Consider the following 71,706-nt stretch of genomic DNA (forward strand, 5'->3'; position numbering starts at 1 on the left):
ACCGGAAATAGTGGGGTTTCTGGTATGTATAGTATAACATTGTTTAGCTGCATGAATATGTGTATGTAGTATTACCAACCTTAAGCATTCAAAAATCATGATTGGCTTAAAAATCATGAGATTTAAAAACAAACTAACTTTAGGATATTGTTGTTTGTCTTCTGGCTTTTGAACCTGTAAGGTTCACATTTTCCAGCTTTACTATCCAACCACAAAGGCCAGATTTTTTATTATTATTATTAGTTTAAATAAAGATGAGTTTTTCAGGTAATAATATGATTCCAGGAGCTGTGGCTTTAAGAAAATCTCCTAATGTCACAAGATTCATGATGTAATTCCAGCTGGCAACAGCAATATATGCAAGCCTAGATATCCATCTACGTGCCAGATCCCAGCTGGTGTAAGTTGGGAAAGCTCCACCCAAGTCAAAGGAGGCATGGTGATTTACACCAGCTATGGATCTGGCCCTAAGACCTGTATCAAGAAACCACAATGGATTCTTGGGCTATTTCCTTCTTGTGGTCAGTCATGCTGAAATGACTTAGTATTTTTTCATTGTAGTTCTAAAATGTTCCAAGACAGGTGAAAGTTTGACTTGGATGGACTTCGTTAGTGTTCCTGAACTGGCCCACATTTCAGTATAAAAAAGGGTTGGGATTTCCTTTTCAGCTGTCTAGGTACAGCTTAGTAACTGGGGATTTCTGTGGCTTTTCAAAAAAGACAAATAAATCTGTCATGCTTGTCCGTGTATAACCCGTCTGCATTCAAAAGTTAAGAATCTTATTTTAAAATCAAACAAAAAATCTTTGACGTAGTCTCATCAAGCAACCAGAAGTCAGGGAAAATTATTTGAAATATTCCCTATCAGCATTCCTTTGATATAAAATTCATGTCAGTTTGAGATGACTCAGTTTGAGATGACTCAGATGAAAAAAAATTAAAGGTCCCTCTTTTGTTATCACAGTTGACAGACACCCAGCAGTGTCTTACTATAACTTTGTAAACTGCCCTGCAGTATGATTGAGAGACTGCTTTTAATCGAGCCTCACAAAGGGAAAAGAAGTACGTACATCTGGAGGAAATGTTTCTGTGCATGTCATAGAGTTGAAGGCCAGAAGGGTTCACCCAGATGATCTAGTCTGACCTCCTGTGTATCACAGGCATGGGTGGCGGGTAGGGGAGGCTGAGCCTCCACAAACAGCCAGGAATGACCCCGCCCACTGTGACTTTGCACCCCGTAATGCTTTATAGAAATATGCTTATGAATGTAAATATGACGTAACTGGAATATGTTTTATGCTAGATATGCCATGTAACATATCTTTGCAAAGGTTTTGTTCTTCTGCATGTATTCATCCTATTCGTATGCATGTATCATTTTTATATCTGAAGTTATGAGCGTTGGATCTATGCTTGTATTTAAAGTGTTTGCTGTAGAAAGCACCTAAGCCAGATTTGGTCAACATAGTGTGAAGGGATTATTCAAGTAAATGGAAGTACTTGGCCAACAATGAACCTTGATAGACGTCAATCCACATCTGAGCTTTCCTGGGAACGACCTGTAGAAAACTGAGTCATGCATGGACATGTGACTTGCCCATGTGACTCCAAAACTCCATTTTGTAAGTGGATTCTACACAGGGGGAGAGAGGGGTTTCCACCCACAAGAGAGAGACTATGTATGCCTCTGGGAAAACCCCTCCATTTTGTCTTCAGCTGGCACAAAAGATAGGCATCTCCTTGGGGTGGAGAAGCTGAAAGAAACTGGAACAAAGGACAGTAACTACAGGGGTGTGAGTGATTGCTGGACCCAGACTAGAAGGAGGTTAGTCTGTCAAAGAAACTTATTGGAACATCTCTGAGGGTGAGATTTACCTGCATTTAGTTTCCTACTGTATTAGGCATAGACTTTTATTTTATTTTGCTTGGTAATTCACTTTGTTCTGTCTGTTACTACTTGGAACCACTTAAATCCTACTTTTTGTATTTAATAAATTCACTTTTTACTTATTAATTAACCCAGAATATGTACTAATACCTGGGGGTGGGGGGGATGAACAGCTGTGCATCTCTCTCTATCAATGTTATAGAGGGCGAACAATTTATGAGTTTACCCTGTATAAGCTTTATATAGGGTAAAATGGATTCATTTGGGATTTGGACCCCATTGGGAGCTGGGTATCTAAGTGCTGGAGGCAGGAGCACTTCTTAAGCTGTTTTCAGTTAAGCCTGCAGCTTGTGGGGGACGCGGTTCAGACTTGGATCTGTGTTTGCAGCAGGCAAGCGTGTCTGGCTCAAACAAGACAAGGTACTGAAGTCCCAAGCTAGCAGGGAAGACAAGCTCAGAGGTAGTCTAGGTTCATCAGGTGGCAGCTCCCAAAGGGGTTTCTGTGATCCAACCTGTCACACCCACACTCCGCCCCCAGGGCTCCGCTTCGGCAGTGCCGCTGGGCTCCTGGGGTTAGGGCCACACTGCCCGCCTTTCCGGGGCTGGGGCGGGGCTGTGGGCACTAGCCAGCCTGGCGCAGTGCCGGTGGCCGTGGTGGTGGGGCTCTAGGTTCCAGGGTGAGCAGAAGGGGCAGGGCCTCGGGTGGAAAGGGCAGGGATGGGGCTAGCCTCTCCCAGCCAGCGGTTCACACGCCGCCCATGACCACAGGCCTCCAGTACCACCCAGCACCCACACACTAAATCCAATAACCGAAATTAAACCAAAGTATTATAGCCCACAGGAGTCTACTCTAGGCTATCTTGCCACAGGCTGAGAATAGGAGGAAGGGAGGTGCGCCAGTGCCCGAGGCCCCATAATGACAGGGAAATGATTAAGTAAGATACACCCAGATAATCCTGGTAAATCTCCTGCCCCTTGGTGGCGTGTGAACCACTGGCAGGGGGAGGTTAGCCCCACCCCTTCTGCCCAAGGCCCTGCTCCTTCTGCGCCCCCCATGGCCACCGGCCCAGGCTAGGGCCCCCAGCGCTAGGAGGGTGGGCCGCCCACAGGGGAACTGGAGCCACGCCAAGCAGGAAGTGGGGGTGTGGGGCCTGAGTGCAGCACGTGGACGGGGCCACACCTGGCTGTTTGTGGAGGCTCAGCCTTCCCCCAGCCTATGATACCCACCCATGCCTGCACCCCCTGCTGCAGAAGGCAAAACCCCCAAATCAGACTGCGAAATCCACATGATCATATGCCTATGGTGGTTTGCGTTAGCTGAAACTGCAGATGAGCAGAACAAAAAATTATGACTAAAGGGAAGGCCAGCTCCCATAGACACTCTGGTGCTGTTCAGCTGAGGGGCAAGGAGTAGGTGTAGAATCTCACACTTTGTTTCATCTCTTGGAGTTGAGCTGGTTGGAAAATGCCATCGTTTTCCATGGAAAATTTGGAACTAATTCTCATCGGGCAGGTTTCAAAAGAATAATTTTTCAGCTTAAAAAAATTGTGATTTTTTTTTTACTGAACTTTTTTTGCAAAAAAAAAAAAGAATTTTTGTTTTAATTTTCAGATTTTAATTTTTGTCCCATCCCCTGCCCCCCCCCCCACACTGACACACCTCATTTTGACATTAAAAATGGGGAGGAATTAGAGGGGGGGGAAACAAAATACAGAAAAATGGGAACCTGAAAATGAAAAATGTTTGTTTAATCAGTAACTTTTTTTTGGTTTAAAAAATAAAAAAGCACTTTTGGGGAACAGTTGTACTAAAGATGTTGACCTGCTCTGTCTTAGAGCCACATTCTGCCCTTTGCTGCTGAAAACTCTTCAGGTATGAAAGCAGTACAGATGATGGTATCCTTCTTTTTTGGAAGATCTGTTGCCAAATGCTGATGGTGTTTTTCATCCAATGAGGGTTTTTTGTTTTGTTTTGTTTTTCTGAGTATGGGCATGTTTTAAGCATATTATGGCAATGTTCCCTTTAAAAGCAAACATGGGGAATCTGGAAGGATGACAAAGATTATGGGTAAACTGTTCCCCTTTTGGATGAATTATTGAACTGGGCAAAAGAACTTTCAGGGCACCAAAAGTATTGGGAATCTGGGTCAAATTTGGTGAATAGTTTTGGTGGATTTTTTTAAATGTCAAAACCATTTCAAAATTAAACATTTCAACATTTTTGCTTGTAAATGGCATTTTGCTGCGAAGTTTAGCTATATTTTTAAGGGGTGAACCCCGACCCCAAAATGCAACAAAACTCCCACGAAATCTTGATCTTAGATCAAAATACCGGCTGAAACCAAAACAAAAACCTGAATTTGTTTAGTTTCTTTTTCTTTTCTGTGTGTTTTTGATCCAAAATTAATGTTTATTTTTGTTTTCATGAGAAACCCCCTCAAACTCAGTTTCTCTTTGAAACTAACCAAAATTTTGGGAGTCTTTTTTGGTTGAGCCCCCACAGCAAAAAATCAATTATTCACTCAGCTCTAATTATACCCAGGGAGTGATTGGCAGCTGTCTTGTAACTCTTTCTTTCCTGGGCTTTTTCCTCCACTCTCTGACACCATGGGTAATCATTTGCACCTATGCAAAGTAAATTTAAAGTATGGTAGCTTTGTAAATCCGCTTGGCACATACATAAATGACTACATAAGATTCAGGGCAACAGAAAATCATGCCTCACAGGATTTGTATACATTAAGAAAAAAGGTCAGGATTAGGTTTGGTCAGCTAACCTTGACCTAACCACAACCTTCCCCCAGGATTGATGTCGACCAGTTAAACTGGGGTAAATGCTGTTAACCTGCATCTACACTAGAGAAAAGGTGCTTGTTACAACGATGTTACATAGCTATCCCTGACCTAGTCTCAACCTCTTTCCTAACCCAGGCAAATCCTGAATGAAATTGTGCAAACGTTTTTCTTGTATGCATTAGGGCTGGAATTTTCAAAAGTGCCTAAGAAACTAACGTGCCCGAGTCCCAATGAAAGTCCCTAACGGACCTGGTAGGGAAATGAATTGTATCCCCTGAAGAAAATTTAGATGAAATGAAAAACTGAAAACCAAACCTCACTTTTGGGCCAAATTCTTTTTTTTTTTCCAGTGAAAAATAAAGTTTTCAAGGAAAGCAGTCACTTCCCATGGCAGAGTTCTCAGTTAAATGAAAATTAACTTTCCAGAGGAAAAGTTTCACTGGAAATTTTTTGACCAGCACTAGTCAATAGGAGTTGGGTGTCTAACTCCTTTATACGCTCTGGCAAATCCCACCCTTGATATCCATTACTGGTTACCACCCCATCTAGCCTCCAGTAGAAACCAATAGTGAGGGTCAACGGATTCTAATAGTCACAGGGAATTTCTGGTAGGAAAGTGTTCCTTCCTAGCCCTCTCAGGGAATCTCTTTACATCCTGAAGCATGAGGCTTGGCACAGTGTAGTTCTTGGTGAATTGATGACTTTGCAAAGCTGTGGCCGTCCCAGGAGTGCCCTAGATAGTTAGTTAAATCACTGGTTAGCTTATAAGTCTGTTTTGCACACTACCTGCGTATTCATGTTCTTGAGAAAACGTTATGGATCTGCCTCTCTACTGCATTACTCCGGTTGTGTGAGGGTCCATAAACACTGAAACCAGCGGGGTCACCCGGAGTTGTAATGCAGTAGTGAATCAGGGCCTATCATTCTGTACATTTCATCACTGTGGCCTGAATTGCAACTCCTGGAACACGACACTGCCCAGTGTGTCGCACCCTACGCCGTAGAGAAGCAACAGTGTCATTCGTCTTTCTTCACTGTCCCCTGCTGTGGAAACGCTGGGAGATGATGATTGTGCTCCTGTTTTGCAGAATGGCAGCCAGAGATGTAATAGGCCAATGGATCCCAGGAGGCTGGCTCAGCTGACTGATACGCAGACTAGGGTGACCAGATGTCCCGATTTTATAGGGACAATCCCGATATTTGGGGCTTTGTCTTAGAGAGGTGCCTATTACCCCCCACCCTGGTCCCGATTTTTCACACTTGCTGTCTGGTCACCCTAACGCAGACCATGGCGGGTGAAAGGGCAATCGGGTGCCTTCTGCGAAACAGGAAGTGGAGAAGATCTTTTGCAGCTCTAATTACTGTTCTGTTCTAAATTAAAACACAACTTTGGCTTGCAAGTTCCAAAGCCAAAACAACACGGCAGGCACTCTACGGCGCCAGGGAAACCCTGGGCAATATGTGCTGGAATCTGAGGTTCTGATCCAGCAAAGCTTTTAAGCACGTGCATAACTTTAAACCTGTCAATTGTCTCACTGCGGTCAATTGATCTCCGTGCATGCTTAAATGTAAACACATACTTAAAGGCTTTTCTGGATTGCGGTCTGAGAAGTCTCATTTCCTAGAGACCCTGCCAAGTACGCACTACCACTGTGACGTGGGAGGGAGGAGAGAGCATTTGTAGGAGATTTTCAACTCCTTTGCAATTTGCGCTGCTAAACTGGAGCTCTTCTGGAGTAGGCTGATCTATTCTCTGACTAGGTCAATGAATAGGAGCAGGAAACTGCAGCCTTCCTGAGCCCAGAAGGCCAGGCGTATTTTGCTGGATCTGCCCTTATTTATACATAACTACCTAATGTTGTTGCAGGAGTCACCAGGTGGCACTGCTACACATAACCTTGCAAAAAAACACTTTTAGGGTATGAGCCGTGTTCCGTTTTGAAGAAATGCTGTATCGTTGTTAGCGTTATGATGGATATTCTTTTGGGTGAGCAGCAGCAAACAACAAGAGAATTTGCGCTTTGCCTTAACCTCACTAGAGTCAATTTGGGGGATGGAGTGGCTTCCTGGGAACCAGGTGTCGGTGTATGAGGAGAGATTAATAAGACTGGGACTTTTCAGCTTGGAAAAGAAGCGACTAAGGGGGGAGATGATAGAAGTCTATAAAATCATGAGTGGTATAGAGAAAGTAAATAAGGAAGTGTTATTGACTCCTTCTCATAATACAAGAACAAGGGGCCACCAAATGAAGTTAATAGGTAGCCAGTTTAAAACAAACACAAGAAAGTATTTTTTCATGCAATGCATTGTCAACCTCTGGAACTCCTTGCCAGAGGGTGTTGTGAAGGCCAATACTATAACAGGGTTCAAAAGGGAGATAGATAAATTCATGGTGGATAGGTCCATCAATGGCTATTAGCCAGGATGGGCAGGAATGGTGTCCCTATCCTCTGTTTGCCAGAAGCTGGGATTGGGTGAGAGGGCATGGATCACTTGATGATAACCTGTCTGTTCATTCCCTTTGTGGCCCTGCCATTGGCCACTGTCAGAGGACAGGATATTGGGCTTGATGGACCTTTGGTCTGACCCAGTATGGCTGTTCTTATGTTCAGGCTGTGATTTCTGGAAGAGGAGATTTCCTGCATGCTGTTTGTAACCACTTCTGTTCAAGGACTGGAATGTATCATGTAAATAAACAAGTTACATTAAGAAAACATTGATTCCATGTCATGGATTTCTCCTCCAAAGGGGAAGCTGATCAGGGACTGGTAAAAGACGGGAAACAAAAGGTAGGAATAAATGGTCAATTTGGAGAGAGGTAAATATAGTTGTCTCCCAGGGATCTGTACTGGGACCAGTACAGTTCAACATATTATAAATGAACTGGAAAAATGGTAAACAGTGAGGCGGCAACATTTGTAGACAATACGAAATTACTCAAGATAGTTAAGTCTAAAGCAGGCTATGAAGAGTTAAAAAAGGATCTCACTAGACTGAGTGACTGGGCAACATAATAGCAGATGAAATTCAATGTTTATAAATGCAACATAATGTACATTGGAAAACATAATCCCAATTATACATATGAAATGATGGGGTCTAACTAAAGAGATCCTGGAGTCATTGTGGATAGTTCTCCGAAAACATCTGTTCAATGTTCAGCAGCAGTCAACAAAACAAACAGAATGTTAGGCACCATTAGGAATGGGATAGATCAGAAGACAGTATGGCTGTCCTTATGAAAGGCCCCAAAATTCTGCTACTGCTCCTCCGACAGGTAACAATAAGAAAACGAGACAGCTGTCTCTTCACTGTCATGTTTAGCAAGAAATTAGCCAAAACGTTGTAACTGTAATGATATTGGTTACAAAATGGCAATGCACCCAGTGGGTTTGGAATGCCCCATTACCCCTTATCTCCAAAAGGCAATTGAGTTGGGGGAGGTGAAGGAAGAGGGAAGACCCACAAACCTCTCCAGCAGAGGTAAGGCTGTATAGTAAACACCTAGATAACTTGTTTGAACAGCCCATAGGCAAACTTGGGAGTGACTGGTCCATCTCTGCTCCGGGGGTCAAATAGCCCATGGCAGTTCCTAGTAGGAGAACTCTTCTGCATGGCCATAGGGTAGCTGGTAAGTGTGGTAAAAGAGGCAAGGGTAGGGATTGGGGGAGCATGCGAGGCAAGGAAGTTGCTTGCATGAGCTCTTCCCCCTGTGATTCAGCTTGACCAACCGTGCAACTCACCAGAGGGCAGAATTTGAGAGGTTTATTATTATTTTCCCCCTGTCTCTATTTGCACAGCGGGAGCCAATCTCTACAACCTCCTGTAACCTGTGTGGCTTGGACTGGACAGGAAAGGGATCAGACGTAGCGTGTGAGTGAAAGAGAATAACATCACTGGAATGAACCAAGTAAAGAGTGATATTGATTTTTTTCCCTGCAGGGAATTCCAGAAGCTGTGCTGTGATTCTGTTTTGTGGTAAAATACTGCTTTCTAAATTGAAGAAAAGGCTCAAATACACTTTCCTCTGAATGACTGAGATTTAGATGTTTGTTTTCAACTTTCCTTTTGTGCTGGCTGCATTCCGACAGTACAGGTGAGCCTAGATACAAAAAAAATCACTGGAAGGATTAAAGTTGGTAAAAGGTTATACTGTCCCCAGCAAGTCAAATTGCACCGTAAAGGGAATACAATGAAGCCTTCTCCTCACTGAATACATGATCTAGGGTCAAGTCAGTTACGTGTATTATCGGTTTTATTTATGTTTTGTAAGGTGTTTAAGAATTAGAAGGAATTAAGAGGTGCAGAAAATAGGTATAAATCTGCCTTGTTAAAAGCCTAGCGCCAAATCTTGGCTCAGATACTCAGATCTGCAGATGAGGACAGAATCTCCCCTGTAATTATTGGGGTACATTTTTGTGCTTCAAGACTTGGAAATGTTGGTCCTGGAGCTGGAGTTACATTTCTGTAGTTCTGAGATGGATCAGCAGTGACCCCCATGAGACCACGTCCGATTTCTACACTGGGATCAGGCCAGAGTACTCTTTTATGTCACTTTCCCCCCCCATCTCTTTCATTTTTCTCTTTTACTAAATAGTCACTGCCAAATCCTTTGCCCGTGAGGGGCCCCCCCGTCTCCTGACCAGCCCAGGAGAGCCACAGATGGAGGCAGCGCTGTTTTGTGTAGAGCATCTCACCTGTAGGGCAGCAGGTGCTCTGCTCTGGTGCGGCTCCGCTGGGCAAGCATGTCTCCTAAAAGCATTCATTGACTTCTGCCTCCACAGCTGCGCCTTGGCCTGCGCTGCACATTACTGGGGGGGAGGGATAGCTCAGTGGTTTGAGCATTGGCCTGCTAAACCCAGGGTTGTGAGTTCAATCCTTGAGGGGGCCACTTGGGAATCTGGGGCAAAATCAGTACTTGGTCCTGCTAGTGAAGGCAGGGGGCTGGACTCGATGACCTTTCAAGGTCCCTTCCAGTTCTAGGAGATGGGATATCTCCATTATTATTATTATTATTATAAAATGGGGAATTTAGAGCCTGATTCAAAGTCCAATGATGTTCACGAGAGCCTTTCCAATGGGCCTTGGATCAGGCCTTTATGCAGCATCTTTACAAAAGAATTAGGCAGTCATTTGTACTGCCATGTAAGTGCATAGTATGGGGGTGGCAGTGGGGGGTAGGGTGAGCACCCGTCCCTAACTGGCGGTACAGTCCCAAAATGTAGATTTCAAATCCTGGTCCTGGGCTGAATGACTCCAGGACAGCATTTGTCCCAGATTCCCCTCACCACAGTTCAAATTTACTGCTTAGCAAGGGTCAAACCATAGCAACTACAGCGCAGTGCAAAGCCCCACCACTAGCGCATCATCCACAATGCTTACACAGCCCCAGAATGATTGACACATGGTGTAGCCAATGTAAGACATCAATTATCATCCCAGTAGCATGTGACTTGTTACACGTCTCACGTGTTCCCAAACAGCTGAAACTAATCTGCTTTGGCGATGCAGTCCAATGACGAACAAGACACATCGGTAAATTGATATTTAATTTTTAATTACCATGATTAACTATAGAATATAAAATGTGTACATACAGAATAACCCCCCCCCCGCCCCATTTTTTTAAATGCCATGTGTCCTGTTTTTGCATTTGGAAAGAGTTGTGTATAGTTCTGAAAAATATCCTCTTTGGAGCCCAAATCATTCAGCAATTGCACCTGCACGCTGGGCTCTGTTTACCATCCCAGGGGACATGTACATGCAGCTGACACAGCATGCAAGTGGACAGTTTATGAAATTCTCTGAGTAATCTAGAGGCTGAGTCTGGGTCAGTGCTGTTTATTTGGGTTGGGTAACCAGACGCTAACACGAAAAAGCACAGAGGAAATCCCCAAAGGCTGTCTCCTCAGATGACCCATCTTACCTCCACTCCCCGTCTCTGCTTTATTTTGCAGTTAACCACTGTAGAATGCAAAAAGAACAGGAGTACTTGTGGCACCTTAGAGACTAACTGTAGAATGCAAGGAGCCTGTGATGATCATTCATCATTATTACTATCTCATGCTTCAAGCAAGAGGGAGTGTTTTCCAAGTCGACCCTGTGGGAAATTTCAGTAAATTCCCACAGAAGCTTTTAGACTTCTTTCTTCACTTTCAAAGAGCACAGAATCTTCCCCAGTCGAACTCTTTATTAAGGATACTGACACACCAACGCACGCCTTGCCTCTTTGTTACATGTTTAATAGATCGACGTCGAGATCTGCTGTTGCTGTATGTCTCTAGCCTACAAAAACGAAACAGCCTCCATTAGAAAGTGAAAGCATCTGGTTTTCCGTTAAGTGAGTTAGCAGAATAAAAACACTACTGTATTGTAATGTGTTTAACCACTACTGTACTTACTTAACCTCAGCTCAGCATCCTTGGAATGCGCAATCAAATGCCATCTACTGGCAGAGACAGGAGTTAAAACATATCAGAGAGAAGGCAGGGTGAGGTAATATCTTTCATTGGACCAACTTCTGTTGGTGAGAGAGACGAGCTTTCAAGCTACACAGAGCTTCTTCTTCAAAAATGTCGCCTTGCCACTGAAAAAACATTCAGGGCGTCCTAACAAATGCTGTTACAATCCAGGCGTGAGATCTTGGCCCCACTGAAATCAAAAGCAATACTCCCATTGATTTTGAGGGAGCCAGAATTTTTCCCCTGGCTTTTCCACTGGGGACCCATCAAGAGCAAACCTAGGGAGCACAGCATATTGTGATGGCTGGCATGCACTTAACTGTCATGTCATCCACTGCGTGCAGCGGCTGCTCATGTGAAGAGGCAGCACCTTGGAATTGAATTCCCTGCCTGTTCACAAGAATGGAGCAGACAGGCATGGATGAGAGGGTACCTGGAGCATTTAGAGGATTATAAGAGGAGGTTGGGTTTAGAACCTGGGTGGGATGGGGGAAGAGTTGAGCCAGGGGAGATTCTGAGCAGTGGGGAGTGTCTCTGTGTTGGGGGAAGGGGGCATCCTAGCCTGAGGGGTTGTGGATTTTACCTCCTCATGGGTGAGCCTGGTGGGGCCAGGTGGGATGGGGCAGCAGGGCTGGAGCCTGAGCTGGGACTAGGGACTTTCTGAACAAGAGGAGGCTGAGCTGGAGGAAAGGTGCTCTAGGAAGAGCACGGGGAAGGCAGCGTGAGGGCGTGAAATGGGGGATGATGATGAGTATGGGTGTAGGGATGTGGGTGGGCATGAGGGCAACAGGCAGGAAAAGGTTAGAGTGGAGGGACAGTGAGATTAGAAGGCACTGAAGGAACTACCGAGGGGAACCCGGTGTTCTTCCACCATGTCCTTCACTGTGAAGTATCTCCGTTTATCATCCTCCACCATAACCCTCCCTCCAGTGTCCTGGTTTTCCAGTGTGAAAATCTGGCCAAGCTCTAGGAAGGGTGGGAATCAGATGGGGGAGAAGGGTATGGACCCCCACCCCCACTTACATTGGCCACCAGTCACTGCTGCATAGACACTGCTCCAAAACTAAAAGAAATGTCTTGGAGTGCTTCTATTACTTAAATGTTCAGTAAAATCCCCCTCAACCACGGCGTACCAGAGTGACCTTTTATCCCTGCTGAGACGAATTGCTGGCTAACAGAAGATGGTATTTCTGTAACAGAGGCAGCTGCGATCCCGTGTGGTAAGAGTCTGCAGACTGGGGTCTATTCCCAATTCAAGGACTGACTGCATATCCTTGGACAAGACACTTAATTTCTCTGTGCCTCAGTTACCCTCTCTGGAGTAATGGGGGTAGCAGAGCTGACCCACTTTTGTAGAGCCCTTTGAGATGTGCAGGTCTGAAGTGCTATATAGAAGTATGACCAGTAGTATCACTGTAGGACTGTGCTGCTATCTGAAATGTTGCATAGCCAGTCAGTTACGGGAAAGGCTGTGGAGTTGGGAAGTACTCTGCGCAGTAGTATGGGAACTGAGCTCGCTGCGTGCCCACCGCTACCAGTAAGGACAGCGGCAAGACACATGGCGTATGCCCTGTAAGAGTAGTGGGCTGGGAAGCAGCAAAATGCCAGCTGGGAAGAGGTTATATGAAATGAACCCATACTGTTTTTGCATGCAGCCCAGCTGTGGAGGGACTGAAATCTCCTACCAGAGGAGTGAATAAAAAGAGGCAGACTGAGACACAGATGGCCTAAGCCCCAAACCATGTAATAGGTGAATAGATTTTTAAGGCTAGAAGACACCATTAGATCACATAGTCTGAGTTTAGTTCCTCAGACCCCCAACTGCCCATTAACTGGAATTATCATTTGTATCAAGCCTCATTGCTGGCTCTGTTCAGTGAGTTTAAATCAGTTTCTCAAGCCTTTGGATAGCAGAAGCATGTGTACACGCAGTGAGGGCTGCACATAGCCCATAACACCACCCTGAAATATGGTGTGGAGCAAGGATGAGCTTGTGGTTAAGGCACTGGACTGGGACTCTGGTGATCTGAGCTAAATTTAATTTAATTTAATTAATGGAGATCTCCCATCTCCTAGAACTGGAAGGGACCTTGAAAGGTCATTGAGTCCAGCCCCCTGCCTTCACTAGCAGGACCAAGTACTGATTTTGCCCCAGATCCCCAAGTGGCCCCCTCAAGGATTGAACTCACAACCCTGAGTTTAGCAGGCCAGTGCTCAAACCACTGAGCTATCTCTCTCCCCATCCCATCCCATCCCATCCCATCCCAGTCTTTGACACAGGCTCCCTGGGTGTCTTTGTGCAAGTCACTTAATCTCTCTGTGCCTCGGTTCCCGCTCTGTAAAATGAGGGTAGTAGCACTTCCTTTCTCCTATCCTTTGTCTGTCTTGTCTGTTTAGCCTGTAAACTCTTTGGGGCTGTCTCTTGCTCTATGCACGTACTGTGCCTAGCACAATAATGATAACATCTAGCTCTCTTGTAGCACTTTTTATTCATAGATCTCAAAGCACCTTCCAACGGAGGTAGATATCATTGTTCCTATTTTAATAGGGGGAAACGGGCATGGGGAGGCGAAGTGATTTGCCCAAGGTCACCCAGGAAAGCAGTGGCAGAGCTGGGAATAGCATGCAGATCTCCTGAATGCCCTGATCTTAGGTGGGACCTCTAGACACTACTGTCATATAACAACAAAGGGAGAAGGTTATAATTTACCAGAGGAACCCATGTACTATGAATGATACATAGAGAGACACAGATGGAGATATAATCTGATCGATACAGCTGGCTCCTGAACTTTGAGTGTCTTGGATGGAAGAAGCTAGAGATGTGCAGTGGATTATTGAATCATAGTGATAATCCTCTTACCTAGCGCTGTTCATCAGTACAGCTCAAAGCACTTGGCAACTTTTAATGTATTTCTCCTCACAACACCTGCTATGATCTTCAAGCCTGGTTTGGTCCAATCCAGTGTGGGGCAGCGCTCCCCATAAAACTCAAGGGGAAGTTCTGCTTCAAAAGGCATTGGGACGATCTTACCCTTTGTCCGCAGTGAAACTTCCTGCTGCTCCAGCCTGCACTGCGCTGGCCGGGCAGGGGACCAGCTCCCTTGCATGCGGTGGGCTGGTGCTGTTGTGCTTTGGGAAGAGGGGGGAACCTTTCCCTTTCCAGCCTGTGCCTCTGGCGCACGGCACATCTGAGCCACTCCGGACTGCCTTGCCCGCAAGGAGGGGTATCCCTGACCTCCCGAACACGGCACCCCCGCCCCGGAACTCCTGCTTGGCGGGGCTGCGCTGGCTGACGCATGTGGCTCCAGTCAGGCAGCGAGGATGTGACCTTTTCCTCTTGACAGGCACAAGGCGATCCCCGGTCATGCTGTTTAATCAGCGCTCCCAGTCCAGAATCATATTTCAGCTCTGGGAAACCAGAAGTGTGTCCCTCCCCCACCCCCCAGGCCTACACTCTCGCAGAGTGAACAGGGTGAATCAGAACTCCCAATTCCTGCTGCAGTGTCTGGAGCACCTTGCCAGCTTCCAATTGTTCCCCTTCCGAATCACTTGCATGGACACTGCATACAAAGTCTTCAGGGCTGGGAGAAACCTCACTGGCGATCCCTTTATGAGGAAGAAATGTCCAGATTTGGGGGCTGGGAGTACATTAATTATTTTTATTTAAGTCAGGACACTGAGAGGGGTGGGGTAATTTTAGACAACACAAAATCACCCCAGAAGAAACTGACAGAATCATAGAAGATCAGGGTTGGAAGAGACCTCAGGAGGTCATCTACTCCAACCCCCTGCTCAAAGCAGGACCAACACCCACTAAATCATCCCTCCCAGCCAGGGCTTTGTCAAGCGGGCCCTTAAAAACCTCTAAGGATGGAGATGCCACCACCTCCCTAGGTAACCCATTCCAGTGCTTCACCACCCTCCAACTCAGCTGTTCCGTATCCCTCCCTGTGTTCATCTTAGCGACACTGGCAGCTGCAGTTGTTCATCAGCCTCAGGGATGGGTTTGGTGTGGTTGCTGGCTCGCTTTTCCACGGGCGGGCTGGGAAGAGCTCTAAACACGCGGGCGGAATTCGTTTGCAAAAGCCAGGGAGCAGACTTCAGCTCCCCTAGAAAGAACCCAGTTCCTTCCCTCACTTTTCAGCGGGGAATGTGGACCAGGCAAAGGCAATCCGATCTGCAGAGGCTGAAGCGAAACGCACGGACCTGGCTGCAGGTCTGATAGCTCAACAACGCGAGTCCAGTCTACAGCCCAGCTCTGCGACGTGTGCTTTGCTTCCTAAACCTTGTCCAGGGAAAGCGATTTCTGTCCCCCTGGCAGTGACTCTGGGGAACTCAGCAGCGCCCCCGGCTGGAGCTGGACCATGATACAGTCCCTAGTCTACAACCATTTCCACTTTTCCCCTCTGGTTTTCGTTACACCCCCTTAATCAATCCTCCACTGTGTGCCGTGAGGGTCCCATTTAATGCTCGGGATCTTTGCCCTAATAATACGATACATACGAGCAATGATATCAAATCTGATGAAATAAGAAGGGGCTATTAAAGTCACATGGCTTCCCCACCAAACAGGCAATCCCACCCGGAGTCAATCCGTATTCAACACCAATCCTCTGTTATACCCCGCGTCCCCGGGAAGGAGGCACCGTTAACTTCTCATGCATTTGGGGAAAGGGGAGCCGGGATCGGGTTTTAAAGCGTTTAGTCAGGCGTGTGGCGGGGACACATACCATTGCCCATGCCTGGCAGATCCGTACTGGGCAATCTGCTCTTTGCAAGTAACAGGGGACGCGTTCACACGCAGCAGTTCGCACCTGGACCAAAAGGCAGAGTTGCGATCCACTTAAAGTTCCCACAACTAACCTCCTCCGTTTGCCCTGGATCCAAACGGGTCTCTCGTGGCGCCCCCTCTCCTTGCTGCGCGAAAGCACTTTTCAGGGCTTGGGCCCAGATCCCCGAAAGCCCCGCTTCGGGTGGGGCGCGCTGGGTGTCCCCCCGCCTAATCCGGCCGACTCCCTGGGGCGGCGAGGGGCCAGGCTGTTATTCCAGGGACAGAGGGCGGAGGGGGGCTGACTGTTTTCCACCAGGGCCCTCCTCCCACCCGCTGCAGACAATGAGTCCCCCACCCTCCCTCCGCCCCTCGGGTGCCCGTGATTTGCTCCGGCGGCTGGGGGCGATCCCAGCTCCGGTCGGCGTTTCCTGCGCTGCAGCGCCCCTATAAAACCGTGGGCACCGAGCGAGCGGAGGCATGACCGAGATTTCCCAGCGCCCGGCGTGCAGGGGAGCCGCGGATTGCTCGCCGGCAGCCCCCCACAGCCCGCCCCGTGCTCAGCTCCGCCGGCCCGCACCATGCTGGGGCTCTGCCTGGCGCTGGTGGCCACGGCCCAGCTCGGGCGCTCGGCTCCAGCCCAGCCGCCGCCCGCGGGCGCTCAGTGCATCGAGCACGTCTGCTTCGGCGTGTTCTGGGGGCGCCAGCGGTTCCCCGGCGCCAGCCGGCAATGCCAGGCCCGCGGGGGGCAGCTCATGACCGTGCGCTCCACGGTGGCGGAGGCCGCCATCTCCCTGCTGGTCCAGAACCGGAGCGACGCCAGCCTGTGGATCGGGCTGCAGCTGCCCCCGGACCAGGCGTGCTCGGACCCCGGCCGCCCGCTGCGGGGGTTCCGCTGGGTCACGGGCGACGAGAGCACGGACTACAACCGATGGAGGTCGGGCGGCCCCGTCTGCGGGTCCCAGTGTGTCGCCGTGGCGGCCCCGGATCTCACCTGGGAGGAGAAGCCGTGTGACTCCGAAGCAGACGGCTTCCTGTGTGAGTACAATTACCCCGGCACGTGCCCCAAGCTCGCCCCCGTGGCGGGCCTGGCGGTGACCTACACCACCCCCTTCGGGGCGCAGGACAGTGACCTCCTGGTCCTCCCTCCCCAAAGCACTGCCTCGGCTCCGGCCCTGGGCGTGGAGCTGGTGTGCCGGGAGCACAGCAGCGGGGGCATGCGGTGGAGCTCCGCCAGCCCCGGGGCTTGGCACTGCCAGCTGGAGAACGGCGGGTGCGAGGCTTTGTGCCAGTGGGACGGCGGGACCCCGCGCTGCACCTGCCCCCCCGAGAAGCAGCTGGACCAGGACCAACGCAGCTGCTCTTCCCTGTGTGCCCACGCCCCCTGCGAGCACCTCTGCATCCCGCTCGACGTGAACTTCACTTGCATGTGCCACGAGGGCTATGAGCTGGCTGGGGATGGCATCCGCTGCAGAGACATCGATGACTGTAAAACCAAACCGGACCTTTGCGACCAAGTGTGCATCAACACCGACGGGGGCTTCCGCTGTCAGTGCCACCCGGGCTATGAGCTGGTGGAGGGCAAATGTGAGGACGTGATCGATTGCTACGAAGAGAAATGTCAGCACCAATGTGTGGATGTGGCAGGGGGTTACACCTGCAACTGCTTTAGTGGGTACGCCCCATCCCCCCAGGATCCCCATAAATGTGTCCTATTTTGCAACCAGACGGAATGCCCAGCAGACTGTGACCCCCATACACAGGATACGTGCTACTGCCCGGATGGCTTTGTTTTGGATCACTACAATGGTAGTGCAAAGATGTGTGTTGATATTGACGAGTGTGAGGTAGAATTTTGTGAGCAGCTGTGCACGAATAAGCCAGGCAGCTACACGTGTCATTGCCGGGAGGGGTACAGACTCTACAAACAGAACTCGTGTATTTCTGAGGATGAGTTTTCAGGTGAGACGGAGCTCTACCCGGAAACAGCAGCCCCCACCCGTGTCCCACCGAAGTCGGACAGCCTCCACCCCGGAGTGCTGATCGGAATCAGCATTGGCATCTTGTCCACAATTTTGGTCCTGATGGCCATTCTCTATCACCTGATGAAGAAGCACTTCCCAGTTCATGGAGCCATGGGTTATAAATGTAGCCACAGGACGGAAAAGGAAGTGGTGCTGCAGCAAGTTCCCCCAGGATGCCCCCCTGCTAACCAGAAACTGTAAAGAATCCCATTGGATTGGAAGGAGAAAGATGGAATCGGTTGGAATTGTTCAAATTTCTGATGAAAAATTTTCAAGGGAAGTTATTAAACTAGCTGCAGAAAAATATGCTTTGCAAGAGATGAGAAAACAGAATGGCAAAGCATATAATGCTGAGCTAATCCCATTTCTGCGGCTTTAAAGAAACCAGTAGATGCCTTTTTGATTCCCCCCTTTTCCAGACTTGGCAATCTTTGTGGGGTTTAAAGAGAGAACTTTATTCTATTTTGTGCATTGAGAAAACTGCCTTTGTTTGGAACTGACTATTGAAATCTGACCATAAAAGAAGAGCATATATGCAACTGACCAGTCCACAGGAATAGACTTTGAAGTGGTGTGGTGAAAGCCACTTTCATCCAGAGACAGTGTCATGAGTTCTTTCCCACATCAGACTGGAGCAATCAGGAAGCGATGGAATGCTCCTGCAACAAACATAGGTTTGGCTTATTTTTAAAAAACTGCTAATTACTAACAAGTAGCAAAGACCTTTCCATCAGTTCTTCCCCTACCTTCCATCGTCCTGTCCTCTTTGTTATCTGTAAGAAATTGCAGCTCCCCACATGTATCTATCTTAGGGGTTTGTACTGCCACCCATTACCACAGTATCTGAGCACCTTTCATGTAAAATCAATAGCAAAAGCAAAGCCCCTAATGGACTTTATGGAATCTCTGCCCCTTCCCCCTTTCAGGGTCAGAACTCTGCTTATTTGGTTGCTGTTTGTTTGCTACAGGTTTTTTGTTTTGGAGGGGAGCAGGTGTTTGGGTACATGGACTGCCAATGGTGTGTCATTCTTGCTATGGTGGAAGAGCCTTCTCATTTGATGGTTGTGTCTTCCAGTCACATTTCCTCTAGAGGTTTTGTTCCCCTTCTCTCACTGTCAGGTTAAAACATCATTAACAAAACCAGTTCATATTCTCCTGTTGATAAGAACATAAGAACTGCCATACTGGGTCAGACCAAAGGTCCATCTAGCCCAGTATCCTGTCTACCGACAGTGACCAACGCCAGGTGCCCCAGAGGGAATGAACAGAACAGGCAATCATCAAGTGCAGGGCCAGCTTTAGGCCGATTCGCCCGATTCCCTGGAATCGGGCCCCGTGCCTAAGAGGGCCCCGCGCCTTAGGCGCCTTTTAAATTTTTTTTATTCACCCCGGCAGCGGTCCATTCCGGGGTCTTTGGCAGTCCCGCTCTCCTGGCTGGAGCTCTGGCTGGAGCGCGGCAACCCCGCGACCCCAGCTGGAGCGCTGCAAGCTCCGTGGCCCTGCTCTCCTGGCTGGAGCTCCGGCTGGAGCAAGGCGACCCCGCGACCCTGGCCAGAGCGCGGCAGTCCCACGACCCCAGCAAGAGCCCCTGGCCCCACGACCCCGGCCGGAGTGCGGCAAGCCCCACGGCCCCGCTCCCCTGGCCGGCAATCTGAAGTGCCGCCGAAGACTGGGAGCACCGTCCAGTGAGTACAAGCCCCAGGAATCGGGCCCCGCACTTGCTAAAGCTGGCCCTGATCAAGTGAGCCATCCCCTGTCACCCATTCCCAGCTTCTGGCAAACAGAGGCTAGGGACACCATCCCTGTCCATCCTGGCTAGAGACATCATCCCTGTCCATCCTCCATGAATTTATTTTGTTCTTTTTTAAACCCTGTTATAGTCTTGGCTTTCACAACATCATCTGGCAAGGAGTTCCACAAGTTGACTGTGCATTGTGTGAAAAAATACTTCCTTTTGTTGTTTTAAATCTGCTTCCTATTAATATGATGGCAGGGCATTTTTGCCCAGTGCTGCTAAATCCCTTGGCCCCTGTCCAGATGGTTGCTATGGGCCCAATCCTGCCCACACCGTGTCAAAACTTCCATTGACTTCAGTGGGAGCAGGCTCAGGTCCTCTGTCTGCCATTCAGTACTATAGTGGGCAAAATCTGAAAAAAATATTTCACATTTTCCTTTCCAGATCCTTTTATCAAGTGTTGAGATGAAGGGTTAGGAGGTTATAAAAGCCTAGGGTCAGACCAGTGTTCAAAGGAATCGGGTAGTACAACCTTCATGAGATTGTGGGAGAAAATAAGCCCAAATGCTGAGAGGACTCTAAGGGCCTTTTTCTGCTTCTATTAAGCCAATGGAAGCTTTGACATTGGCTTCAAGAGGAGCATGATTGAGCTCTACCGGATAGGGTCCCGTGCCTATGAAATATTGATATACAGCAGTGCTGTTTTCTAGCAGTACATTTTACAATTCTGGGATAGCAAACCCAGACATATAGGTGACGGCTTGCAAATGAACTGATTGATAAAGAAGCATGCAGGCTACCAGCTGGTTGCACTTAAGAAAGTTTACTGTTAAGAGATTGAGAAACTTGGTTTTTCTACAAAAAAATCATGCATCCGAAGAAGTGAGGTTTTTACCCACGAAAGCTTATGCCCAAATAAATCTGTTAGTCTTTAAGGTGCCACCAGACTCCTTGTTGTTTTTGTAGATACGGACTAACATGGCTACCCCCTGATACTTGATTTTTCTAATCTTCCTCTTTTTGGGTGAAAATAACTGTAGGTACATACAAAGTGAGACTGCTATCACATGGTATTATTTTTTTCCTGATATGTCAGAATGATCAAAGTACATTTCAACTTTTGAAAAAAAGAAAGAGAAGAAGAAATGTGTTACATGAAATCTAGCTTTCTTACTGTAAATGGTTCAATCCACAGTTTTGTAAATGCGGCACATTTGTAAATAGTTATTTATTTATTGGAACTGTACCCTATGCAATGCATAATCACTTTGTGATTTCACAGGCATACAAATAAAGCTTGACAAACCTGGTTTATAGAAAATGTGGTAATGAAATGTTCTTTCTGTCCTCTCCCCACGACCTCCCTGAATAACAGCAGATGCTGATCTTTCCTTAGCCAAGAATGATTTCGTTACTGGCCAGATTATCAGAAGTGCCCAGCTCCCACAGATCCCATTGCAGTCCATGAGCGTGGCAAGTTCCAGCACCTTTGAAAATCAGGCCAAACGTTCTTTTCTGACTATTTCGCAAGTGTGATTATTTTCAGTGATAGTAGACTGTAAATAATGGAGAACAAGATTAACATTAAAAGATCAACGTTAACGAAATAGAAATAAAGTGATAGCTACGTAGGGCCAAATTTATCCTTTGTATCACTCCACTGAAATATCTCTCTATCCACACGTACAAAACTCCTTTGAAGTCAGTGGATTTTTGTGAGTACGAACAGGATTTGACCCTGTGGGAGTTTCCTGGGGCTGAGACAATTTGGCCATGTGTCTTTATCCAAATCCTATTGACTTGAATGGGCGTTCAATATGAGCAAGGATTGGGCCTAACGTTTGTACGTTACTGCAGATAAAATCGGCTTTAGTGGCACCTGTGAAAGTTGAAATGCAGCTCCTGCTATAATCCTCCTTTTCCAGTTGCTCATAAATTTGACAAATACATTCCTTTGGGGCTGAATTTACTCCCATTCCCAGCCCAGGGGTGAGTTTGTTTATAGAAAGTTTCAGCAAAAAGTTCTCAGGTACTTTTTGAGTGTTGCACAGGGGAGAAGAGAATCTGGTCAGAAACTGTGGCGCTGGTGCATTAAACACAAGACTGAGGGTGGGGAGGCCTGGAGACTCGCTTTGTGTAGGGTGACCAGATGTCCTGATTTTATAGGGACAGTCCCGATTTTTGGGTCTTTTTCTCACATAGGCACCTATTACCCCCTACTTCCTGTCCCGATTTTTGACACTTGCTATCTGGTCAGCCTAGCTTTGTGTGACTTTGCCACATCTCTTTAAACTCTCTGTGCTCCACTTTCCCCATCTGTACAACAGGGCTAAAATTACCTTCCTCTCAGGAGGGTTGTGAGGATTGATTAATCCTTGTACAGTGGTTTGAGAATGAAAAGTGCTGCACGAATAAAAATAATCACAGAAGAAATGTCCTGCCCAGTATCCTAGTTTTACTGACTTCTGCAGGGAACAGAGTGTCTTCTGGGCATATATGTTATGACAAAACGGGGAGGGATCAAGGTGAGGGGAGGAAAGGTTGCCAGAAGCATTTTCTTTGGCGAGAAAATGCAATTAAAAGGTGATGGGTGAAACCTTGGTCCCATTGAAGTCAGTGGGAGTTTGGCCATTCATGTCCTTGGGGCCAGGATTTCACCCCCGAGAGAGAAGAGTGACAATAAAAGATGAAGGGGTGGCCTACTACCCATGAGTGGTCAGGAGGTTTGGGTCAAGGGTGGCTGGTTTTGCAAAACTTCCATCCAGGGTGGCTGGATTCCAGTGATCTCAGTCAAGGATGGTTAGGAACTGGTCACCTTATTCAAGGGCAGTAACTACGTTGCGGAGCCAGTCCACATAGGTGCAACTCAAGGAGCTTGCAAACTACTGGCAATTTTATTGTGGTTCCCCCCACCCCCTTTCTTTCGCTAAACCAACACAGCAACAAAAGTCCCAGAACCAGGAAATGAAAGGGAATCCTACCTTACTGTAAATCAAGGCTGATGGATCAGAACCCTGACATCATCAGGAAGTGCCCTCGTTTCTGTTCCCCAGGCCCATGCATCGATGGGCTTGTGTTTGGGTGCAGGAGTTACATTTTAGGTATTTTTTTCTTGGCTCTGCTCACTTTCCCAGGATTTGAGCCCAAACACTCCTGTCCGCCCCCAGCTGCACGGGTCCAACTCCTTGGAAGGTAACGATGTAACAGAGAGCAGGGTTTGCCCCTCTGGTTTTCTAAGAGTTGATTGCCAACTCATGCTGCAGCACCTACAGTACCCGTCATTAGCCATTTTAATAACGGTCCTTTCACAGAGACTTTTTGGCCATGTCCCCTTATTACTCACAGGCTTTTAAAGTCTCAGGGCATGATTCTCAGTGACATTAAAACCACTGAAACGTGAAGGAACCTCAAAGGGATGAAAATGGCCCTCTGAGAATACCTGGCCAGTGAAAGGCTGGTGAAGTGCTCTACCCCTGCCTGGCTTCCAGGTCCCAGCACAGGAGATAGATCGGGGCGTGGCTGGACTGGACGGCACTATGGCTGTTCATTGCATCTCAGCGCTAACGAGAGCCATGGGAAGCAGCGTGTAAATTAGAGCCACCCTGAGGCTACTCTGACTTATACCAAAGGGCAGGCAGAGCCCTGCACCGCCCCAGAATATACTTAAAGCCACTTAATCCCCTCTCTTCATCTCTGCCTCCCCCTCCCCACCCGTGCAGGAAAGGAGCAACTGGGAATCAAGCTTTCATTATTCTAAGAGGTTTACATTAGGTACGTCCACTTCAATTTTTATTCAAAGCAGCGACAAGTAAATGAAATACAGATGTTTCCCCTAGAGCTGCTTCAATGTATGCCCATAAATAATATGGTTTTGTTTTAAAACAACGACAAAAGTTTACATCTGACAGTGCATCCAAGTGTTTCCCTTTGGGTGGCATATGAGAGACTCAACCCTACACCAGGAGGCTCGCTGGAGTCCGGGAGACCCAGGGGACAATTCCTATGAGTGAGGGAAGTAGGACTTAGTGTGATATGATGAATTCCAGCCCTACAAATACCCCACCTGCCACTGATGTCATCCCTTGAATATGGGTTCCAGATGATTCACCCCACCCTGATTTACGTCTGGGAGATCTTGGACGGCAAAGTCAGGTCAGGGTTTAAACTTCCTTGGAATGAACTCTCGGAAGATCCAGCTGTGGGTGAACGATTCCCCCTGATCCTCCCCTTTTCTCCCTCTGCCTTTTGAGCTTTGCCCTGGGCTGCTGGGTCAGCCAGCTCGCCCGTCTGCAGACAGCGGGAGAGCCACCAAATATTGTTTTAACTGTTCAGGGTGAAGCAGAATGTAATTGAAGGGCCGGATGTTGCCAGGCTCTTTCCGCGGCCCGTGGAGGAGATGCACACAAGGAACTTTCCATCTTGTTTAAGTGCCCTGCCCGCCCGCCTGTGACAGTGGGGCAGAGGCTGCTGCCTCTATGCACCCTCTGATGCCCTAAAGGGATGGAGAGGAGGCGGACCCATCCTCCTTGTTCCCCTGCCCTCCGTGCACCGGTCAGCTCTGCTCCCAGGCTCTCAGTGGGCAGTATGGTGCCTCCATTGGAAGCGTGTAGCAACAGGCATGTTCTTTCTGTGCACTAGGGAGCTCCAGCACAAATTCCTGGTAGTACAAACTGGGGGGAAAGCGTAAGGAGTCTTGGTACAAGGGCCGGGTAATTGCAGATAAACACAGTGACTGCTCCCTGTTGGAGCTTGCTAGGGTGTGGCCTACCTCATGGGGGGAGGGAAGCCTGTGGAGGGAGTGCCCCTCCCCTTGCCATCCACACACCAGTTAGCAGAGCTCACCAGTCATAGAGAGGAGATATGCTAACCAGTAATGGAGAGGAGAACATGCTGCCATGACCTCCCCCCCCCCAACCACATACTTATAAAATAAACAACACTGAGAACCAACTCCCCACCCCTAGGAAATAGATTCCTCTAGAGGGACTTCCAGTGGAATTCATGTCCTGGTCACACTGCCAGCTGTACGGTCTTGATCTTGCACCTTGTCACTTTGCTCCTTGTGCAATCGTTTACACCAGTGCAAGGTGCGTGCAAAGTAGGTGCAAAGCAGTTGCATAATGCTACCTCTCTGATTTGGTAGTGTTTAGCATTCGCTTTGTCTTGGGGTAAATGACCCGGGAGGTTGAATAACAGGGAAAATCAGGAGGCATTAAATACCCAACACTTGAGTTTTTGAATTTTGATTTTTAAGTGACAAAAATAACCAAGCTAGAGAAATGAAGCTTCATTGAAACCTGGTGATTCATGGGGAAACTGATCCAGACTTTTACAAAGCGAAGCTACCAGTCTGGTCCAGACTTCCAAGTCCTTCATTTGGGACAGGCCACTTTTAATTGTTTAATAAAAGCAAATGGAAGATACCACATGCACAGTTCCTCTGTCCCCATGTTAAATGTTCAAATTGAACATTGTCCCCTTCTCCGGTGAATCCAGGCTTTGTAACTAGGTTAACGTCCTGAACAGAAAGGGAAGGCCAGAGAAACTTCTGAACACCAACAGTAATGTTCTTCCCCAGGATATAGGCTGGTCCAGAGTCCCTAAGCCTCGGGTGGGCTGTTCAAAAGCAGTCAGTGTTGGTCTAAGGCAGGGGTGGACAAACTATGGCCTGGGGGCCGCATCCGGCCCTTCAAACGTTTTAATCCGGCCCTTGAGCTACCGCTGGGGAGCAGGGTCCATTGCTTGTCCCGCTCTGGCGCTCCAGCTGGGTAGCGGGGGCTTGCCCTGCTCCACATGTGCCATGGCTCCGCATGGCTCACAGAAGCAGCACTATGTCCCCGCTCCGGCTCCTACGCATAGGGGCAGACAGAGGGCTCCATACACTGCCCCCGTCCCAAGCGGCGCCCCCGCAGCTCCCATTGGCCAGGAACCATGGCCAATGGGAGCTGCAGGGGTGGCACCTGCGGATGGGGCAGCGCGCAGAGCCGTCTGGCCGCGCCTCCACGTATGAGCTGGAGGGGGGACATGCCGCTGCTTCCGGGAGGTGCTTGAGGTAAGCGCCGCCTGGAGCCTGCAGCCCTGAGCCCACGCCCCAACCCCGTGCCCCAGCCCTGATCCCCTTCCCATCCTCCGAACATCTTGGTCCTGGCCTGGAGCACCCTCCTACACCTCAAACCCCTCATCCCCAGCCCCACTCCAGAGCCCGCACCCCCAGCCAGAGCCCTCACCTCCTCCTGCATCCCAACCCCCAATTTCATGTGCATTCATGGCCCGCCATACAACTTCCATATCCAGATGTGGCCCTTGGGCCAAAATGTTTGTCTACCCCTGGTCTAAGGCCTGATCTACACTTAAAAGTTACGTTGACATAGCTATGGTGCTCAGGGGTGTGAAAAATTCCCACCATTGAGTACATGGCCAGGCTGACCTCACCCCTGGTGTAGACGTGGATAGGTCAATGGAAGAATTCTTCCTTCAACCTAGCTACCAACGCTCAGGGAGGTAGATTACGTACAGGGATGGAAAAACCCCTTTTGGTGCTGTAGGAATCACCTACACTATGGCACTACAGCAGCGCATCGCTGCGGTGCCAGACGTGTGCCATTGTAGCAACTGTAGTGTAGACACGGCCTCACACTGCTCCCATTGAAATAAAGAGGAGTTTTACCAAATGGGAACAGAGTTAGATCTGCTCTATATATGAAAGTTAGACTGGTATAAATATGATGGTTAAGGGTGTGATATTTTTTCCTGATACACTTATACTGGTACAAGCTTTAAGGAGGATACAATTATGCTGGAATAAAGATGCTTTACATTAATACAGTTTATTCCCCATCCCCACCTTGTACCAGTGTGTGTGTGTGGTTGTCCCACTTTAACCATACCAGTATAACACTAGCCCTATACCAGCATAGTTAAGAGGCACAACTTTCTAGTACAGATAAAGCCATAGGCCAACACTGAGTGCTTCTGAAAATCCCATCCAATGTATCTGAACTAACCGAAAAATTAAGAAAAAGGACCCCCCTTAAATTAATAATAGTAAAAGTCCCCCAAACACGCCTTTTCTACTATTTCCTCTGACCCTTCTACTGTGAATCATTTTTATAGCAGAAAAACAATGGAAAAAATCGTTTAATAGCCACAGGTGTTTTAAATGAAAAAAGTCACGACAGAAACAAAAACCTACTCTATAGCCACCCCTATAAGAAGCCATCCAGTGGGATTTTTCTTAATGTTATCATCCTAACTCAGTCAGACTGGAAATAAGATGCATGTTTTTATCAGGGAGGGTAATTAACCATTGGGACAGGTTGCGAAGGGATGTGGCAAATTCGCCACCACTTGGAGTCTTTAAATCAATACCGGGCGTCTTTCTACAAGATGCTCTCTAATCTAGTTCATCTTGCAGTGCTGGGTTTGATGTAGGACTCACTGGGTGATGTTCTATGGCTACAGGGGTCAGATTAGGTGACCATTCTGGCCTTAGCTCTCTGAATCGAAGACACTTAACTAAAGCACTCTCGAGATTTGACAATATCCTGAGTTACATGCCGTGCCAAGGCTCCTGTGAGCGGCAAGGGAGAGAAGGGCGTGTTTCGATGTTGGGAACATTTGTAGTCATGGGGCTGATTGTTATTGTACACACCCAAGGCATGGCAATATCCCAGCACACCCAGAAATTAGCTTTGTACTTTTTATTGCTTGAGCATAATTGAAATGTTATTAAAGAACCTCTCCCAGGCCAAGATCCCTTTGCCTCCCTCATGTGCAACTGAAAATTAAGAACAGTGTAACAGTTGTCAAAGTCAAAAGGGCAGCACAGGGTTGTCCTTTGGGAACATAACCTTTGCCTGTACCTCAACTGGCAGTGATGCAGTTAGAGAGTGATCAGCAGCTCTGGGAAACCAGCACCGGCGGTTGTTGTGCAAGCGTTTGTGGGGCCTGAGTCTCCTGCATCTGGTGCCGTCCTTTACATGAAGGCAAAATGGGTGCGACATGTAACCGGATCAGAACGCTAGGGGCACATCACACTGGTGGAAAGGACTGCACAAAGCGAAGAGCCAGGAGAACCAGCCCCATGACGAGCTGCCAAGATAGTGCAGTGGTTAGCCAGAGGACAGGAGTCACTTAATGCCATTTTACGGGGCGTATCCAGCAGATGGAATCCCTTACATAAATCTTCCCAGGACCGCTATGGCTCCCAATGTCCTGATCTTGAAAAGATAGAAGCACCTGTTTATCCACCCTGCGAGCTGTCTCATCGACTGACAACGGGACTACTCGCAGTGCAGAACGGTAAGCACAGGCATGGTGGGGGCCCAAATTGGAAGCATCTCAGATAAACCTGTCCACCTCCAATTCTTGTACTCCTTTGTCAACTGAGAGTGATGAGGATTAAAGTGGGCTCCAGTGTCCATGTGACTACTTAGATTGTGAGCTCTGAGACCGTCTTTTTGTTCTGGGTTTCTAGTGCAACAGAGTCCTGGTCTCTAACTAGGTGCTATGGTAATGATAATAATTAACAGTAATGAGTTGTTGTAGGAAAGAAGATCAATGGGACCATGTTGATGGATGTTGCCATCCCAGCAGACTGAAACATAAAAAGGAAACAAGACGAGACGACAGTGAAGTACTATGCAGAGCTATGCCACAAAGTGGAACGATTACGGGAAACGCGGACAACAATGATTCCAGTGATCGCTGGAGCAGTTGGAGCAATCTCTAAGGGTATGAACGGGCATCTCAAGAACATGGCAGGACGTCACGCTCAGTGACTTCCAGGAGACAGTGTTTTTAGGTACGGCAAGAATTTTAAGGAAAGCCAAATGAGAACAAGTGCATTTGAGCCCCTAAAATGCAGGAATTCCATGGAGGATGGAAAACTCCTGACTACAAACTTTTGGAGTTGGTTCATGGTTAGGATTTATTACTGATTCACCAGGATACATTTTAGACTGCAGCTTTCCACTTTTTATGCCTAAAGATCTTGTATGCTGTGAAGGCTGTTTGTTTAAAAAACAAAACCATCCCCATAATGTAATACTCAGGGATAATAATAACAGCGTTACAGGCCAGCATGATGGCTTTTTATTTTTCCATGACACAATTACAGATCGGATCATTCATGGCACAACTACAGCTCAGTCCTACCCACCACTGCTCTTTCTAAGGATCTAAAAGAACCTCAAGCATTTAAAAAGTCTGGATTCTGTTTATGCTCATGTCAATGGGAAAATTCTCATTCACTGCATCGGAGCTAGGCTGAGCCTGAAATCAATATTTTGGGGTTAGGTTACTGTCACTCATTGTACTTTCTGCAAACTAGGGTATTGTTTTCCCTTTAGAGACACTTTATTAGGTTAATGGGTGGATTTTCAAAAGGACCCCACAGCCCCCTTTGTTTTTAATGGGAGTTGTGCTCTTCTGAAAATCTAGTCATAAATTGCTAAGGATAGCGCATCCCCTTCCGAACACTGGTCACAAAAGATTAAAGAAGATACATTCTCTCGCTCTCTTTCTTGCATTTTAATTACCAGCCTGGCCTTAGAAGGGCTGAGCGAGATCAGCAGAAAAACTCCTCCTGAAGTCATCAGGTGCAGGATGTGGTCCCAATGCTGACCATTAACCTGTATCATATCCCTAGCCCCTTGTGCTGAGCCAGGCTCATAGAAACATAGAATCATAGACTATCAGGGTTGGAAGGGACCTCAGGAGGTCATCTAGTCCAACCCCCTGCTCAAAACAGGACCAGTCCCCAAATAAATCAAAAATATTTTTAAAGTAATGTTGGCAATCAGTTATATATGTATTTTTTAATAATATACCTATCTCATAGAGCTGGAAAGGTCACAGGCTGGACCAAGTATTGTCACTGACAGATTTTTGCTCCAGACCCCTAAATGGCCCCCTCAACATTTGAACTCACAACCCTGGGTTTAACAGGCCAATGCTCAAACCACTGAGCTATCCTTCCCCCCATAGGAAACAGCCCATGTCAGAGAAGGCCAATAGAGAACTCCTGCTCTGTGAGCAAATGCCTGGGATGGGAGGAGCTAAGAGAATCCTTATTTCCCTTTGCCACCTTGAGTGGCACCTTACTCCAAGCACCGTCCCCATGGTCTCAGTGGCAAGGGACTGCTCAGGCTACAGAAGGAATCGATCAAGACACAAGCCCAGCCACCCAAAGAGAAAAAAGCAGGTGCAGATCTCTCAGCCAGCTTACCCAGCACCCATACAAGCCCCATCCCAGCCGCAGCCCAAAGGCAGGAGCCAACCTAGAAGCAACTGGCCCTCCCGCCGAGGACTTACGCAGGCTTCTTTACCCCGTTCATCTGTTTCTGAAGGGTGAGATGCAGCGGCAGGGCAATGGTGCTCATTGCAAGATGCTGGTCCTGCCAAGGCGGGGGCCGGGCCAGGAGGAAGCACCCTTTCAGAAGGCAGAGGAGGAAGACACAGGCCATTAGAAGGTGGTGGTCTTTGCAAGGAGGGTGCCAGGAGTACAGCAGGGCTCAGGGTGCACCGGCTCCCGCTGGCAATGCAAAGATGGGCACATGCAGCCTTTGCTCGTCTCCTCCCCCTTGGGGATGGCACAGTAATCTAGCGGCTCCTCCTCCTCTTCCTCCTCAGCGGCGCCCAGGTCCGGGTGGCAGCAGCAGCAGAAGCTGGCGTCGCAGCATCGCCGCAGCACCCCGTGGAAGGAGTGCCTGAAGTTCTCCGAGAGGAAGCCGTAAAGGATGGGGTTGGCGCAGCTGTTGGAGTAGCTGAGGATGAGAGAGGCATTGTTCACCGTGGCATCCAGGTGGCCGGGCAGCAGCAGGTTCACCAGCTGAACCACATAAAAGGGCATCCAGCACACCACAAACATGGCCACCACGATCAACACCAGCCGGGTCAGCTTCCCCTCCGAGCGCCGCCGCTGCTGCCAGCCCACCCGCTGAGCCACCGCCCGCATCTTGCCCACAATCAGCAGGTAGCAGAAGCCCATGGCCAGCACCGGCAGCAGGAAGCCCAGCAAGGTCGTGTAGACCACAAAGGCAGCTGACCAGGCCGGACTAGGCCACAGCAGGTTGCAGGCCACCGCTCGGCCGTCGTGCGTGGCCGCTGTGCCGGCGAAGATGGGGATGGGCGAGGCCACCAGAAGCGAGAGCAGCCAGACCCCTCCGTTGACCATCTTGGCCACCCTGGGCCGGCGGTAGGTGGCTGCCCGCAGTGGGTGCACCACAGCGATGTAGCGGTCCAGGCTGAGCACGGTCAGGCAGAAGACGCTGGTGAACATGTTGAGCCCGTCCACGCCCAACACGGTGCGGCACAGGGCCCGGCCGAACGGCCAGTGGTGCAGCGCAGCCGAGGTCGCCACGAAGGGGATGCTAAGCATGAGGAGCTCGTCGGCGATGGCCAGGTTGAGCAGGTAAATGTTGGTGGCCGTCTTCATCTTGGCGTAGCGCAGGATGACAAAGATCACCAGGGAGTTGCCGAGAAGCCCCAGCAGGCACACCAGGGCGTAGATACACTGGATCGCGACCGTGCCCGCAATCTCTCCGGTAGTGCCACCCCACTCCTCCACCCTTTGCCACTGATCCGGCTGGGCCAAGGAGGTGCTGGCGTTGGGAGGGACGTCGGAAGCCATCCAGCTGGATGGAGTCCACAGAGCCCCGCTCGCCTCCTGGGATCCCGCAGGCAGGTGGCTGGCATCGGTGCTCATGTTGGCAGCTGTCCCATCGGGGGGGGGGGGGGGCGAGACAGCAAAGGCCTGGATGCTGTTGGGGATGGATGATGCTAGAGCATGGGGGATGGCTGCCAGGAGCTGGATTCCGCCTGCCAACGGCTGGTGCTGCCGGGAGATGAAGAGTACCGCCGGGGTTGGAGGTAGGCTTCTCAGCACGCAGGGGGTTCAAGGGGAGAGAGAGAGAAAGAGGAGGAAAGGTGAGTTTTCAGCAGCTGCAGAATTGTGCTCTCCGCTGCGGCTGCCTGAATTGTCAATTCGCTGCCACACACCCCCCCAGTCGCTCCAATCACAGGCCGCCCTCCCCCAGGCGAGGGTGCCTTTGATTCGCTTCAGGGCTCGACAATAGTGTGGCTGCAAAACGCAGCCCTGGGACGGTTCGGCATTGCCCGAGGCAGACCGTGGCCGCAGAGCCAGGGGGTGTAGCACTGTCGCTTGCTGCGACGCCACTGCGGCAGTGGGCGCTCAATAGAAAGCACCAATGCTTCAACTTTTCAGCTGCACTCAGGCGCGCCACAGACCCGGGTTCGTTCCTTAGCCCCGGCAAGGAAGGTAAGCCGTAATCCGACTCCGCCGACAGCCGCCCTGACCTCAATCGGCTCCGAATCTGGTCAGCAATAAGGTCCTAACCGGAGCGGGATCTGGCCCTTGTAAAGGCCAATCTCCTTCCATTTTCATCCGAGTGACTCCCATGGGCTTGACTCATGTCTGGCCTGTAATAAACTCTTTGCCCGAGAAGGTACCCCTTTCTGATCAGGAGTTTCACATTTAACATCAATGCCCACCCTTCCCCTTTCTGCTTGCTATTCCCCCGGTCAGTGCTCTGAAAAGGGCGAAGGGGACTGGTCCTTTTTTCAGTATCGCCACTGTCCGTCCCAGCAGCCTGGTAGAGTGGGGGAGATGTTCACAATACACAGCTCGTGCTGATACACCTGTCACTCTGCGTCCTAGCTGCCGGTTGCATTGCAGGGGCATTACGGGCATCTGGGCGAGGGGGAAAGAGGCTCACGGCAACATTGTCCCCGATCTGTAACAACATTTACATGTATCATCCCCAAGGACCGCGCAAATTGTATACGAGCAGGAATCAAGGAGGTACCTGTGGGAGACGGTCAGGCAGGCAAGCGGCACCCAGCACAATCCAAGGTGTCACCGCATGGGCTAGGCATTAAAGGAAGGAAGGTTGCCTTGGCAACTAGAGATGGCCCTCCCTGATTGGCTGGCGCTCAGGTGTTTGGTTTGAAATCACTTCCCATTGCAGAGAAGAGCAAAGGGTTAGGGTTTGCCTCCCCCCAGATGGAATTTCTCTTGCCAGTCTGGACACAGAAAGGAAGGAAGGGACTCAAATAAACCAGTGGTTCTCAATCTGGGGGTCTGCAGACTATGTCTGAGGGGTCCGCAAAAGGCTTAGGCTGAAAACGGACTGATCAGGATTCAACTATATAGAAAGAAAACGGCACACTTCTTTTTATAAATAAAGACATGATGGAAGGAGGAAATCTAATAGGCTGGCAGAGGTTCTGGAGCAGGTTGGCTGTCCCATCACCTTGTTCATTAAAATGTTCCCAACACATTGTATAAATGTTATAACACAAAGGGTGTGTCTCCAGTGGTCTGGGACACCTGATTCTAAGCATTTCATCTCAGGCCTGTTTCTTGTTCCTGAGGAAGGAAATGGTGGTACCTTGCAAAGGAGTGTACTATCCCTTTAAGGGCCAGCCAGGTGCTCACAACCAAAACTACCTGGGGTAATCAAGAAGGCTACCTGCTCCACCTTAAGGCTCTCCTGTTTAAACAGAATGGGAAGCAGAGCAGAGAGGGGACTAGAAGCTATCCAGTTTGCAAGTGGTGGTGAGATCTCCCTTCAGAGGCTGTGGTGAGATCTCCCTTCAGAGGCTGTGGCCAGTTCATTCCGGTGCAGCCCGCCGTCTCCTCCAGTTTCCAGCGGTGCCAACTCTCACGACTTAGACCACAGCTGGAGCCAGCTTCACAATGTCATGAAAAACTCCAACCCTCGTCCAATTTCTAGCCCTGCCCAGGGGGAAAGCCCCTCTGATTGGTTGCCTCTTCCACTTCCCTGCCTCCTGGGGAAGAACAGCCAATCAGGGCTGCTTTGGCGGCAGGGAGAGCTCTCTCCTCCCCAGCCCTTCGGGACCCAAAAGGAGATTTTGGGTAAGGGAAAGCAGAGAAGGGAGCAGAAAAACCCCAGCAGCTTGGGGCGACCCTGCTCCCTCCTCCCCTCTCCCCCCCCCCCGACACATGAGCAATGGACCAGTCTGCTCTCTGCTCCTCCCCCACACCCTCTCCATCCCTGCAACCGCTGGAGCTGCAGGAGGAGCAGAGGTGCACTGAGGGGCACAGGGCAGTTGTGGGGCTGGGGACTGGGCAGTATTAATTGCTGGGCTGGGGAGCAGGCAGATTTGGGGCTGGGGGCACAGAATGAGTTAGAATTTGAGGGGTTAGGGAGAAGCTGGAAGCTTCACCCTACCTGGCAGCCAGCGAGAGCACCTAGAGCCAGGGCCGGCTCTGGCTTTCTGGCCGCCCCAAGCAAAAAAAAAAAAAAAACCTGTGGCGTGGCCGGAGCCAGGGTGCAGGGAGACTCCCTGTGCTGCAGATATGCCCTGGCTAGCGGGGGGAAGGGGAGGGAGTGCGGGGGGAGAGAGAGAAGGGGGGCGGCCAGGGCTTCAGCGTGGTGCTGCCACGTGGCCCCTCCCGTTGTGCCCCCTGCCAGGAGGGCTCTGCACCACTCCAGTCGGCTGGGAGGGAAGGACGCGGGCTGCCCCGCCGGGCTTGCTGCAGGGCGCTCCCATCCTCTGCGCCGGCGCCCCCTATAGGGCGACCGGAGCAGAACAACAACAACAAAAAGCGGCCGTGCTGTCCTAGGATTGGGCGGAATGCCGCCGCCAACAAGCTGCCGCTCCAAGCACCAGCTTGCTCGGCCAGTGCCCGGAGCCGGCCCTGCCTAGAGCAGGGGCCAAATCAGCTCACGGTATAAAATTGGGAGAGATGGCGGCACTGTAACTGTCTCACACACACGCACACATTGGGGTGAGCAGAGGGAGGTCAACAATCAAAAGACAGCCCCAAATTCCCAAGCATCGCCTTTAGAAACAAAGACCAACTCTTGATTTTTGTGGCAGTCTCATGATTTTCTGGAGTCTGACTCATAATTTTTGACCCTTTGAAGTTAGTGATACTGTTTCTGGCACGTGTTTCAATGATCTCTTCCTTGCCCTCAGCAGTCTGCTTCCACACGTCCAGCCACCATCCATCGTCTCTTCTAGAAGATGCCTCCCTCCACAACTTGTTTGCAGTGGTGGTGTAGCCGTGTTGGTCCCAAGGTATGAGAGAGACATGTTGCGGGAGGTGATCTCTTTTGTTGGACTGACTTCTATTGGGGAAAGAGAAGCTTTCCAGTGACATCGAGAAGAGCTCTATGTGGCTCCAAAGCTTGTCCCTTTCACCTACGGAAGTTGCTCCAATAACAGAGATTGCCTCCCACACTTTGTCTCTCCCTTCCAGGGCCGGTGCAAGGAAGTTTCGCACCCTAGGTGAAACTTCCACCTTGCAGCCCCCCCGCAAGCCCTGTGGCAGTTCCCCGCCCTCCTCCCCCACCCTGAGGCACACCCCCCCCCCGTGGCAGCTCCCCACCCCCCGGGCCCGGGGAGCCGTGCAGCAGCTCCCCACCCCAGCTCACCTCTGCTCCGCCTCCTCCCCGAGCACGCCACTCCCGCTCTAATTCTCCTCCCCTCCCAGGCTTGCGGCGCCAAACAGCTGATTGGCACCGCAAGCCTGGGAGGCGGGAGAAGTGGAGCGGTGACCGCGCGCTCGGGGAGGGGACGCAGCAGAGATGAGCTGGGGTGGGGAGCTGCCGCACGGCTCCCCGGGCTGGGGGGATGGGGAGCTGCCATGGCGGGGGGTACCTCAGGGTGGGGGAGGGGGGAGTTGCCGCAGGGCTCCCCACCCCAGCTCACCTCTGCTACGCCCCCTCCTCGAGCACTAGTGTACAGGGCACAGCTTCAGCTTCATGCTGATTTATACGAGCAGAGACTCTGAGGAGGTACAGATACCGCCCAATGCATTTCATCACAGCAACTTCCCCGTTGCCTTCTGTGTCTTGCTGGAGGATCCTGAACATTTTAATGTGATGAAAGTGAAGCCTCAGCCTGGCTAGCTGATACGAACATTCCTAAAAGAAGCTCTGGCCAAGTAATACATTCTGTTCTGGAGGTGGGGGTGCCGTGTTAAACACGGTTCCTGTTACAGCACTAAACCGGAAGGTGTGCAATAAAACAGTGTAATGGAATGCAGATTACACTGAATTGCTCCCAGTGCTAGAATTGAACAGGAAATGATTAAATACTCCTTTACTGTAAAGGAGGAAAGTGGTGTGCTCCAAAACTTCTTAGCAATTACCGAGGTTTTAGCAATTCCTTATTCTTACCATGGAATTTGGCTTGAAACAATAAAAATTAACCCTGTGTCCTGAAATCTAGTGTTTAATTAGTATATTGAGTCATTAGAAACATCATCAGCTGGCAAGTGAGATCAAGAGTTCCATGTACTGTGTTAATAATATATCATGGGCTTTCATACATGTCTGAATGCATGACATTTTGCAAAGGCATACCATGCCCACACTCACATTGCTCTGAATATTGTCAGCCGGACGTGACATAGTTGAAACAAACTAGTGACTTACAGATGAGGCAAAGCTGATGTCTTAGGCTGGTCTTGTAGTTAAAACACTAGGCTGGGACTCAAGAGATCTAGATTCCATTCTTTGCTCTGTCACAGACTTCCTGGGCCTCAGTTTTCCATCTGTAAAATGGGAATGGTAAATCCTTCTTTTCTCCCACCATTTTTCTGTCATGTCCATTTAGACTGAAAGCTCTTCAGGCCAGGGACTGTCCCTTACTGTGTGTTTATGCAGTGCCTAGCACAATGAGGCCTGATCTTAGTCAGGGCCTCTAGGTGTTACTGTAACGCAAATAAATAACAAAAGTTATGCAACTATCAACTCACGCACTATTTAAAAAAAAATCAACCTGCCACAAAAATCTCTCTTTCCACTCCCTCCATGTGAAGTACCCCCAGACCTAAATTTCCTTGGTCTGAGGCCTAGGACAAGCATTAGTAGTGCTGGACTGTTGACAGGTTTAAGGACTAATGTCTCATAGCCCATTTGGACTTGGAATTGAAACTTTGTACCATGGGATAGGAGATATTCACAGCTTTCCACTGAGTGCTTGTGTCTAACCCCGACAGGTCCTGAGATCTAGAACTTCAAGGTTATGGCATTTGCATGTCCAGAAAAGCTATTTGAGGTCATTGTAGAGGACTTTTAAATGGATTGTTTTTCACTTTTTTCTCCATCTGAGCCTTGCTCAGTCAGACTCATGGTAACTGTGAAAATTGGGATTTCCATCCCGAATTGGGATGAAAAGACAAAAAAAATTTGTGGAAAGGAAAGCTTGAAAATATTTCAGTTTGGAAATGGTGAAACATTTCTGATTGAAACAAAACATTTTGACATTCCTGAATTCAGAACTGTGCTTTTTTTAATTTGGTGAATGGAATGGAAAACATTTCGTTTCAGCATGGTTCAATTTTCATCTGTGCCCCCCTTATCTGCTGTGATACCTCATGGGAGACGTAGTTTGAGTTGCTCATGCCTTCATTATCCTTCCTGGGTGAGTTTCCCTGGTCAGATTATATCTCACACGAAAAGCGAAAATTTTCAGAAAAAAACAAAATATTTTGGCAAAATCAACGTTTTCCCAAAACGTTGATTTTGCAGAAACTGCATTTTCTGCAAACAAAATAAGAAATCAAACCTAACTATATCAATGGAAAATTCCCAACCAACTCTAGTGTAACTAAGGGAATTGGAAGGGTAGAAAATAGTAGACCCAACAAAAATTTGAAAGCAGTTTAAAAAGACTCCTGAATTTGTGAGACAAGCTGGCTGAGATAATATCTTTTAATTGGACCAATTTTTGTTGGTGAGCGAGACAAGCTTTCGAGCCACACAGAGCTCTTCTTCAGGTCAAAACACATGGTCTCTACTTGCCAGGTGATGATGTTTCTAGTGACTCAGTATACTAACAACTAAATGCTGCACTTTAGCACACAGGATTAATTCTTAGTTTTTCAAGCCAAACTCCATGGTAGGAATAGGCTGGTGGTAACTGCTAAAACCTCAGTAGTTGCTAAGAAGTTTTAGTGCACACCACTATTTTGGGACCAACATGGCTACGATACTGCATAGATCCTGACTTTGTGTGTAAAACAGATGCCATACAGAAAACATGCACCGGTGTGGTGTAAAGGTTTTACAGGCCTTCATTGAGATGATTAGCGTAACTCACTTGTGGTTTTCAACTCTCAAGTGGTAAGAAAATATATATGGGAATTTGTTTAAATTTTGAAAAATGACAACATCTCCCCCAGCTCTAGAGTTGAAAATTACTGGGGAAAATATTATTGAAAAATATCTTTGTTTTGGGTCGGAAACTGAATTGCTAATGAAAATGTTCGGTGAAAACTCAAAATTTGGAAAATGCCCACTGGCTGGACTCATGAGTGATATGGCCATTCCCAACCCATGCTTATGAAACCTTTATATGACACTTCATGTATCCTGATGTATATTCTCTCTCTTGCTCATTTGTTGTGAATTTTAGTGCCTGTGACTTAGGTTGGATCTACAGCTTTAGAAGCTCCCTCCTTATCAACAATAATAATAATAATTGCCTTAGTGCCTAAGAGCCCCAATCACAGACAAGGACTTCATGGTACTAGGCGCGGTACAAACACATAACAAAAGGACATTCCCTGCCCCCAAAAGCTTATAATCTAAGTAGAGGACGAAAGACAACAGGTGAATACAGACAGACAAAGGGGACACAAGGAAACAGTGAGACAATACTAGTCAACTTGATAGCAGTCTTAGCATATCAGCTGTCTAACCATTGTCAAGGGTTCTGTAGGCATCACAGCAAAGGAGAATTTTAAAGATCCGTTGCCCAGGACAAAGTGATGCAATTTATCCCAGGCTCACCTACAGAATTTTCTCATACCCTTAATGGGTGGGACGATGCTAAGTGCTGTATGGGGCATATTCTGATCCCATTAATCCCACCGGACTCCACAAATGCTTTCAGTGCTACTCAACCTGAGCAAAGGGAATCAGGATCTGCCCCAAGGGCAATGCCTACGAATAAATGAGAACACAGTGTCCCCTCTTCTAAAGTTGTCTTTGTGGGTGCCTATTGCATGCCAAAGTCCGTACTGTGCTAGACTTTGGTGAAGCACTGCCAAAAACACCAGATGAAACAGATCTCACAAAATTATCCCTCCTGCTTTATTGGAAGAGCTTCTCTTAGGAGCAAATCCGCCTCCCAAAACCCAGCTGAATCCTGAGGAGATCCACAGGAGGTCATGAGAAGGAGGAATCCTTCCCCGAAGATGTGGAACAACAGCAGAGCTATTGCACAGAGACTATTCCCTCCTAGTGCCCCAGTTACAGAGGGGAGGAAAGCAAGTGTATGTGTGGTGCAGGGCATTAGTCCCTTCTCTTGTTCACCCTACCCCATAACCAAACTCCCCTATCCCCTGCTGCACAGAGACCCACCCCATGAAGGATGTGCAAGTCTCCTGCATAGCCACCCCCAGTCCTACCAACCTTATGTTGCTGTATCACACTGGTTCCGCTGCCAGGGGCTTTCAGCACCAGTAACGGGAATCAGGATTTACCCTTTATAGAGAGAAGAAAATGCACTTATCTTGTAACGCCTCCTGTTCTGCATGTGTCTGACCGCTGGGTGAAAGACTGTGTTTGCTCAATCTGGATTTAGAGGAACTGTTCCCTGCACTGTATTTGTTTATCTGCTAAGCAATCAATGGGTGAGGCTTTGGGTCTTTTGACAGCTGGCTAATGAAAATACGTCCTGTCCTCCCTACAATATGATCAGTCTGGAGTTTCATCTTCAAGCATGAAGCTTTTCTCTTTGATGCATCTTCTTGGACTCAGCAACTAGGGAGCTACGAACCCACCCCTTCTTGATTTCATGAACTGTCTGAAGTAATTTCACATGAGGTACAATGCTAGTGCTGAAGACGGACTGCTTTGACTTCCTTACCACAACTGGTATGCGTTAAGGTAATGCATTCAAAGCCCCTGCAATCTAATACATGTAGGGTGAAATCCTGGCCCCATGGAAGTCAAAGGGAATTTGACCGAATACTCATCATTTTTGAATGTATTATTGTGAAACACTCACTGAGTCCGTAGGACTCATTTTCACTGTAACATTAAAAAATGTTCCTTTCTATTGGTATAATTACATTTATTATTTGTATGATGGTGGCACCTAGAGGTTGCATCTGAAATCAGTGCCTTCCAGACCAGTGCTAGGTAGTTCATACACGTGGACAAAGATAGCCCCTCTCCCAGAGAGCTTACATTCTAGACCAGGGGTAGGCAACCTATGGCACGTGTGCCAAAGGCGGCACACGAGCTGATTTTCAGTGGCACTCACGCTGCCCGGGTCCTGGCTACCGATCCGGGGGGCTCTGCATTTTAATTTAATTTTAAATGAAGCTTCTTAAACACTTTAAAAACCTTATTTACTTTACATACAATAATAGTTTAGTTATATATTATAGACTTCTAGAGAGAGACCTTCTAAAAACGTTAAAATGTATTATTGGCACACAAAACCTTAAATTAAAGTGAATAAATGAAGACTCAGCACAGCACTTCTGAAAGGTTGCCGACCCCTGTTCTAGACAGAGAAAGGGGGGAGGCAGCAAAGATTATGGGGAACTAAGGCTTGGACACCAAGAAAACCGGGTCTCACAGGAAGTCTGTGGGAGAGGCAGGTGGAGTAGAACCTCGGTGTGATGAACACCCTGGGAATGGAGGTTGGTTGTGAACTCTGAAATGGTCAGAACTTGGAACAAAACGTTCTGGGTGTTCTTTCAAAAGTTTACACTCACAGGCCATGCTCCTACCTGCAGCCCCGTGATCCCCTGGGTTTCCTCCAGACCCCCATGCACAAACCTATTCTCTGCCTGAGCCCCACAGCCCTGCTCCCCCTTTCCTCTGAAAACTCCCATGTCCCGGCAGCCCCACTCCTCAGTGAGTAAATTTACTTAGGCAAGTCTGTGGGGCTACTCTGCTGAGTAAAGTTGCACATATGCTTGAATGTTTGCTCCTTACCGATAGGGCTCTCTGTGGGGAAGGAATCCATTCAGTGGGATGCCAGGGGGTGTTGGAGAGGGGCATGGCTCAGTAGGGGCATACCATGGACAATACATATCAACACTGAGAGCTATTTGTTTGTATAACTGTCACTGCTGATACTTATTACAAAAAATACTGGGAAATCGCTCAGTGTCCCTAAAGCCTCACATTAGGCAGCTGTTCAGATTTTTGCACGAAAACCCACAAAGTGTCATCACATTCCTTGTTTGCCTCTTAGTGCAGACCAGCACTTCCCTCTTCATCCTCCAAATCAAAGGTTCGGTGTTTTTTAAAGCCAGAAGAGGGCACTGTGATCACCGACCACAGTGTTTCTCAGCCTTTTTGATACCAGGGACCGACTTGCTGCCTTCCTAAATTGAACCAGGGAGATCTCAGGGACCGGTCATTGAGAAACACTGCAAGTCTAGCCCGACCTCCTGCATAACATAGGCCAGAGAACTGCACCCAGTAATTCCTGCAGGGGAGGGAATGATATTTCCTTTTTACCTTGGTGATCATGTTTGAGTCCAACAACTTGTGGTTGAAGTAGATTGCATTTTTCAAAAAGACATCAAGCTCCATTTAAAACCTTCAAGTGGCACCGAATTTATCACTGCCTTTATTAAGATGTTAATTACTTTCACTATTAAAAAGTTGCATCTTAATTCCAATCTGAATTTTCCCTACTTCAAACTCCAGCCAATATATCTTGTTATGCCTTTGTCTGCTAGCTTAGCGAGATCCCTAAAATCAGATATCTTCTCCTGTGTAGATACTTAAGAGGTGGTTTGATCCATCTATAACCTTCTCTTTGATCAAATGAATAGATTGAACTCCTTAAATCTCTCATTGTAAGGCATATTTTCCAGTTACGGTATTTTAATAAAGATGAGAGAATACTGAGGAATAATAGCAAGATCCAATTTTTAAAATAAACTATAGCACCGCAAACATATTAGTGATTGAATGGAGATATACCTATCTCCTAGAACTGGAAGGGACCTCGAAAGGTCATCGAGTCCAGCCCCCTGCCTTCACTAGCAGGACCAAGTACTGATTTTTGCCCCAGATCCCTAAGTGGCCCCCTCAAGGATTGAACTCACAACCCTGGGTTTAGCAGGCCAATGCTCAAACCACTGAGCAGTGGATGCATTGCTCTTTAGATAACTTTTACATAGATCAAAACAAAATTTCCCCCCATTTTCAATGTCCCGGTGATGAAGAAATTGGACTGACTTCCCTTCTCTGCAAAGGATTTTGGGTAAGGAAGCTGTCTGTCAAACACTGAGCTTTCTCTCCCCCTCCTGCCCCCCGTTCCTTCTCACCTCCCTCCCCTCCCCCAGCTAGGGAGTCAGAGTTGCAAGGCTGGTGCAGAAAAATCACCTGGAAGAACCTCAGCTTGTTCTAAGATGGATGGAGTACTGTGGATGGGCTGATGTTATGGAAAGGTATCCTTTGTTGTTGTTTTAGTTATTTAGAAGGGGGTATGGATCAGCGTTCATCTCGCACTCCCCGTCAGTACCCGGCCCGGCGAAGCTAATGATCCAAGTAGTGGACCGAATTCGGTGATGAATCCTGGTCACGTGCCACCTGAGGCACCTTGCACATACTCTAAGAAGTTATGTAGAATAAATTTTGGATTTATGGTTTATTACAACATTCTATAACCCACTAACCCCCTCTTTTTACTGTATGACTGCAGAGGTGTTAATGGGCCAATCTACCTTGAATGGTCCCTTTGATGGGGTGTATCAGGCCTTTTGAGGCCCCCTACTGGAAGCCTTGCGGTCCTACCACACCCCGCCCCTAAAAGCCAACAGTAGAGGTGGGTCTTCCAGCCTGCCTAGAGAGACTGCAGGGAACAGCAAATCAGAGGCCAGCAGGCCCCTATCAAAAGGAGCTGCTGGACAGAGCAGATCAGTTGCTGGCTGGAGCCAGAGGAATAAGAATGGTCTAGAGCAGTGGTCCCCAACCTTTTCCGGGGTGGGCGCCGGATGACTAGCCGCCAAGGACCATGGCCGCCGGACAAGCAGCCGCCAAAATGCTGCCGGGAAGCGGCAACATCAAGAGGCGTCGCCGCCGAAATGCCGCCGAAATTAGGCAGGATTTCGGCTGTAGCGCTTCTTGACGTTGCCACTTCTTGGCGGCATTTCGGCGGCTGCTTGTCCGGCAGCCAATAGGCGGGCGCACATGGCACCTGCGGGCACCGCGTTGGGGACCCTGGTCTAGATAGAGAAGTTGCTGGCTGGAGCAAGGAGGGTGTTCCTGGCCAACTGCGGGAATGCAAGTGGGATTTCAGCCCTGACTTAAAGGTGAAGGTAAAGGTGCAGGGGCTGTGGGGAAGTGGCCCAGGGAACAGTAGCCGCAGTGTTAGAAGGGATGCAGCATGGCTGCTATTTATAGGGTCCCTGGGTTGGGACCTGGAGTAGTGTGTGAGCTCTGGTCTCTTCCCTGCCCCCCCCCCCCCCCCCCGCCACTCCACTCCAGCCACAGGTCGAGTGGCCAAAGCCCTAAAGAAGGGAAGTTTAAACAGGTCCGGGGAATGGATTGAGGACCCCAAAGAGGGTCAGCCTGTGTGGACTTTGATACCCCCGGAAGGGAACTGAACTGTGAGGGCAACTCAGCTGGGATCAGTTGAGGCTTGCCAGGAGAAGAAGAGTCTCCAAGGAGGGAAACCCTGGGGGCACTGCTCCATCCCAGAGCCGGGACCCTTGGAAAGCTGGCCCAGCTGGAGGGCTGAGCACTACGCCTGGCGAGAGGGCTAAAGATACTAACCGAGGGTACTGAGATTGAGGATTGACCCAGGGACAGGGCTACTGATAGAGACATAGCTGAGAGCACTGTGAGAAGACTGTTGGACTGTGTCCCCCTGAAAGGGGCCTGTTTTCTTGTCCATTTACAGGACATTTCTCAAGATCAGGGGGACAAAGGACAAATGATGTCCCAGGAGGTTCCAGGAGGTGAGGGTGATGGTGAAGCTTGCTCCTTCCCATTTTCTCATCTTCCAGTCATCCAGCTTTGCAGTAGACAGCTTTCCACCCGAAGTCTTTTTAAGGCCCCTAAAGGGAGTAATGGGCAGAAAATCCCGTCCCCTTGTTTACCAAAAATGATCTTAACACTGTCCTTGAATTATAGCAGTAGGCCTTTTTATTTCGACCTGTGGTTTTCGACCTGTGGGTCTGCAGGGGTCTGCAGACTGTGCCTAAGATTTCCAAAGGAGTCCACACCTCCATTTGAAAAATTTTAGGGGTCTGCAAATGAAAAAAGGTTGAAAACCACTGATTTAGACTAAGCCAGTCCCTCTGTCTCCCTTTTGCACCTTTCCCCCAACAAAATGTATTGTCATAGGTTATTGTAACACTTTATAAACTTGTATCCACTTTCCCACAGTTAGGCAGACAAGTGGGGTAGACCTACTAGGCCCTAGATATCACTACAGACCTGTCATGGAGGCAGGCACCACTCACCATGAGTAAGGGTAGCAGAAGCATGCACTAGGAGTCAAGGGTCTAAAATACATTAGGCCTTTTCTTTTTCATTCTTTTCTCCCTTACGCATCCTTCCTTTTCTGTTTCTCCAGCACATCTCTTACTGCCCTTTTATTTCTCTTTGTAAGTTCTGTTCATCTTTGCCTTCTGATCTCCTTTCTGTGTCTGTTATCTCTCGAATGGCAAACGCCTTTCAGATCTTAGTTAGAAGCTGAAAGAAGCAAATAGAACCTCAGATCTGAGGACTGCAATGACCTTTCTTCCAGGAGGGGCACCAGTATCTGTTCCATGAATTCTCTCACATACCAAATGCTGGAAGAGTGTGTTATTGTGGTAACTTTATCTCTTTGCAGTAGTCAGGGTCTGAAAATGTTAACTTACATGGGGATGCGGTTGGAATGCATAGCTGCCTATTCTTTCCCTTCTCTAGACCACTGAGCTCAGATCAGAGTGGGTCAGATTAGGAAGGGAATCAAATATGACCCGGGGATGCAAAACCTTCTGTGAAATTGAGACTCCATGACAAACTCTGAAGATCCATTTTAATCTGCTCCGATTCTCTCAATTAACCTGTGGAAAAGGTACCAAGAAACCATGAGGAGCAAGAAAAGAGATTAGGAGGACGACAGTTCATGCTAATAACATAACCTACCTGAAACAGCAAGACTCACAAGCTGGTCAAGTTCAAATATCACATGCTAAATTCTTTTTCCTCTTGGTTTAATATAGATAAAATTGCAGCGTCTGCTCAGGGGAGGGTCTAGCATCTGTTCCCATTTTGATGCTCAGGTTTAGGGCAGGTTATTTGGGAATGTAGCAATGAGCTAAAATGTATAAACGGACTATGCTTGCAAAAATGCTGTTTGCTTAAGCAGCTCTACTGAGAAAATTCTAGTTGGCCCATTGTGTCCTGTCAAGAAAGAGCTGTCATGTTTTGTTTTTCTATTCTCCTGGAATGTCTTACAACGATTTCTATAAATTGTCTTTGTGAAAATAATGACAGTGGGGTTGATGGAGCTGTAACCTTCTTCTCCAAGATTTAGGATATCCTGAGAGCACATGTATCCTCTGTTAATAAAAACAAAAGTCTGCAAGGAATGCTGCACTTAATTTAGTTTAACGAACTTTCAAATTGGAGAGGGGTAGAAAGCAAACGTGAGCCAGAGGTTCAGCGTGGGCAAATCTGCACTGCTCCACTGACGTTAGACCTGGTTGGGAAGTGAGACGGCATCCCCTGGCGCCGTGAGCAATTTAGATAAAACCAGACTTTTTTTTCACTATTGTTGAAAAACTTTAAAGTTGTTCACCAAAAACATTTTTTTTGTTTTGTTTTTTTTGGCAAGTCAAAAACCCACCCAAACTGAAAAAAACGTTCCCTCTGTGTTTTTGACAAAACCCAGAACAGTTTAAAAGGAAACAGAATTTTTGTAATGGAAATCTCCACTTCCTTGAAATGCCATTTAAAAACATTTTTTATTGAAAACATTTTGAACGGCTCCAATCGACGTTAATGCCAGTTTACACTTGAATAGGATCTGTCCTAGTTAGTTGAAGTGACGTAGTTCCAGATCAAGTTGTTCTATCGTGTATCCTAAAGCACTGGGGAATAAAACCAGCACTGCTCACAAGCCCTTGCTCGAGCATATAGGAGCTCACTGTAGCATAAGAAAACAATAAGCTCTGGCATCAGCAATAGATTTAGGCAGAACTCTTGGCACGGTCATGGGAAGAACCTTTCTTCCTGTTAATAAGAACAGCCACAACCTGTAAGATGGCTCAAAGTAAGGGATGAAGAGAGGTGGAGACTATATACAGAGAGCTGGAGGAAAATATGCTCAGCGTGGTGAAGAGAGGTGGACTCCGCAGGCGAGTGTAGAGTTCCTGTTTGTAAATCGACTCCTGCAACTAACCTAAGCCATCTAGCTGAGTGTTTGTAGAGTGGTGTCCAGACAAGGGAATCAGTTGTTAACGCAGCTAGACGTGTCCATACAGGGACAGGGTTAGGGCAGTAGCAAACCCTACAACCAGACATGCAAAGTGCAAGTTGTTAATCGCAAGCCGGCATCGCTGTGCAAAGTGCGTTGGTTATCAGGCGTATCCAGTAACTATTGTCACAAGGGCAGATGTTGCAGAACAATAGGAATGATGATGAAACCTGACTGAAAATAAAAGTAAAAGGCCTAGGTATTTCACTCCCCCACTCGGTCCTCTGGGTTACGGACACTAGCCTTGCAGTGTTGTGGCAGAGGGATTCACCAAGTGGTGAATGGCTCAGCTGAATAGTTACAAGAAGTCTCACGTGTATCCAAGACCAAGCTGTCTCTCAAACCTCTTAGGTCTGTCTACACAGCTTGGGTTGATGCACACGCACCAGCTCTGCTCAAACTAGCACCTAAGAATAGAGTGTGGGGGCAGCAGCAGTCAAGGCCGGCTCCAGGCACCAGCCGAGCAAGCTGGTGCTTGGGGCGGCAGCTTGTAGGAGGCGGCATTCCGCCCAATCCTAGGGCAGCACGGCCACTTTTTGTTGTTGTTGTTGTTCCGTTCCGGCCGCCCTGTAGGGGGCAGCGGCGCAGAGGACAGGAGTGCCCTGCAGCAAGCCCGGCAGGGCAGCCCGCGTCCTTCCCTCCCCGCCGACCAGAGCAGTGCAGAGCCTCCCGGCAGGGGGGGTATCATGGCAGTGCCCCGCTGAAGCCCTGGCCGCCCCCTTTCTCTCTCTCCCCCGGCTCGCCGGGGCACATCTGCAGCACAGGGAGTCCCCCTGCACCCTGGCTCCAGCCACACCGCAGTTTTTTTTTGCTTGGGGCAACCAGAAAGCCAGAGCCGGCCCTGACAGCAGCTTTGGCTGGTTGCCCAGAGTCTGTACCTAGGATCTCAGATGGGGTTGTATCTCCCAGCTGCTATGTAGACATACCTTAACGGCAAGCCTTTCACACCATTATAGAAGGAGCAAGATGTGACCAGGTTACAGTTTCCATAGCAGTGCAGGTTTACCTATCTCATAGAACCAGAAGGGACCCCCAAAGGTCATCAAGTCCCTGCCTTCACTAGCAGGACCAAGTACTGATTTTGCCCCAGATCCCTAAGTGGCCCCTTCAAGGATTGAACGCACAACCCTGGGTTTAGTAGGCCAATGCTCAAACCACTGAGCTATCGAGGGAATGGCAGCTTGTTTAGCAGGTAGATAGCAACTCTGTTTCGGAAACAGAATTTGTAGAGGAGGAAATTGTCAAGTGTACTAATGACCATACCTCTGTTGTGAGGGATATTGGGGAGAGTCTGTTAGGCCAGCTGCAGGGGATAAATAGTTGGTCTAGGGCTTGTTGAGCAATGTGGCCTATATCTTTGGAGACTGCAGACCAGGGCAGTACCCATATAGTGTCTCAACTACAGGCAAGGGACAGTTCAAGTAGGTGCCACAAGAAGGGGGAAAGGAGTATAATGATTTTCTCATAAGAAGGTCAGGGAAAACGCTGACTAGAGCTAGTCAAAAAAATGGGATGAGCTTTCACAGAAATGTGTTCCCAGCTGTACTGCTAACAATTAGTAGTCGTTAGGGTGGAAGGCGCCAGGTTGTGCTGTTACACATAGACTTACAAGTTCTTTTCCTTAGTGTGTGAGCAAGCTTTTAGCCTTTGAAGAACTGCTGAATTGTTAGTTTTGTTGTGGCAGATTTTTACGATCAACTGTGTCCAGCAGCAGGAGAATTTGCTTTTTGCCTTGATCCCTGTCACTAGAGTCAGTCTTGGAGACAGAAGCTTCCTGGACACTAGGCATTGGGATGGGGCTGAGATTTCTGGAAGAGGGGATTTCTGGAAGAGTTGGTTCTGACCAGGAATACTGTATATAGTGTAAATAAAACATGTTACACTAAGAATGTACCCAGACTCCATGCCACTGATTTGGGAATCCATGTCCTCCAGTGGGAAGCTGACCTCTGAGCCCCTGGACATGTGCAGAGGAGCAACATTATTTTATTTTACCTTTTAGGATGATGTTATTGCCTCGACCGAAGTGTAGCTACGTTCATGTTATACTGTAGAAATGGTATACTGCTGAGTGACTAACACAGAGCGCTGCATATGTAGGAGACCCCAAGTTATGAGCTTGTTACTGAAGGTGAGGAGGTGTTACTAGGGTGACCAGATGTCCTGATTTTATAGGGACAGTCCCGATTTTTGGGTCTTTTTCTTATATAGGCTCCTATTACCTCCCACCCCTTGTCCTGATTTTTCACACTTGCTGTCTGGTCACCCTAGGTGTTACAGAGGTGAGAAGTGTGTGCTCGTCCAAATAGTTTTGGTTTGGAAAATAAAGTTGATGAAGCTGGTCTTCTCTTGAAAGTGGATTCCAATGGTTGCATTACATTGATATACAAACTAACAACTTATTATGGAGGCACTGTTTGTGGGGCTACAGTTTCAGGTTGAGTCAGGATTTTGCCTTTGACAGGATCATCAAACCTCTCTGGATATACACACACACACAACTTGTGTTTATTGTGTGGAGTCTGTTAGCTCTTTGCATTGTATGTAATGAGTAAAACCCTGATTATTATTGTACGCTAGTCACGTGGGCTGACACACGACCTTTTGGAAAAGGTATAAACATATTTGATTTGCTCAGATCTGTTGGAAGCTGGTGTCACAGGTGTTGCTGAGTTTGAGATCACACAGATCAAAGTGTAATGTACATAGTTGTAAACATCTCTATTTGTTAGAGTAGCATCTGGAGACCCCAACTGAGATGAGGGCCCCAACTTTTTTTTTTCATTTCATGTAGTTTTTAGGTATTTTTTTTAATTTATTTTTTGGGGGGGTCATTTGTTAAAATCTAGCTAAATCTCCGAACTAAAGATCATTTCAAAACATTTTGTTTAAAAAAGTTGAACTAAAATGTGACTTAGGTTTGGCTAATAAAAGAGATTTTTTTTTGTGTGTGCCAAATTTGACCCATATTTCTGACTAGTTTCAATTGACCGCAAATGATATTGGTGAATAAATTATTTGTCCACAAATATTTGCTCGGCTCTATACTGGAGTTCATAAAGCCCCAAATTCTCTTAGGTGTAAACACGGGCAGACCGTAGTCCTCAGTTTTTGGCTGTGATCTCATTACTAATGACAAACATGTGGCTATGATTCACATTTCTCCCATTTATTAAACCGCAGTGTCTGGGGAAGAGGGGAAGGGGGCCGAAAAATTGATGCCAAGATGTCAGTCACCGCTCAAAATAGGAACACTGAGCACTGGAGGGGAAAAATGCTAATCAGGGTTTCAATGCAGTGGTCTGTGATATCAAGTGCACTTATAACTTAGATAATAACCTATGTCCTCAGTGCGCCTTGAGGTATTAAACATGTACTGAAAGCAAGAGAACTGGACACATTCAGACTAGAAATAAGGCATAACCTATGTCCTCAGTGCGCCTTGAGGTATTAAACATGTACTGAAAACTGAGCTGAAAGCAAGAGAACTGGACACATTCAGACTAGAAATAAGGCACACTTTTTTAACAGTGAGGGTAATTAGTCACTGGCACAATTTACCAAAGGTCGGGGTGGATTCGCTATCACTGGCAATTTTAAAATCAAGATTGGATGTTTTTCTAAAGGATGTGCTGTAGTTCAAACAGGAATCAATTCAGGGAAGTCCTATGGCCTGTTTAGACAGGAGGGCAGACTAGATGATCACAGTGGTCCCTTCTGGCTTTATAGTGGCTGAATAATAAATTTTTTTTCTGATGTTCCTAAGTTTGAGTCCCTATGTTTATCAGTGAAATCTTAGGCCCTGATCCAACAACTCTTAAGCATGTGTGTAATTTTGCTCACACGAGTAGTCTCATTTAACTCCGAAGGACTGCTCCTATGAGTAAAGATACACATGAGCTTAACTGTTGGCTGGCTCCGTCTTAGACACCACCTCTCAAATAAATAAAAACTCTTTTTGTTTTTTTAAAAAGATGTTGGGTAAAAAGCCCACCTTTCATGGTTGCAAAGACAGCCATCTTGATGCTCAAATTGGAAGCCGAGACTCTGCCATGCCAGAACAAGCTCAGTGCACCTCAGGAATTTGCGCCAGATTCTCAAAGGTATTTAAGTGCCTAACGATGCCAATAGGCACCTCGTGGGAGTTTCAAATGCACCTATGCTGGTTAGACACCTAACCCCCATTGAAACCAACCTGCTTAGTGACTTTTGAATATCTCACTAGGCAACCATCTGCACCTTTAGGTGGCTACATACCTTTAAAAATCTTGCCCTGTGTGTGTTAGAGGGCAAACAGGGTTGTATGCCACTTCTGGAATCCTTGTTCTCTGCAGCCCCACTGGACCCTGCCATAGATTGGAGCAGTCTCATGTTATGGTGATGAGGGCCGTATCAGTATTGGATAGATAGTATGGAACCTATGCCTGACTCCACATGGCCTGAAGAATCCATCCCACTAGCCATGCAACGTACACAGGCTAGGAGGGTGGTGGCATAGTACCACAGTGGCAGCTCTGTGGTCCAGGGATTTTTCTTTCACAAGGGAGATCCTTAGGAAGCCATTTAAGATGACTTTCCATCTTATTTGCACCACTGGAGAAGCACAGGACAGCTGCAATGGGAACCACAACCTGTCCCTATTTCTTTTTATGGAGGCCCAAAGTAGATACATCTTTTAGCCCTTGTCTTTGTTTCAACATTATCTATTATTGGCTTGATCATCTAGTCTATTAGGCAGCCCACAAGGGACAGGGGAAGGGAAAATTGGTTCAGAAAACGCACCAGCACTGAACACAATGATTTCAGGGCACCGCTGTGCATCCTCTGCTCAGTGGATGTCGGGCACAGCAAAATGGGCGGGGTCTGTGGGAAAGGAGGCGTGGTCAGGGGAAAACAGTATCCCATATATAGTCACGTGAACTGTGCCTTTGCAGCAGGTACAAGGGAGAGTGTGAATTAAAGCTTAAAGTAAACCTTGAAGGCAGCTTTAATGCTATCATATGGGTCAGAGTGTTTGCCTTTGGAGGCAGTTGTACTGCCAAGAAACCTTGCAATATAAGTTAAAAGCCTTTACACAGCTTCCTCTCCGTAATGTTGATCGTGGCATGAGAGGCTATCGTTGATGGGGTACAGTGACAGGTATGCCTATGACCACCCTGTAGAGAGGATTTCATCCACATCCTTTTCCTCCTAGCCATGGGAACGTGCTGTCTCAAGAAATGATGCTCCTTCCTAACAGAGCTCCGGGATACTCTCCTTGAACAGCTTCTCCTTCGAGGCCAGGGTAGCGCCTGCTGTTGTCGGTGGCTGGCTGGTCATCATCAGTTCAAACTTGTATCAAGATTTACTTTTCATATGTAAAAGTGACTCCTGCCCTTTTCATCCCGATGAGGCAGCTGAAGCGGGACCACAATCACACGCAAGTGCAAACTCAAACTGTTACCTGTTTATATGATCTCCTGTGGCACGTGGAGGTTTTTCTTTGACTTGCCTAAGTTGATCCTGCAGGATTTCAGTAGCTGTCATGTCTATGTGATGGGGCCCTGTGTTAGAAAACCCCAGTCATCCTCTTTGCAAAGACACGGTGAGACATACCGGGATGCAATCCAGACTGATGAGTAGATATGTCTCCTCTGCCCTGTAACTTGGGATGCCCTTTTGTCACGGAGAAACTAAGTGGATGAGAACCTTGAATTTGGGCGTCTTTGATATAGGAGTTTATTATGACTAAGATTGTTAGGAATGTTTGTTGATAAGTAGTTTATTGATATTAGGAGAAGTGATGACCCAGTAGGCGTCACTATGATCTTTGTCTTTTGTAAAAGTTAGTCATAAAAGACTAACTAATACAGTGAATTTTGAAGCAGTTCTCTGAAGCTATCCTAAGAGAGATGTTTTTTCTGACACCTTTTTTCCCCCCAGCGGGTAAGCAAGTGGCCGCTGTGGACCTGCTGTCAATTACTCAATACCGTCCCAGAACTTAGGTAAATATTTGGGGATGTTCTAAATCTATTGCTTGTGTCTGCATGTGCTTAAGTCTAATAAACTGTCATTTTAGATGAGGGCACGTTTACTTGTATTAATCTTTCATCAGCCGGAAGCGCTGCGTTCCCATTGATTTATTCCTGACACCACCTGGAGTGAAGCAGTTAAGTTACCACGGCTGTGGGTTCTGAAGACCCTGGGTAACACTGCCAAACATCCGGGTACAGAATCGCATGTCCCAGCTAAACCCTATTCCTGGATTATTGATTGGCCCGCAGCTTTCTGGGCTCAGATAGAAGGCACTGCTTTGTTCTGGGCACTCCCCTCTCTGCTGGGTTGTGCCAAGCTCCTACCCTTCTTCCCTTTGGGCGGTGGCAGATTTATATGTATGGTGCAGACGCATAGGGACCCCCCTACTCAGGCTGCTAACTGGGCCTGTGTCCCACCCCTGAGCTCAGGCTCTCAGCTGTTGTGTCTCTGCAGCATAGGACGTGTCCTCTCCTGTGATCCAGTCTGGAGAGGCAATCCTGTCCTCCAGTCAGGGGACAGCTGGCAGCAGGAAATAAGGGTGAGATCCTGCCAGCTCTCTAGTCAACCAGAACTTTGGTGGTGGAGAGGCAGCCCATCTCTGGAGGCAAAGCCGGGCTTCCCAGGAATCACTGGGTGAGCTTCTGACCTCCTGCATAACACAGGCCAGAGACTGGATTATCATAATGGTCCCTTCTGGCCTTTAAATACATGGAAAGGAGAAATGAATTCTCAAGCAGCTTTGGTTGGAACTTTCTCTCACGACGCAAGATTCCCTGCACATTAACTTGCAAATTAGATATTGCATTGGAACTAGTCCTGCTTGTGAAATATTTATGACTCCTTTGAGACGCAGGGAGAAACAGGATAACCACAAGAGCAATAATTTCTTACTTGTGCTGGAATTTGGGAAGGGAGAATGAAGTAGCTGATGTTGAAAAAGGGAAATGGGAGATAGACTTTCCAATAAATATTGAAGATGGGGCTGCCGGAAAAACATCAGAAGAACATCTTCATGCCCAGGGGGAATTTCAGTAGCTTCCATAAGTGTGGGAGGGAGCTCAGCTCATGTGTCTATAATATGGCAAAAGTGATCACATTTCTCAAACAGCGCCATTATTACTAATTTTTCTTTGGGTAGTGCCAAATTAAGGATCAGGACCCCATTCTGCTAGGCACTGTACGGAAGAGTAATAAGAAGACAGACCCTGCCACCGAGAACTCATAGTCTAGGTTGAGGATGACGAGCCACAGCTCGACTAGATGAAATAGACCCATAGGGTTGGCAGTAGTAGAACAAGATAACAGTTCAAAAGAACCTTTTAGGTCCCCACCAGTGTCCACAGCTCCTCATCCCAGAGAAATAAGGCTGTTCACCAGGAGCGGCCCTGACAGATTTGCCAGCCATGATGAAAATGTTTTTGGTTCCTCCACCCCCCCCCAGTAGCCAAGCCAAAAAAAAAAAAGCCATGTGGCACAATGGATGTCGCTGCCCACCCTCACCACCGCGTGCTCTTCCTCCCAGCGCGCTCGCCCTTGGGTGGAAGGGGCGGGGCCAGGGATAGCTTCCCCAAGCCAGCGGTTCACCTGCCACCCATGCGGCACCGGCCAATCGCGCCGGCCCAAAGGGCGGGGCCCAGAGCTGTCGCTTCAATTCGCCGTTCCCTAGGGATGGCTCTGACTAGCAGAGTCATATAATGAAGGGACGTGAGACTTCCTTATGCCCAATATCACAGTTCCCAAGAACTTAAGATGATCCGAGATCAGGGCCAGCGCCATGGTGCTTGGCACTGTACAAACACCTAGCAAAAGACAGCTGCTGTTCTGATGAGATTATGGTCTAAAGAGAACAAAGGAAATTTTGCACATGAAGATCTAAGGTACGGAGAGGTTAAAAAGCTGGGGCTAGAACCCAGACTTCTTCCAGCCTTGCCTAGCTAGCCATGCCTAACTTCAGCCACAAAACTACCCTTCAAGCTGAGTTGCTGTCCTTGTCAGCCCTCGTGGTGCTTCATAATAGCACTGATATTCTGATACAGTGAAATCACTGCCCGATGGTAAAAGGCTAATCTCCCTGTGAGGATATTACTGGGGGATTTGTATAAATACTGGAAGTGTTTGTGTAATGATATAATGCCCTCTTTGAAGGGATTTTACTGGTGATCTCATTTTATACCGAGGTTTACACAGACGTAGATTCAGGAGCTGTGGGAAACTCATTTTTCGGGTTCTTTGCCATTAACAGCTCCTGAGATTGGAGCTTGGCTTCTCTTTCATTTCTTCCCTTGCCAATATGGCATTGATTAAGTATGAACAAATGTGTTTAGAAACAATAAACCATCCCCTGCTTTAGACTTATAAATCCTTGGATTTATCCAGACTAGGAATGAATGGAACTGTCTTTCAGCTTTGAGGAACAGATTCCTGAATAGAAGCCAATGGAATGATACTGATTTGGGGTGAGAGTTAGAGGGGAAAATGACAAACTCGTTTTCCAAAAAGTGTTGGAAGTTGTGTTCATTTTGAAGGGATCTAAACGAACCCATTTTTCATTTTTTGTGGAGACGATTTCCTCCCCCTGCCCCCACAAAACGTTTGAGAACACCATCAGAATATTTTCTTTGCCAAACCTCAGGTTTCTGGTCAACAAAAAAAAGTCAATAAACATTATTGAAATGACTTTGATTAAAACAAGTGTGAACAAAAATTGGAAAAAAATGACAAGTTTTAAGGAAAAATATTGGCCCATTTTTATTTAAAACATTATTTTGGAGAAAAAGGCCAGTTTTCAATGGAAAAACTTTTTGTTCACAAAATGTCAACCAACGATCTGTCCCTGAAAATGTATTGCTAAGCACTCCCCACCCCAACCTCCCAACGACTTGTGTAACTCCCATTTCTCTGCTCCTTCTTCCCATTCTTATCTGGGACTCTGCTCTTCCTGGTGGAGGTGTCCAGCAGCTTTCTCTCTGTATCACCAATCCCGTCCTTGGCACTTTCTGGAGAAGACAATTGCTCCCTTTCTAGATTTTCTAGGAGACATCTGGGTTCTAGCTACCTCGCCCTCCACATGGATGGAAAAAGTCATCTCTGGGCCAATCGCCCTGACCTTTCATCCACTGAACATCAACAGAATATGGAGATATATCCCATCTCCTAGAACTGGAAGGGACCTTGAACGGTCATTGAGTCCAGCCCCCTGCCTTCACTAGCAGGACCAAGTACTGATTTTGCCCCAGATCCCTAAGTGACCCCCTCAAGGATTGAACTCACAATCCTGGGTTTAAGAGGCCAATGCTCAAACCACTGAGCTATCCCTCCTGCTAGAAATCATTCAGTGGTCTCCACTGCCTTTGAACCAAAAAATCCCTGATCTGTAGACAATGCCAAAGGCTGTTTGGGCAGAAGTGAGGTTTGAGACAGCGCCTATGGCCCCCGCTTCCCCAAATGGAAGGAGAAATGAAGGATCCTTGTCTTCAAGGAGATCCCAGGGAGGTAACCCTGAGTCCTCCCCACAAGAAGACCCCATAAGGTAGTGGAGACCCAGGCTTGTTGTAGGGTGAGTATTTATGTGGGTCTGGGAGGAAGGTTGCTAGAGCAGGATTCTGGGGGTGCAAACATTTGGCTGGTTATATGAACTGAAGCTGAACTTTGAGTTTTTGCAGGTTTGCTCTTCACTGGTAATGACCGCTTTCACTCTCTGTGGGGCCAGAACTCACCAGAAAGCTATACACTGGTTAGAGGTTCATGGATTATTTTGAGGAAATTTTCACTTTCTTCCAACATTAGCTGACAATTCGCTGCATCCACGAACACCCCTACCAACAAGCCAGTTTGCTGGATTACCGGCACACTGCAAACCTAGAGAGGGCACACACAAAAAGAGACACAAAAGCATTTTAAAAAGTCAATTGACCACTCATGAAGCCCTTTTTTTTTTCTTTGTGACATATGCCCAGTGTGGTATTGGCGATTGTGCCTTTAAGGGCTGAGCTTCCCAGACAGACTGGACAGGGTGCTGTGAAGCTCTTGTTGGTATGCACAGCCCATTGGAACAAACACAGAATAAAGTTGAGCTCCAACGCCATGCCCAGCACTTGCAATCAGAACCAATATGCACCAACACAGCACAGACCAAACTTTTAAGTAGCTTCAGCCTTGCCTCTAAGGACCTGATTGTGACTGGTCTGTGCATGGCGGGATGGAGAACCGTGTAAGGCACCTCTTCCCCATGAAACTTACAACCCCCCTGCAAGTGTTGTGTGATGTTTCACTCCTCTGCCCACAACACAGAGGGTGTGAGTTGGTTACAGACACAGTTGTGGAGGCTGGCTCTTCAGATCTAGCTGTGGAGATTTGGGCTTTCAGCTCTGACGTCTCTGGGTCACTGTGACTCAAGAAACAATAAGTGCCAACAGACATGGGGCACAGAGGGGTGTGCACAGGGGTTACAGGGATCTCCTGAGTCTGGCATGTACATTCTAGTTCGCCAAAGAATGTCATGGGAGGTCTCAAATGAAAGCTGGTGTCACCCTGCTCATCAATGCCATTGCGAAACGCAAGCACGGCTGTTGTGTATGGAGTTATGAATATACACCAAAAATTACATTCTTAAAGGCTGGTCACCAGCAAAAGTGAAACACAAGTTTTCTGTTAGACAAGAAATGTTTATCTAGCCGGCCGTTTACATGTAAAATAAGGATTGTGTAGTTCGCAGTCGGTCTCCTCTCACCAATCTGAACTGAATACTAATGAAGGGTGGTGCAAACTTAAGAGAGAGAAAAGTAACCGGAAAAAGCAAGCAGTGGGAGTGAGGGGAAATCCTGTCTTGAGGTGCATATCAGAGGTTTGCTCGAGTATATTTGGGGGACAAAGAAGATGCCCTAGCATCCTTCACTGCCCTAGGAAGTAAGCAGACAGCACGTTTGCTTCATGAAAGATGGGTCTCAGGAAGGTTTGGTTGAAAACACTGGTGGACGCTTTGGGTGAGATGGGCTTCTTTAGACAGGAAGTTCACCTGTTAAGTTTAGTCTCTAGAAAGCGTGTTGTGATTTAGTTTTATCTGGAGCCATTTGTTTCCAGTACTCTTACTCACTATCACTTACATCTCTGTTCTTTGACAATAAACTTACCCTTCTTTTCAGTATCAATATAGCTAAGAGCTGTGGTGCTAAGCACGCTGCTATAGGGAAAGATCTCCCAGCATGCAACACTACTTCTATTTGCTTTATCCTCATAACACCAGTCCCATTTAAGACACTGAAGCACTTCTGCCTCTTATCCCTCTCCCCCCCCAACCCGCGATTTCTGTGCACTTTTAATTGGGTGCACTTTGAAGCAGATCTTGAATTTAGTTTGAATATCAGGTTTACATATATTAATATATATATATCTATTGCTCAACTGTTTTTCATTTATAAATTACAATTTTAATATTGGAAGTGCTGGAAATAATTGCTTTGAAATTTTGTTGGCTGAACTGCAAATGTATATTAAAAAGTACAATATATCCAGAGGGAATTTATCTTTCTTTCCCTTTATACTGGAACTAAGGTATGTGTTCCTGAAGCGTGGGACTTATGTTGCAAAACCATGATTGGAGGGCTGCAACGTAATCATGAATAGTCAAAATGAAAATTATTCAGGAGGAAACCAGAAAGATGAAGGCCAGTCAAAGTAAACCAAGAAAGCATGGGTCCCTAATGACCCTTTCCCTTCTTAACGTTTCTTGCATCTGTTTTAGTTGGCTGTACTGAGTGCATGTTGTCATATTCATCATTGATAATACCTGGATGGAAAACCATATGTAAACTGAATTAATGAAATCAGTGTGTGTTGTGCAAGAGGTATATGGAAGTGCATTGAGATTATTTTCAATCTTCTTACGCCAGTTTGAATTTGACACAGAGCAACTGGTGTAAAGAGACTTGGAGGCCGTAGTTGCTTGAAGTGGCCTCTAAGGCCCAGATCTTGCAATGAGCTTTATACAGGCAGGGCCCTGAGTTCTCACAAAGCCCCACTGAAGTCAGTGATGTTCCTTGTGAGCACAGGGGCCTGTCCATGCAGAGCTCATAGCAGGACTGGAGCTTTGATCTATGAAGGCACATTGTGTGTTTTTGTAACTCACCGGTGAGTGTGTGCTATGGGGCCCTCTCTGTGCCTGAATCCACAGGGGACACGAGTCTGTTATAGCCCCATTATGGGTGTTTTAGCTCAAACCGTAGTAACTCATGTGTTTAGCCGCTGATGTTCCTGGTTCAGTCCGTGGTGTGTCGGCCAAAATGGCAGCTGTTGCATTTGTCCTGATTTCTGCGGACAGAGCAAATGCACTTCTGTCAACACAATCAGTGGGGGCATATCTGGGGAGCATGCACAACTTTAGAGGCCAGTGGAAAGTTTGCCCTTAAATGTGATATTGTTACCCAAGCAGCTAGTCAAAGTTCGGAGCCCTGGGGATGTTCCAGTTAGGAGGAAAAATTGTGATAGGTATTTCTTTGATGCAATCTTGTGTATTTACAAGGAATGTACAAGGTCCAGAGGGTATCAAATAGCAAGAAACAGCTTATTTTGCTCATAGCACCAGGAACACTCTTTTCAGCCTGCACCTCTGACCCAAAAAAACCTCTGCCCAGGTTTCTTCCAGGGTCAGACATTGTGCTTTCAGCTGGTTCTTCGGGCTGCTGTGTTTCTCTCTGGTCCTCTGCTTTCACACACACACAAACACACACACACCCCTACCCAAAACAATATCTGGCAAAAGCTCCTTTTGTCCTAGGTGGGGGGCTATCCTAACAATTATGTAAATTGAAGGATGCATTCACACCTATCAATCTCAATGAACTCTTAGCTCAACCATAACAAAGTTTCATCCAGCTCCTAACAATATTTATATTATCCAGCTATCTGAGTTTTAAAACCACAGGACCTCGTTAAGGAACCTGAAATTGGAATTTTAAGATGGGATTTTTAGCTGTGCTCAGTTTTGCCGCCATTGATGTCAATGGGAGTTTTCCCAATGATTTCAGAGCTAAGCCAATGCTGAGTGCTCCTGAAAACCTCTCCCTTAGCTTTGACTGAATCTTGGGCCATCTCCTCAACTGCTGTAGTAAACTGCTGTAGTTCCATTGTCAGTGAAGTCTGTGGGAAAGACAGAAACAGAAAAAAAGTCAACTTAGTCCCAGTCTGTCCACTGAACCCTCTCCCCTACCTACCTTCAACACCAGACAGAATCCATTTGGCCACACTGAGGCCTGATCCACACTAACCCCCCACTTCGGACTAAGGTACGCAAATTCAGCTATGTTAATAACGTAGCTGAAGTCGAAGTATCTTAGTCCGAACTTACCGTGGGTCCAGATACGGCAGGGAGGCTCCCCCGTCGATGCCGCGTACTCCTCTCGCCGAGCTGGAGTACCGGCGTCGACGGCGAGCACTTCCGGGATTGAGCCGGGATCGATTTATCGCGTCTAGACCAGACGCGATAAATCGATCCCAGAACATCGATTGCCTGCCGCCGGACCCGGAGGTAAGTGTAGACGTACCCACAGGGAAGTGAGTGCAAGCCACGCTAAGGGCTTGTGTAGAATGTTTGCTTCTCACGAATGGGGCAACTCATCACCTTCCCAGACCTGAAGGTGAGCTCTGTGTAGCTTGAAAGCTTGTATCAGAGGGGTAGCCGTGTTAGTCTGTATCCACAAAAACAACAAGGAGTCCGGTGGCACCTTAAAGACTAAGATTTATTTGGCTAATGCCCAAATAAATCTGTTAGTCTTTAAGGTGCCACCGGACTCCTCGTTGTTTTTTTGAAAGCTTGTGTCTTTCGTCAACAGAAATTGGTTCAATAACCGATATTACCTCCCCCACCTTGTCTCTCTATTATACTTATTCGATGTTTTAAGTAGATAGCGGTTGGTGGTGATCTTGCTTTGTAAAAGCAGCTTCACAAATACGTCAGACACAGAAATTCCAGTCAGAGCCTAAAAACCCCCAAATCCTAACATAAGATGCTTAGCTAATTATGTGTTTTAAATATATTTTACACAACATGAGGCTACCTACTGGACTGCAATTTATTGTGGGTAAGGATCTTAAATGCCGACTTTGTAACCAAACACAGAGGGTCGCTTTACAGGGACTAAATTAACCAGCGAGTTGGGTACAATAATTGTTACTCTGAAAATTGTATTTGTTGTTTTCTTCAAAAATACAAATTATTTCAGGACATTCCCACTGTAACCCCAAAGATCCTTATTCCTCCACATCTTCTCCAGTGTTTATGACTTCCACTTTTTATATATAAGTCCTTAGCTTAAATAGAATGAGGTACCATTGATGAAGGATTTTGCAGAACTTGGGGTCAGAAAACAGAAATTCTGACATTTTTGAATTTTTGTTTTCATCCTGAATTGAAAAGTCAAAATGTGTAGCTATATATATAAATCAAAGTTTTTGGAATTTCCGTTCCACAATATATATATATATCGTGGAACGGAAATTCCAAAAACTCTGATTTGGAAACATCAAAAAAAAAAAACCCTTATTGAAATGTTGCATTTCTCTATTGTCAAAATATTTCATTTCTATAAGGTCAAAACACTGTAATATAACTGTAAAATATAATATATATCTATAGAGCTTAATACTGTCATATAACTGAATATAGTATAGACGTCTTAACAAAATCAAATTAGAAAGTTGAAACAAAATGAGAGAGTCAAGATGAAACACTCTGTTTCTGTTTTGAAATGCTTCCATTGGAAATTTCGTCGAAATTGACATGTTCCTCGTCTACAGTGGAGACATAGTGCGTGGCAAGCCATGATAACGTTGCCATGTGGCCCCTGCTGTCGTGCACTCAAAGTTCTGTTATGCACGGTGACTTCCTGCCGATTGGAGCAGGCGTACGTCAAAGTGCACTGTGGAATGTTTGGTGCACGGTAACAGCATCCGCATGGCCCCTTAGCACAGGGAAGGCTCACCTGCTGTAGATTTATACCCTGGTTTACAGAGCAATAGTCTCCATATAGACAAGCCCTTTCATTTTGACAAAATAGTGGACAGAAAACCGTTCCCTTGAACATTTTTTGACCAGCTCTGTCATTTTGTAGGCATCTTCCCCCATGGCTACACAAACGGATGGGTTATACAGATGCCAGAGTTGTACACTTCCCCTCCCAATCCAGTTTAGTCGCAATCTGTCATCTGTTGGCATGTATTTTTGCCAACATCATGGTTTAAAAGGCTATGGCTCCTCTCAGATACAAAGCTTATTGGCGGGATCTCCATCCTGAGAACACTTGTGTATGTTTGGCTTTCCTCATGGGAGAATTCCCATCGAAAGGTCCGGCTTGGAATGATGCATCCGGTCACCATTCTGTCTGGCTATCTGCAGTATCTTTAAGCATTTGAAACTGCTTTCTTCTTACTCATGTTGGAGAAAACACCCTGCCCCCATTTGGCGGCATGCTAGCTCCAGAAACAATGGGAGACCTTGCCTTAGTCACGGAGATGATCAAGTTGGCTAGAATAGCAAAATGCACCTAAACCTTTCCAGGATCCCATAACATTTAAGTTGACCTTATTTAATATAACTCTGTCTTGGTGCCATGCTGTGTAATTCCCAATAAACTTCATATTTGTGATTGTTATTGGCTATGCTACTTGTCATGCAGCAGCACCTAGAAGCTCCGATCAGGGCCAGGTTGTGTTAAGCACGGTATACAACTGTAACAAAAAGATAGTCTTTGCCCCAAGATGTGTATAATTTGGGGCCAGATCCTGGCCATCCTGTGGTGCAGCACAAGGGAGCAAAGGGAACATAAAACTGCCCCATCCTCCAGTGCACTGGTATGTCATACCACAGCTTTCTGTATGGGGAGGGCGGGGGGAAGAAAGCAAACTCCAAAAGCAAAACATCCTGCTCGCCCATGGGCAGGAAAGGGTGGAAGCTAAGCCTTGACCCTCCCCCTCCCCATGTACCTGGCAGCCTATGGGGAGCATATGTTGCAAACTCTCCCTCCCAGACTGCTCCAGGGGCAGTGCAACGAGGTGCTAGCTGATCTCAGACGGCCAGTCTAGCCCTCTAGCTTCTCTAGAGCTTTCCATTTGTCAATCTCGCTGCACCTCGGGGAAGTGAGTAACGCTACCCCTGTTTCCCCAGCAGGGCATTTCCTCTGCCAGACGTGTTCACAAACACAGGGTGACGTTCTCACGTTCATTCAGTAGTCAGGAATTTTTCCTGAGTTTCTTCAGTAAAAAATTCTTAGCATGGGACTGTGACTTTAGGCCCAGCCCCATGCTATGGGTCCTGAGTAAGGTGCACTATCCCAGGAGTAACTACAGGGGGCACTGTGCCTCCAGAGACATCCTTCCTCAGAATTCCAATTCCTACCAGCTCCCATTTGCTCTAGACACCAAAATGGTGCACAGCCTGCACCAGATCAGCTGCACTATCCAGCCTGGAGGAGAAGCAGAGCCCAGGCTCCTCCCATCCCCCACTCACTCCTTGCCCATCTGGGTGTCTGGGCCAAAGGTTTGATTAGCCTATGGGTTCAAGGGGAATTTTCTTTCCCTTTTCTGGGAGGGCTGCTATCTTGGCCAACACATCAGGGACTGAACCAGGGGCTTCTTGAGTTAAAAGAATGAGCTGTTTCAGGTTGAACTAAAAAGCCCTGTCTCCGGAGGTGGGGCTGTCACAGACTCATATCCTTTGCAGATTGGGCACAGAGGGAGACCTAAATCAGACAAGTAGAGGGGGAAGACCGGAGACAAGAAAAATCTGCATTTCAGAAAACAGAGGTGGGAAGAAATAGCGTGCATGTTCTTTCACTACCAGACACCATGTTGTCTTCCTTACTTTTGAGTAGCCTTTGCTTTGAGGGGTAACCTTCAGGAAAATGCATCTCAAAGGGGGACTGGATTATAAAAGTGAGGGGCAAACACCCCAGGTTCTCTCCCCCTATCCATCTCTCTTGTTACCTAGGAAGACAAAAGAAACAGCCATTGGACTTTGGAAGCAGATCCTGGCCTGAGCAGTTGGTCAGCAATGTTCTTGGGAACATGTGGTAAGGGACTTCCCCTGGAACCAAGTCTAGTTTAAGTTTAGAAAGCATTTTATCTTCATTTTTCTTGTAACCATTTCTGACTTTAATGCCTCATTACTTGTACTCACTTAACATCTATCTCTTTGTAAGTAAATACACTTGTTTTATTCTTGAATTAAAACTAATCCAGTGTTGTGAGTTGTGTGGGTAACTCCAATTAAGGTAATAGACTGATGTATATTGATCGTCTTATAGGGGCAATGGACCTAATATATCTGGACTGTCCCAGAGAGGGCTGGACAGCACGGAACACATGTTTTGGGGGGGAAATCTGGGAGTGTGTTGGGGTCACCCTGTGAGTAGTAACCAAGACTGATGGAAGTCAGAGTGTGGCTGGTGTGTTGCTGACAGGCTGGTGGGGTCAGAGCTGCTGGACCAGGGCTGTGGCTACACACAGACACTCAGGGGGTGGCCTGTTTGGTTGTTTGTGAGGAGCCCAGATTGGACGCTACAGCAGCAAATCCTTGTGAGGCACCCCAGGTTGCAGAGCAAGTGGTGACTGGAGGCCTGGCTTGACATAAGTAACTTGTCTCATTTCCTAGTGGGCATAATTGGGATGGTGTGGAAGGTTAAGTTGTACATAGGGGCTTGACAAACAGTATCCTGGAGTGAGGCTGTCTGAGCTAGCTAAGATACGCAGCAACACCTTGATGCTAGGGACTATGGACAAGATAAACCTGGAAGGTAAAGATCAGATTCGACATGAACAGCACATGAACAAAGCACGCTGTACAGGGATTGGTTCCTGCAAAGTATCTAAACCAATCCAAAAATGTGTGATTTAATGTATAACAAACACAATGCAATGTGTAAATGTGTATAAAGGAAGAGATGGTCTGTGTAACTTTGGATATATGATACACCCAATACCCACCTCCTACGCTTGAGTCTGATCAACTCAGCATAGTTTTGCTGTCTGCCAAATAAAGGAACCTGAGTGATGAAATCCAGAGTCGAACTGAGTGTTTTGGATCCCTGGGAACTGGATGAAGTCTTCTCCCAGAACTGGACAAGGTGCTCTGGATAAGCTGAGTGGAAAAGGTCTCGGAGGGAATCCCAATAGTGACATAGCCCCTCACTGGTCTGGATTGCACCCTGGAATGTCATAACCGGTTTCTTTGATAATCCTTCCATATACCAATGTATACATCACTTTTAAACAAGGACACATAATTAGAGGCATAGTTCCTAGTAAATAGGGCACTGGGCTGGGAGTCAGGAGATCTGAGATTGATTGCTGGTTCTGCCACTGATCTGCTGGATGACCTTGGGTTCACCTCTTTCCCTTCCCACCCTAGGTCTGTCTTGTATATGTAGATTATAAGGTCTTCAGGGCAGGAACTGTCTCCACTATATATCCATACAGTGCCTAGCATGATGGGGTTCCAATCTTGGTTGGTGCCTCTAAATGCCAACACAACATTAATAATAATATATAATTGGCTGGCAGCAACCCCCACACAGAGCTGCTCACATACGCACATACACTATTTCCCCCAGAAGTATAAATAATTTGGGGGTGTAAGGGCTGTGCGTAAGGACTATTGGTGTGTCAATGTACAGTGGCTATGGGGTCATAAACAGGCACTGATGTAAGCTCTGCTTTGCCTAGGTGCAATGCAGCTACATTAGAGATTTGCACTGGAGTAACTATGTCACATGACTTCATCATGGTCTGTAAGTACCTCCATGGGGAGATGGCCAAAGTGCTGTCTATGCCTATGCACCAAACTCCAGTTTGGCATGCCTGAGCAGATCCTGAGCTGGTGTAAATCATCAAAGCTCTGGTCCTCTGACAACTTACACCAGCTGCGGATCTGCCCTGCTATGATTCCCTATTTTCTCTGCTATTTTTGTCTGATCATATGAGAAGCACAAAAACTCTTTTAAAATTTTTTTGTATTAGAACAAAGACTCTAAGAAAATATGATGAAATTTGAGTCTGACAGAGGACATCACTGGCATGAAAGGTACTGTGATGGAGTGTATCAGGCTCTGAGGCCCCCTGCTGGAGGCCTTGTGGTCCTATCACACCTGCCTCAGAAAAAGAGCAGAAGAGGTGAGTCCTCCAAGCTGCTTAGAGAGGCTGTGTGGGCAGCATCCACTTAGAGTAGAGAGGCTGCAGGGAAGCAGCCAATCAGATCCCAGCAGATTCATATAAAAGGAGCTGCAGGGCCTGAGCAGGTTTGGTTGCTGGCTAGAGCTAGGGGAGAAAGGAAGGTTCTCCTGGCTGGCTGCTGGAACGCAAGCAAGACTTCAGCCTGACGTGAGGATGAAGCTGAACATGGTGGGGAAGTGGCTTAGGGAGCAGTAGCAGCAACACATTAGCTAAAGGGACATAGCAGGTGGCTGCTATTTGTAGGGTTCCTGTGTTGGGACCTGGAGTAGTGGGTGGGCCTGGGTTGTCCCCCACCAGCTGCAGGTGATGTGGCTGAGTGCCCTGAGGAGGGAGAGAGCTTACATGGGCCCAGGGAAGGGGCTGAAGACCTCCAAAGGTGGGCAGTACATGTTGAACTTTCATACCCTTGAAGGGGGATGAATTGAACTGAAAGAGAGATTCAGCTGGGGTTGGTCAAGGCTCACTATAGAGCAAAGAGTCTCCAGGGAGGAAGCCCGGGGGGCACTGCTCCATTCCAGAGCAGGGACTATGTGAGAACTGGCCCAGGTGAGGTTGTGGACACCAACTAGGGTACTGGGAAAGGCCCTATTGGCCTTTTACCCTGGAAGAGGTTTGTTTTGTTTCACACATGAACTGTGTGTGACTTGGCTGGAGGGCTAGGTCACTGAAAACCCACCCAAACAGAGCACTGAGAGAGCAGGCACATGCATACCTGATAGAAGATGCTCATGTGAAGCGAGTGGCCACCCATCACAGGTGCCTTTAAACACCCCTAAATATCTGACTCTAAAAAACCCAACAATATAATGTCCCGTGTAAAGCTGATCCTGTGTTGAGCAGGGGTTGGAGTCCACCTACTCCAAGCTCATAGCAGGACCCTCACTGCATAGTGCTGGTATTATTAAAAGAAAATCTCTGGAGTGGGGGGTTGAAATGTTCCTGACCTTCCAAAGCTGTCCTCAAAAGATTCCATTTTTATACCCTAGATGTTCAGATCACAGTCATTCCCTCTGTCCTAAGAAACACTCAAATGTTTTAGGAAGGATGGACTCATCGAGACTTGCTGTTTTAAAGAGCAATAATAACTCATGTGATAAGCTGTAGGAGAGGATTTGGGGGTATATGGTTACTGAACAATAAAATATCAATCCTAGTGAAAACCTGCTTTTTTTCCCCCCTGACAGCAGGTTAAATCTGCTACTGTATATTTCCTCCTCCGTATAACCACTTCTAAAATCTGCTCTAAAATGCACCTCTGCTCTGATACCTACAAAACCACATGATAATGATTCGGGAGAAGGCCAGCCGGGACTGCTGCTTTCTGTACCAGCTATGATGATTTCACTGGGATCTTGTTTTCATCCCTCAGTCCCTCTGTTCACATACTGTCTCCTGTCATATATTTATATTTGGGGCAGAGACCCCCTTTTTTATTATAGCACCTAGAACAATGGGGCCCCATAACTTCTCCCTATGTGGCCTACTATCTGCTGAGAGTTCACATCAAAGATTTGCTTTGGCAAGTTTGTTTGTTAAGCTTTCTCAGGGTTCTTTACTTTTTTAGCTTGGATAATTGCATACATTGAAGATACAGTAGTTTGGGGCTGATTTCATTTAAGTTCAACTTCCTGTGGTATAAATGAATAATGCAATAACTCAGTTACATATATACTGCAGCCTATTCTGTAGTGCTGCATTACAATGAACCCCCCTGGAAAGGACATACCATGCTGCAAACCCCCCAGCTGTAAAGAAACACACACTGCATTAGAAGTGTGAGCTAGACTTATAGCCATCTGGGCTAGTGAGGCACAGGATGGAAACACTGAATCCACTGCTAGTGAACAGGGTCAATTTTTCCCCTTGAGTTTAGGCTCTTGTAAGCTGGTCTACATACCTTGGGTCCATTTGGAAACAACCCTATGCAAAATGTATCTGCCCCTGTAACTGGTCCATGCAAAGAATCTATTACAATCATCATGTGACTCTACCACAGAAGCTTCATGACATTGTCTGAGCTATACCTTCTCGTTATGAATTTTCTGATCTGAATGCAGAGTGGCTGATTTTTCTTAAACTAGAGATTTTCAGACTGGTCCTCCTGGGTGGTCCACAAAGCTTCTCTCTCAGTGATTACGTTCCTCTCATTTTCCAGGTATTGACAATATAGCCCCATCTAGGATTCTTTTAAGCTTTTCAGAGTTTAACCACCTCGAACTGCAAAAAACAATCACCTCTCTGCACTGTGGGCAACTGCCTTCTCTTTGCATTGGGTGTTTCTCTGGTGTCAATTTGCACCATCTGAGGATGGAGCTCTTTCATTTTAATCATGCGTGAAGGTAAAACAATGATTGGTTTTAAATTTCAGGCGAGAGAAAAGAGATACCAAGGGCCAGATTTTGATCCCCTCCTTCATGCTGTGTGCCACCTTACTCCACAAGTCCCACTGATTTACATGGACGACTCAGAGTTAAAGTACTACTCAAATGGAGTAAAAGGATCAAAATCACTTTCCATTGGGGGTCAGTTTTGCAGTGACACAAACTTGCTACAGGCACACTGCAGTAAAACTGGCTGCATTCTTGGCTCTGACCATTCAAAGGAAGCCAGTGTCACTTTTTTTTAAATGGGGCATTTGACATTCTAATGGGAACAAACAAAGGGACATGCAGTCCATCTCCCAGAGGATGTTGTTCTAAATCTTAGAGGGGGCCACTATCATTTTGGGAAACAGAAAAATTGATTTTCCTGATATTGTTCTGCCCCCTTCAAAGGAAATTCCAGCAGTGGGAACCTTCCATGAAACAATAAAATGAGCTCATCTTGGTCAGGGTGGAAGGGCTCAGACAAGATGACCCCTGTGGGTTTTTTCTAAGATTAAATAGTATTTTCCTCCTCCATCTGAAAGCTGATCTTGAAATAACAAGTGGTAGATCTTGCTTTCTCTGTCCAAATGTAAGAGCATTTATTAGTGCTCTATGGTTATTAGCTCTCTGACTGTCAGAGGAGTGACGTTCTGGAACAGCCTTCCAAAGGGAGTAGTGGGGGCAAAACACCTCCCTGGCTTCAAGACTCAGCTTGATAAGTTTATGGAGGGGATGGGATGATGAGACTGCTTACACAGGCATATAGCTGATCTACGACTGCTAGCAGCAAATATCTCCAACAGCCGGTGATGGGACACTAGATGGGGAGGGCTCTGAGTTACCACAGCAAATTTGTTCCCAGGGATCTGGTGGGTGAGTCTTGTTGACGTGCTCGGAGTCTAACTGATCACCAGATTTGGTGTCTGGCAGGAATTTCCCCCGGGTCAGATAGGCAGAGACCCTGGGGGTTTTGCCTTCCTCTGCAACATGGGTCACAAGTCACTTGCAGGTTTAAGCTAATAAGTGGTGGATTCTCTAACTTGAAGTCTTTAAATCATGATTTGAGGACTCCAATAACACAGCCTGTTACAGGAGTGGTTGGGCGAGGTTCTGTGGCCTGCAATGTGCAGGTCAGACTTGATCATGATGGTCCCTTCTGGCCTTTAAAGTCCAAGTCTACAGTAAGGCCTTGATCTCGCAAGCTTTCCCATGGTGGCAGACCTCTTCTCTCACATGGGGCTCCATTGAAGTCACTGGGGCCCTGGGCAAGCATAATGGAACAGTTTACAACATCAGGGCATAAGGCTCCAATTCTTCATACACAGACACGTGCCTCGTCTGGGCATTCCCATTGACGTCAATGGAACTTGAAGAATTAAACCACATGCTGACTGATTTGCAGGATCAGGGCCTGAGATAGGAGATGGCAAACTTGTAGCTGCCTAGTAGAGCAGCACCCATCTGGCACTTCCTGAAGACTTGGAGGATCTCCTCTGGGTGTGGTACCAGGCAAAGGAAGGCCTCAATGTCCCAATGGGTGCTAGGCTTGGCTGATGGGCTCAGCTAGAGGCAACTTGTGTCCAATTTCCTGCTCTAGGCAGAATGACAAACCCAGAAAAGCTAAAATATGAGGTTTCCTCTACAGGGCCACGTGCCTTACGACAAGTAGATTCTCTGGGGATACACTTCATGGTTTTTGGTGTCCACGTGGGGGTATGTTAGCAAACGTTTGGCCTTGTTCCGTGGCTTTTTGCAAATCTAGGTGCTGTCATAACGCTTCAGGCAAACAAGCACAGACTGTGACCCATCTACCCCCCCCCATCCATTCCCTGCCAAATATTCATTCTCTAGGCTCCTCTGACTATCTCGCTCCTTAGCTAGTCCAGGTGTTTCTGATCTCCATCTGGTTACTCTGAGACTCTTCAATCTCGCTCCAATCCATACAGTGAGCAGTGAACACTTTTTGAAGAGTTCAGCTGTGCCCACCAAGGAGCAAGTTCTGGCCTACACATGAGTAGTTAAAGTTCAGGGGAATTCACATCCACACTTGTGAGCAGAATTGAGCTCCACTGCATGCTTTTTGCTGTCACCTTCTGCTCAAATGTATACTCAAAGGATCACAGGAATCTCAATTCTAATTGATTTCAAGATCCCATGTCACTGAAGCTCCTAAATCCCTTTATAAAATGGGATATAGCATTCTAAGTCATTTAGTGCTTTTGAAAATTTTCCCCTTAATTTGTGTGCATATTTCATATGGCACCTTTTTTGCTGATGTGTCTACACTGCACTTACTGTCATTCATTCGAGTGTTAGACATGCCTGGTAGCTTAGCAGGACAGCAGTTTTCTAGCTGTGATGCTCCTTCAAGAGGTCCAAGCTTTGGGCTGGAACGAACTTTGAGAATTACACCTGAGACAGTTTTTTTGGGCAGCTGTCTTGTGTTAAATTGCTTTAGTCCTCTTGCAGAAAAGCATGAGGGGCTGGTGTTTAGGTATCTGCCCAGAATGGGAGAGCTATTAAGAGCCATCAACAATCCAATATCCTATAGATGAAAGAGGAAGAGAACTTTACAAAAAAAATCATTTCCTCCCCTCCTAATTCTTCACTTACACAGTTGGGCAAATGTTTTGAAAGTCAAAATGTGGCTGACCGTATCTGTGATGGGGTATGTTCCCCACACCAGCCCAGCAAGAGTTGAATTAGGCCAGGTGGGCCCAAACAACTAATTAGGCTGCAAGCAGGGGAGCTTCAGGCTGGAGGCTGCTAATTGGAAACAGGCAAACCTGTATAGGGATAGGTGGGGCCTGTATAAAGCCAGGTAGCTGGCAACAGAGGTGGCAGCAGCTGCTGCTGTGAAAGGCTGTGGGGAAATGGTCTGCCGTCCCTCCCTGAATGGAGAGAGCTGGCAAACCAAGAGAGGGGAAGCCAGATATGTAGGGAAGAAGCCCAAGGAAACAGCAGCTAGGGATAGGACTATACAGGGGCCAAGGCTGCTTGTGATAGGGTCCTTGGGCTGGAATCCAGTGTACAGGGCAGGCCTGGGTTCCCCTACCAGCCACTGGGAAGTGGCGTTGGAGATGCCAGCCAGACAGCAGGTTGGGAAAGACTGAGTTTCCTTGAAGAGGAGGACCTTAGTGGCCTGGACGGAGGGCCAAGCCACAAAGAGGAGGCAGCATATCCAGGAGGAGTGGGGCAGCAGAGCAGGAGAAGATGGAAGTGGATGCTACTGGAGGGAGAGTACAAGCTGGCAGAGCTAATCCCCAAAACAGCCAGCAGGAGGCACCATGAGCTGTGAGTGAACCCTGTGACCACATCCATCAAAATCTCAATGGAAAAAGAAAAATTGTGAAAAATGTCTCAATTTTTGTTCACCCCTACAGAACATTTGCTTGACTGGATCTGTCTGAAGTAAATCTTTCTCTAGGTCCTCCCGCAGCTCTCCTTGTGTGAGGAGAGCTGCTTTTATCAGAGGAACAACCCCTCTCCAATCTGAGCCTTCCCTGCGTCCACAATCCAAGCAGAGGAGACCGGCAGCAATACCTGATCAAGCCCTGCTGGTGACCTGCTTCCCCCTCCCTGTGTGTCTGTAGTCCATAAAAGCCAGGGGGGCAACTGGCCTTAGGGTTCCCTCATGAACCCCCAAAAGTTCTATACGAGAGCTGGTTGGAAACTGTTCTCCCTGCCCCCCTCCACTGGAAAATTGACTGTTCATTTAAAAACCACAACGCCACCCCAAATTTCAATTGTTTTTTTTTTTCAGCTACTGAAAATTGCTGGAAAAAAGATTGGGGGGGAGCTGAATTTTGTTTTTGGTTTCCTGGGGGAGGGGGTGACTGACTGTTAGAGGAAAGCAGATGCTTTTTGTTTAATTGAAAATACAATTTTCCATTTAATTTTTTGTCACACTTGTTTTTAAGACCTGGCTTGTACATCTGGCTACAGGTAAGCTGCAATCACACGCAAACGCTGTTACCAGTA

General features: G+C 47.4%; 2 protein-coding genes across 2 annotated transcripts; one reads left to right on the top strand and one right to left on the bottom strand.

Moving 5' to 3' along the window:
• Positions 1 to 16,289: 16,289 nt before the first annotated feature.
• THBD (thrombomodulin) lies at positions 16,290 to 20,996 on the top strand. Its single transcript, XM_005287499.4, has one exon. The coding sequence runs from the start codon at positions 16,498 to 16,500 to the stop codon at positions 18,139 to 18,141; it is 1,644 nt and encodes a 547-aa protein (XP_005287556.2). The 5' UTR covers positions 16,290 to 16,497; the 3' UTR covers positions 18,142 to 20,996.
• A 7,741-nt stretch (positions 20,997 to 28,737) lies between these two features.
• SSTR4 (somatostatin receptor 4) lies at positions 28,738 to 32,571 on the bottom strand. Its single transcript, XM_005287447.5, has 2 exons — positions 32,503 to 32,571; positions 28,738 to 31,551 (listed from the first exon to the last, which is right to left on the bottom strand). Exon 2 carries the CDS (start codon positions 31,380 to 31,382, stop codon positions 30,141 to 30,143), a length of 1,242 nt encoding a protein of 413 aa, XP_005287504.2. The 5' UTR covers positions 31,383 to 31,551; positions 32,503 to 32,571; the 3' UTR covers positions 28,738 to 30,140.
• Between the last annotated feature and the right edge of the window lie 39,135 nt (positions 32,572 to 71,706).

Source organism: Chrysemys picta, chromosome 3 (genome assembly GCF_011386835.1).
Source record: "Chrysemys picta bellii isolate R12L10 chromosome 3, ASM1138683v2, whole genome shotgun sequence".
Lineage (NCBI taxonomy): Eukaryota > Metazoa > Chordata > Testudines > Emydidae > Chrysemys > Chrysemys picta.

Excerpts from the sequence above, each read along its gene's own strand:
- THBD (XM_005287499.4), top strand. The coding sequence starts at position 16,498 with ATGCTGGGGCTCTGCCTGGCGCTGGTGGCCACGGCCCAGCTCGGGCGC.
- SSTR4 (XM_005287447.5), bottom strand. The coding sequence starts at position 31,382 with ATGAGCACCGATGCCAGCCACCTGCCTGCGGGATCCCAGGAGGCGAGC.